This window comes from Protopterus annectens, chromosome 7.part0, assembly GCF_019279795.1.
Source record: "Protopterus annectens isolate FY-2018-M chromosome 7.part0, PAN1.0, whole genome shotgun sequence".
In the NCBI taxonomy this organism is placed as follows: domain Eukaryota; kingdom Metazoa; phylum Chordata; order Ceratodontiformes; family Protopteridae; genus Protopterus; species Protopterus annectens.
Window position 1 is genome coordinate 1,837,954,921 of NC_056739.1, and position 72,089 is coordinate 1,838,027,009.

Below are 72,089 nucleotides of genomic sequence, written 5' to 3' on the forward strand. Positions count from 1 at the left end.
TGCTCCATCATGTTGATTTGCTTCATTAGCATACAATTTAGGCACTTATACTGCAGTTACCATGTCACAGAAGTTTCCATGTTGGCGTGTGAGTGCGTGCCATTATGCAGAGTTTACTGAATCCAAATATATTCGTGGCAGTGTACACACACACCGTGATGTGCAAATGGTAAAAAATGACTGTGTAGGCTTTACTGAATCCCCCTATTGTCCCAAGATCAGCAATTGTCACAATGGAAGATTATTTCTTTAAAACTGAAAAAACTGTGTAAGAAAGACCGATTACAATGAATTATGAATATGCATAATCCATGCTCTTCCAAAAATGGAAAATCATAGGTGAATTCAAGTAATCTTAACTTTCCTATTTTAATATATTAAGGTACAGAGTTTTTATACATTGTTTTCTTTCCTCTCTTCAGAAACACCATTTAACAAATAATTATGCTTTGCAGACCAAGAGTCTAAAAGATAAATAAATGCACACTTGACATAATCTTTTTAGAAAAATGAAGCTTTTAATGTAGAGATATAATACAGATTATACATTAGATTGCCTGGAATTGTCTGTCAGTCTGCCATTTTAAACCTACATTTCAATACATATTTTATTTAAATATGTAAATAAGGAAGGAACAGAAACTATACCTAGAGTCAAGAAAGGTAAAAGAGCACATAAAACAATGAACACTAAGCAAGACTGCAGATGCATAAAGCGAGTCATTTTAACCCCATGCCTATTAGTTCCCATTATTTCAAAGGGGTCTGACTGATCTAGACTTGAATAATTAATAACAGCCTTTTGCACAGACTGCTAACATAGACTTGGCATTCAAACAGTTTATATATATATATATATATATATATATATATATATATATATATATATATATATATATATATTGTTTTATTTGCTAGCATTATTTTTCTAAGTGGTGGTATGCCAAAAACTCATCAGCCTTTAACCCCCCCAACCTTACGAAATCTCACTCAGTTAACAAAAAAAAAGCTTTCCTACTAGGTCGGAGTATATTAAGATTGGCCACATGTGAAGCTTTACTATGCTGCATAACCAAAGCCTGTATCTAATCCAAAATAAAATACCAGGAATCTACAAACTGCAGTAAAAGGTAATAATTGTTTTACCAATGACTCATCAAGGAGAGTTGGAAGCAACACATTTAATTTCTAATTTATTTAGAGTCATTGTTTTAAGTTACAAAGTAGTTACTAGATACAAGCTAAATTTAATTTTGAAGGGAAGTCAAAATGCTACATCAGAGTGTAGTATGAAAGATCTATAAAACTTTAGTGCCATAGTATTTTATGGGAAACTGTTGCACTTTCAAAGACTAACATTAAAATATTTTAGCTACAGAGCACAGTCACTCAGTAATTATGTGTGTTCTACCTGAAATACTTCTCTTGTTATAAATGCTAGACTTTCTTTAACAGAAAAATAGGCAACATTCTTGTAACTTGTGCATTTTCATGCCAGCTATAGCCCTAGTAATGTGTTCATGATATTGCAAATCATACTTTATGTATGACTTTGCAATGTCATTCTACATAGCCTACTGACTTATTATTTAATGGACTTGTAAAGATATGTACACTAAATAACATGCTACCCCATTTATTTAAATTATATTTGTTGCCCAAGTTTGATTCTTCATTTCCACTTATCTTCTATGTGGCACAGTCTGCCTGCTTCAATGGAGTTTTGCAATCAGTTTCTGAGGTTTGTGTATTTAATCCTGTAATTTCTTTCTGTGAATTTCCCATACATTCATCTATACTATTGCTATATCACTGATGAGCAGGGGGATTCAATAAAACCTACAAGGTCATTTTTTTTTACTGAGTGCACATCACATGGCCACAGAAAGTTTTAGATTCAGTGAATGCCGTGTAGTGATGCGCACCCCTGTGCAAACAAGGTAAACACCGCACCATGCTAATTAGCTGACTCACATGATAATTAACCTAACATGGTAGAGCTATTCAACAAGCTATAAATCAACCGTGTAGACTCTGTGCTGGTGTTCTCAGTGAACTTGAAATCTTTTTGAATACAGGCACGGAAAGGAGTCTACAAGGATAGGAAAAAACTGTGAAATCTGTAACATTTTTACAGAACTGACCTTAATATGTAACAGCAGGCTGGATACAACAAAGGGTGAGTACCAAAAGCAATATAAATTGTTTTTCTTTGTGCCAGAACAGAAATGCACCTTTGTTCCTCTACCCCTAAATGAACAGTACACATTGCAGACCATACCTGTCGACCTATTAGGACAAGAAATCTTGAAAAAGCCATACATAATGGAGGGTGAAGGCCCAAAAATAGTGACACTTTTTAAATATTGCTCTTGCAAACTTAGAAAGTTGATAGAATAACCGATTTTGTGTTAGCATGCATTTACTGAATGGTATGAAATCTGAAATTCAAATGTCTTTATTTTTTCACTTCAATCTTTCGAGATTCAGTGTGTTCTTTGAGAGAATTAATTTGCTCATCTTTTGTTGACTAAAAAAATCTTCAGCACAGTACTTGTTGGCGCAAGAGGTATCTTACGATACTGTTAATCCTGCTTTTTATGCCACTGTTGATTATCTTTTTACAAATTTTCAGGTATAATTTTTTAATCAGTTTTTGAAGTGTGTGTTTCTCTCAACTTGGCAGCCAGATATTTAAATTCCATATCACATTTACTAAACAAGATTATGATTAGTTTAAGTATTGAAACAATAGAACAAAACTTTTGAAAAGGGGAAGTAGCAGACATTTTGATGATCTTAAATTAGATGCAAGAATTACATGAATCTATAATATTCTTAGTACCATAGAACTCCATTATGGATTTTGCAACCTTTGCAGTCCTAAAATTGAAGTGTTAAACTTTGTAGTACTTTTGAAAAAGAATAAGAGTGGTATATATTTCTCATGGCATGCGTGAATGGGTGTGCCTTCTTTGAAGGTTGGGCATCGGGCTGGCAACTCGGCACTGTAAAATCCACCGACAATCAGCAGACCGGAGTTCCACTGTGGCGACCCCTAACTGGGAAAAGCCGAAAGACTCGAATCTTTAATGACTCAGCAATGTTTTACCAGAAAATCACATATCCATCTAAAAAGCAGTACTCCTCTGTGCAGATTTATCCCAAAGTAATATCTTCCATTCTGTGTTCAACATTCAGCTCCCCTTCAGTTTCCCTAGCAACTAGGTTGCCAACAGTGTAGATTCAGGGCTATCAGCATGGTAAAGAAGTAAATGAGGTATAAACTCATTTGATCAATGTAGGGATGTAAACATCATGCAGGCACTGCCTTACTGTTTGTGTTGACTGCATGACAACTGTGAATGCTTACATCAGAGGTGGGTGTCAGGTTACACTAACAGAGTCTTACATGTAGGTCTGTCAAGACTGGAAATGCAAGTAAGCAGTACAAAATTCACAGGTTCTGTTTCATTAGCATCCAACCTCCTCTTCATTTGTTGGCAAATTGTGTTTTCTCTATCACTTTTTTTTATTTTAGTTTAGTTTGTTTTATTTTATTTTGTTTTATTTTATTTTATTTTATTTGCTGTGTTTATATGATGCTACTCTTCTCACAATCATGGGAAACGGAGGAATGCTATGCTTATCTTGTTTTCTCAGTGTTGCACAACTGGTGAAAGAGATAACTTAAGAATGATTAGTAAATAAGGGAATGTCGTGTAACCATTCCAGTGTCAGCATTGCTAAAGTCTGATAATTAATACTGAGTCTAGGAAACATACCTGCTGCTTATCTGACTCTGTGGCAGCACATATTTATGCACTGATACATTCCTTTTTCGGGGGCCAGATGGTACTGGGTTCGAATACAGGTGTATCTAATACTTTAAAATACTTTTCATTATAGAGTGATGATGCAATGGCATGAATTGTTTATATGAGATATGTTCCTCTGCATTTGCATAGCGCAGCCAGGTTAAGCAGAATTGAGCATTTGCCGCCGCTCATGATTGGTGCACAATACACACCTACATGCAAACATGGACCCCAAAAAGTGAAGTGATACATTGCTTCTCTAGCATTGCTAACGTCTGACAGTTAGTATTCAGTCTGTGGAATACACCTGCTGCTTACCTGTCTCCGTGGAAGCAGGTGTTAATGCACTGAATGCAAGGATACATTCCATTTTGGGGCCAGATAGTTTTTCTTTCAAATACAACTGTATATAATATTTTTAAATACTTTACATTACCATCACTCTGGGTTGATGCGTGATGCACACCATTGAAGAATAATGCATTAAACAAAAATAAACTGGGAAATAAACTGGGAAAGATAGGACAGTGGTAAAAAGTGAAAAAGGCAGAGGAAAGAACCAATGGAAATCAATAAAGGAATGTGAAGGAGGGTGATAGGAAAGAACCATAGTTATCCATTTCTTTAACAGTAAAAACTGATAATATATGCAGCATATTAGCTGAATTTGGACTGTCACATCCAGAGAGAGAGGGGTGACCACAACAAAATCATGTTGTACTGAATTACGTCTGTCAAGAACACATGTGTAAAATGGAGAGCTATTTATGGGACATTTTTTTTCTGGAATAGATACCCATTTTTTTTTAGAGAGAGAGAGAGGAATGTTAGGGAAGTGACATAGGTTATGTCTGGGTCTGGTAAACTGGGTAGGTGAGGAAGCAATTGCAGACAGACAAGACAAGATGCAGGGATGGTGATGGACACAAGTGGTCGGTGGACACCATGGATAGGGTGAGGGTGGGGACATTCAGGACCCATGGACATAAAGCTGGCTAACAGGGAGAATCAAGTCCTCAACCACAAAACTGTCATCACTGTCACCTCACTCCACCTTTGGCAAGAGCACTTGATGATTGCTTCTTCTCCTGGTCCTATGTAAAATGAGGGAGAGCAGCCCTTCCATCTGATATAGGTGTGCACCAATAGTGCGGCACACAACCCTACACACCATCCCTGACAATTCAGCTTAGGTGATAAACTCACCACCCTTGCCACTGCTCCTGGAGGGAACCAATGGCCTATTCTCTGGAGCAGAACTACCTGAGGGGCAGATAGTGCGGAGGAGGCAGAGGTAGTGCTGCCAGGTTGGCTGTCAGATGTGCTGGGAAATGATGCCCTTGCTGGTGGGGTGGGGGCAGGTGGATACTGTAGAGCAAGCCTACCTCAATCTGCTGTGCAGCATTTTGCAAAGTGCTACACATGGATGACATGGACACATTCTGACAACACATAAAATAAAGCAAACAAAACAAAAATAAAGAGACAAGGGTTGGGGTGAGAGAAGTAAAAAGATACAATTAATACCTTCATATGTAACATACAATGCATTAACACAGCTATTTGACTCTATTATCTTAACCTTTACTCTTAAGACTGCCACCCCTTAACAGATATCTTATTACTTTTAAGACTAGCAGCTCCTAACAGATGCACACTATACTACAGATTGTAGCAAGTGCACCTTTACATGTGCATATATTGCACATACCTTCAATACAGATGAAAAATGGCTCTCCAATCAACATCTAATCCTGAACCCCAACAAGACTAAGCTACTCCTCTTCTCCCCAACATGCAGGACACCGCCCCGCCATCCTTCAACATAACCGCTAACAATGGCACTATCATCGCTCCAGAAGCCCAAACTAAACTACTGGGTATCATAGTTGATAACAACCTGAAGTTTGATGTGCATATCAATCAAACTATCAAAACCATTAATAAAAACTTGGCTCTCTTTACAGAATCAAACCTTTCCTTACCCCACTTGCTAGAACTGCAATTGCCCATTCCCATCTACTATCAACTCGTCTCTATGCTCACCTCTATTCTCCAACTTAAACAAAACAGATGTCAATAAACTATCATCCTGCTATAACCACATTGCCAGTGTTGCTACTGGCACAGCCTACCAGACACACCACTGTCACAACCTAAATCGCCTAGGATGGCTTGAACTGCCTAGCCTACTACACTTCAACCAGCTAATAGTGGCACATAAAGTCCTTTACCAACCAGAAAATATACCTGCACTAAAAAATATTATCAGCCCTTACACCAGCACCTGGCCACTGCGATCATCCACTAGACTCCTAGTTCAAAAATACAAATCCAACTACTCAGCTGGGGGCTCTCTGCTAACTCTGTTGGAAAAACATGGAACAGACTCCCAGCTGACTTGACCCTAGAACGCTCACTAACTCGATTCAAAAACAAACTCAAGAAATACTTCAAAGTTCATTGGTTATGTCCTTGCACTAACCCCGACTAGTGACCTCTCTATTACTTAGGTGCCATACCTACAACTACTACTAACTTTTTTCTACCACACCATTTCAGGAAGGGTCAGTTGTATAACTGCTGCTCAATGTGTCTTAAACCTGAATGTAATGTTATGTATACATAACTTTGAAAAAAATGTTATGTTTTGTAAAGTGTTTTATAAGAAGTTAGTACTATATGTGCTTAATGCTGGTATTGCTTATGACTGTAATCTGCTTGAAACAAGCATTTACTAAATGTTCAATGTGTATTATTATCTTTATTATCTAGTTTTTCTCCCCGGACCTCTGCTGAAAATGGACATATATCCAGTCAGACAATCCCGGTCAACAAATGTAAAATAAATAACTAAATAAAATATGCATGTTCCAGTTATCCAGATTACACTTTACAGCAGGGTATGTGTGCCACTGGTATAGAAGTTTACTTTAAACCTTTAAGTTGCACATAATTAAAGAATTAATAGTTATTGTATAGTTGGAAAGAGTAGTATTTGAACCCACCACCTCTGACTAAATTCTAATATTGTACTCTTGGTTTGTGCTACAGACAAATGTATGCATACTTGCTTTTACAGTTGGAATATGCACGTTCAGTTTGATACAACTGTATAAAATACCAAACAAGCTATCTTTGTTTGTGCTTCAGGCTAATGAAGTCACGCATACTTCCTTTTGCAATTGAGATATGCATGCACAATTTGATGCAACTGTATAAAATACCAAGCAAGCTATCTTTAACTTTTAATGTTACAATAACATTACTCTTCTTCTGCATACATACCACATGCCTTCCTCATCTTCACCAGGCTAGTGGCATGGGTCCTAATATTGCACTCCCTCTCTGTCACAGCTGTGGAGAAAAGAGAACAAAACAGAATACCATTATGAATACCAGTCTTGCCTATATTCAGCTTTTAAGACTTGCAAGTACTGTCTGTAGTTGACATCTGTGGGATATCCTTCTTCCTAAACTCCTCAATCCAAGCATCGAGGGTACTCCTCTTCCTCCTCTGGAGGTCACTGTAGTGATGTCCAATGGTTCACCGTAGGATACTGGTGGTCTTGGTCACAGCCCAGGCCAAACTATCCAAAGCTTTTGACTTAAACTGGCTCCCAGAATAGTCCTTCCATACCAGACTAGCACTGTGTTCTTTCTCTAGAAGTCCAACACAAATCTTGGACTCCTGAACATGCCATCTCTGAGCCCTAAATGCGAGACCCTCTCCATGAACGGCTGCCATGTCTACTACAGTTCAAGAGCAATGGAGGTTGATGGTTTCCCACCAATTTCCAGTTATCATGTTTGCTGCGAGTGTGCACACTGTTTGAAAATGTTGCTCACCACATACCATCACACAAACAAGGTGCTTGGGGTTGTGCACCGCTAAGCACAGTGTCTGTGTGATGGTAAGTGGTGCGCAACAGTGGCAAACAATGCAATTTCAAGGTTATTTGATGTACAGGCAGTTGTGTAAGTGTGTTACTCAAATATGAAGGTCTTTATCAGATGTAATGTGATCAAACGTTTTAATTATGCTGTTATGCTAAGCAATTGCAAATATGTTTAGCTGTCTTAGTCATGACTATTATTGTCACAATTGAAATTTATTATTACTATATATAAATTTTACTATGCAGAGTTATCACACCTGCCTATGTTACTTGGTAAATTTCGATATCTTATTTAAATGTTAGTGTATGCTGCCAGTCTATCATATACAGTGGTTCATTTATAACTTTTGTATTTTACTTGGTCTGATCTTGACAATAGTTTATGTTGATTAAATCTCTGCCCTGGACATCACTACATACATACATACATACATACATACATACATACATAAATGCATAAATAAATAAATAAATCCTCAGTCTAGTTAATTAGCCTGTCATTTTCTTTTTTATTAAGTAACACTATAGATGCCATACAAAAGGTTTTAGCTATACTATGTACTAGTCTTGTACTAGTCTCACAGTGTCTGCGGTGGTACAGCGGTAGTGTTGTTGCCTCACAGCAAGAGGTTCTCCCATTCATTTCTCGGCTGGAGTGTGGGGAGTGCCTTCTGTGTGGAGGCTGCATGTCCTCCCTGCGGTCGAGTGGCCTCCGAAAGACATGCTTGAATGGACGTGCCTTCGCTGAAGGTTGGGCATCGGGCTGGCAACTCGGCACCATAAAAATCGACTGCCAATCATTAGCAGACCGAAGTTCCGCTGTGGTGACCCCTAACCAGGAAAAGCCGAAAAGACCAACAACAACATGTACTAGTCTCACAGCTGTTCCAACATAGAGCCCAAGGTAGGTTGCTATGTCTCTATACAGCAACGCAATGCCAAAAAATGTCCTATGTGCTCACACCTGATGTATCAGAAGGATGTGACTTTTATCCACTCCTTTGATGGTTGGAAGTGGGGGGGGCAGAGCCACATACACCATGCATCTGATACCACTTTCATTAACTTCAACCCTTTCAACAAGAATAAAGTAATTGCATAGTAATCACTCCTACTGTGTCTGGTCAATGATGGCATTGAATAAGTACACTCGGATATCTTTGGATCTAAAATTTTTGAAATATCTCAATGTCAGAGTCTAATCTTAGGTACCTTAATAACCACTTTGACATATATTTTAATAACACAGTCCCTTGTAGGGGGGTCTGAAACTTGCTTACTACTAAATGACCTATCATATATAATCAAATTGGGCTCAAATGAGGTCACTAGAACAGCATGAACACCTTGCTCTTCAACACTTGTGCCAGACTGTGCAATTTGTGCTGCCTCAACTACTGAACAGCACTTTACATGCTACTGACATGTTTTGTTTCAGAGATGATTATGCCATCATTGGCTTCTACTCTTAGACACCTTGCTATTGTGTAGTCCCCATGTAACAATTATCACAGATAAGCCCATGGCTTACAATGTATTATGTAATGGTACCCAGACTTCCAATATGATTATTTCCCCATAAGCCATAGTACACATTTAAATGAAAAGTAATAAATCAGGGTAAGTACTGTCTACTTCAACTTCTGTAAAATAATAATATCGAAAAAATGACTTGGAAAGGGATGCCCTTCTCTCAAAACTGATGAAGAGGTGGCATTTTTATAAATGTCCTGGGCTGTCAAGCGTACACTTGACTGTAGTGTTGACAATATGGTAATGGTAAAACTACTAGTCTAGCAAAGGTAAAGGGAACACATATGCTACTAGCATAATTAAGAAAACTGCAAAAGCACTAGTGCACAACCACTTTAAGTAAAAATAACAAAAATGTGCTACTATTCACAACATAGTCTAAGCTAGTAAAGCTATTATAGCCCTATTGGCATATAAGGATGAAGCCGAGTGACAAGATGTGACCTAAGCTTAATTAGCAGCTTGTGCTTCTTCTGGATTAGCATGGTGGAGGATAGGAGTGTCAAAGCATTGGCTACTTGTTTCTCTTCAGGAAGGAATGGGCAATGATTGCTAGGGGAACACTGATCATAGGTGAATCCCCAGTGAGAAACTGGCATCACAGGGATAAGCTTTCATACAAGGAGAGAATGGGGCCATCTGATAATGTCACATATGGAGTTGTGGATGTTCATCCCAAAGGCATGTACTACATGCCAGCTCCTTAGATTGTGGAATTCATGCATAGTGAGGTTACAACTTAACTCCTACAAGCTTCTCAGCCACCCGAGTCAACTGTAATTTTAATGTCTGTTTTCAAGCTGATCCACTCCCAGCTGTCAGGGCATAGTTTATCCCCTATTCTAACCTAGACAGTGACCCCATCCAGTGAGTCATAGAAATGGAAGTTCTCCCACATAAGGGGACATTGCAGAGCAATTATTTTCCAACTGAATGCAGGCCAATCACCCATAGGGAATCCAACACAGACTAGTCCTGGGTGATAATGGGCACTGAAGCAGGACAGAGCTCTGGCCTATGAACAGGGCTAAAGTCAGTGGTTGCTGTACTAGTAAGCAGAAATAATACAAAGAGTTGAAGACTGGCAAGGGACTACCCTGAACAGAAAAGTATAAAAAGAGGCAGATGTATTGCTGTTTCACATAAACCATCCTTAATGCTTCAGCAATATTATTTAGGTAACTATTTGATTCATTCATTGACTCGTTTATATTCTGATAATGAACTCAGTCTAATTCATGAGCGAGGTCGGAGCTGCAGGTTATCATGACAATCACTGGAAACATGGTAGAAGAGTTAATCCTTAACATATTGCCAGCCCATTGCACCAAACACACAACGACTTGGTCTTACACAACATGCCCACCTGGAATCAATTCAAGAACAGTGCTCTGATAAGATTATAGAACGACTCCCACACATCCTTTTTTCCTTCAGGAGATATTGTGTCATTCTGCAGCAGGCTGAATAATTCTGCTTTCTCTTTCAAAAAGGTCATTACTCTTTCAGAAAAAGTAAAATGGGATAAAGTTCTGTCATTCAGTAATTAGGATGGTCGAGGGTATTTTTTTTGTTTTTTTTGTAATTGAGCTGGAAGTCCATTTTCACAGAACAGCTGTGTAACCCTTGCAAAGGCTTTGCATTAATTTCAAACTTTAAAATACTATCCTTTCTTATCATCAATTCATTCATCCTAAAGGTTTTCATTCAATAGCTGCCCACAGTAATTACTCATAGCAGAGATAATTTAGAGCATTGAAAATTATTTCCTTGGGCTTAGGAGGTATCTTGAATAGACTTCAGGATCCCACGTGCTTTCGCACATGCGATGGAAGGCATATTTTATTTCAGTCTCTGAAAAAATTATTTGTCAAAAAAGACTGCAGTGTTTATTCAATCCAAACCTTCCTCTAGATCCCTAAAATTTTAAATTATTCTGTCACTGAAATGTTTCCAGTTCATCTATTTCCTTTTGTAACTGGCTTTGCTTTTTGTATTATTCTGTTTGCTCTTCATCACTGTGACCAATACTTCTGCTTGTGACACCTTCACATCCATGACTATTTTGTAGAAAACATTTTCCAACCCACTTATCTAGATTTATTCTGAAGTTCTAAAGTTTTTTTTTTTTTTATTTCAGTTGTGTCCATCAGCTTTCCAGTCTTTTCTTCTTTGGAAACTATAGATTGCTCCCCCCCTGTTTGTGACCAGCATGCTGTGTTTAGAATACAGGATTGTTAACGACAAACTTCTGTCTGCTAAGATGAGAATGAACATATATGCCCATGACAGAATAGTTAAGCATGGCAAATCAAATTTGGTAGTACTTCTAAACAAGATATGGAAAATGCATAATTTCATTACAAAATTATTTCAAAGTCTACAGATTAAAATACCAGTTAAAATTAAAATGGATCTAAGCATGAATATATTCAGGGAAAGACTGCATAACTGGATTGGTGATATACAATACAGTTAGGATTTGTTGGATTTCTCAAAAATTTTAGAGCTGATCATACCAAACATCCGAGTATCAAGCTGGGATAAAAACAAAATTAGTAACTCAAAGCACTACAACAACCAAATTAAACAGCAGCCATGTTGAAGGCTAGTTCTCCCTAATCACCAAATAGCAATGTGTGTATTTACTTGAAAGTGTGTCGTCCAGTTATATGTGGCATTCTTATGCTTTGCATTTCTGCTATTACTAGCATACATTACTGCATCCATCCATCCACAACCCCTTTTTACCATTTTGCACACGGGTTCAGGGTGTCATTCAACAATGACAATGTTCTAAAGCCAAAGTTTACGCTCTAGGCAGAACCAAATTTATTGAGACAATGGCAAGATATGATTTTTGCATTTTTAATGTTGTGTTGTTTCTTTACTGATAATGGAGGTTCTACAATGTGTCAGTCTAATACAGTGTAAATTGATGGAAGAGCATTAGCACTGAATATTAAGCCTCTGTGAGATACAATATACTTTAGTGTAGCTGAAATACATTAATTTGTACCTGTACAGTACAGAGCACATTACCAAGCTTTTTAGTTAATTAGTTTGTTATCTACATATTTATATAACTTTAGGTAACCAGTTTGGTAGAAGGATGCAGTGGTAACTCATCCCATCTACAATTTTGCCACAGATGACATAAGATGCAACATGTACGATACAAGGTTTAAGTCAAGGTTAGATGATGTGTACACTGAAAATTACATGCTTGGTAGGTGCATGTACCAATTTAAAGGAGAGTGTTGACAGATATCCTACCCCAGTGTGTACTAGCATTTGGGATATTAACTTGAACTACTGACTGAAGACACACATAAGTAACAAGCAGGTGTTCTGAGGAAAAGGGAACACAAGCAAAAACAATGACAAATGAGTCAAATTAAATGTGAAAAATATAGTGTAGTTCATTTTGTTAAACAGAAAAAAAAATTAAAAAAAAAATTGAAATATTATGTACATGACACACACAGGCAATCTGACACTGTCAAAAGAGGTTTTGAAACTCTTGTTCATAATTTCTTATCTTTTGACTATCATATCTCCACAGCAGTTTGGAAAACCTTCTCTCTGGCTCATTTAATTTCAAAGGCATCTCCTATAAATCCACAGATGTCTTAATTCCTTTTACTCATTTCTCATGCAACCCATTAATGGAGAATAATGCCCACTTTGGAATGTATTTGTCTGAACATACCATCATATGAAAGACCTCAGAGATTCATAACTAAAAAGGTCAGTGGCATTAAAACTCTTAGTTATCAGGACAGAGTGACACCTCTCTTTCTGTACTCAGTCTCATAGACCCCCAACCATGGGGATCTGTGCCTAACCTTCTCAGAAATCAAATATTAGACCTCCTTTGCCACTTATTCCTTCCCAAAACAAATAGTTCCTCAAATATATGGTTGAAGGAACTAAACCTTCATCAAACGATAAGAAAAGTAGGAGTGAAAGACTCTTATCCAAATGTATTTTTTACTTTTGGAAGAAACTTCTCCCTATATGTCAAGTAGAGTAACACTCTTGTCACCTTCAAACAGACCTCATATGGTTCACCAGTCTCTCTTGTGTTACTTCCTTGAGGTTGAAGATAACTTTTGAATATGGGTCATTGGCAAGGCTTGTGACAGTTTGTAGACTGACTGTCTAGTATTACCCATGTTCCTGTGAACCTGTGCATGTAATGTAGTACAATCTAACCATATACTAATGCAATGCTATGATGCATTTACAGGAAATAGGTTGTGTTAATATTAATGGTAATGAGAATTGATAATAATGCATGTGCTCCCCCAATGCCAGAATATGTATGTGGGGTGGTGGAGAGGTAGAGATTTAAAAAGCAGAGAAGGCCATGAAAGGAGTTGTTTAGAGAAAGAAATGGGGAGCAGCAGAATTGAGGAGGAGGAGTAAGCATTTTAATAGGTCAGATAGTGGTCCTTAATCCATGTATTGTTGTAAACTTCATGCAACATTCCATAGTACTCAATCATATGTTTTCCAGAGGTCCAAAGAGCACATCTGGACAGACCTGGCAAATTCCAATGATCCCTCTAAAGTCCATGTAAGGGCTAATAGTCAAGCAAGGCCTACAAAGTCAGAATAGAAAGTTCACGGCTCCTTCCAAACCAGAGACTCAACTGTCAGACAAAAGTTATTTTCCAGCATATTCTTCCCCAAAGAAGAAGAGAAGTGTGACCCTCCTATAATTATATATAGTCTCCTGCCCATATTTCACAAATGGGAGCCACCACCTCAGGTTACTAATCCAGAATTGTCTCTATCTCCCATAGAAAATTAAAACGTCTGTAATCCATGACTCCCAAACATCTTGCACCTTCCGTATTTCAGCTCATATTTCATCCATTCACACAGCCTTGCTACTGTACAAGTTGCTTACTCACTGTAGTGACTGCTTCTACACAAATTGATCTGATCTCATCAGCTGCTTCTTGCACTACCTACTCTGGGAGCTGATTGACAGATTTAGGAAAAACTTGAAGTGTTCCTCTTACCTCAGAAATGCCCTTATTTGAGGTCATCATTTCTCCACCCTTGCTGAAAAACAGCACTTCATTGTATTATAATATGTCGCAACTGATTTATCAATCCTGACAAACGTATTGAGACATGAAAAGGTTTAAACGAATGTCGGTGAGATCATGTGAAAGCCATACTTCATAACTTACTAATACTTATTTAACAAATTTGGAGATCCCACCCCCAATTAACACTACATACAAAGCTTCTTTTATTAATTATGAAGCTTTTTCCTCTGCCTCCTGTTTGGACTATAGCTAGAATGAGTCAAAGGTTAAGGCCACCCACTTAATTAAGAAAAAAAGAAGTCAATAAAAAATATCTAAATGAAGTAAGAGAAAGCAGGAAGCTTTCGAAAAGGAAGAATGAGAAAAGCATCTTCTTTTCACATTAAATAACTATAGATGGCTATTGGAATAAATATAAGGAAAAATATGGCAGAATGAAACAGTAATGTGCATCTCAAAATGTCATACCATAAGGATAGGTAGGCAAGGTGAGGTACGGACTGAACTATTTGAAGTAAGATAAGGTAAGACGAGTTCAAACAATAAATTCTGAAATAGAAGAGAGAAGTATAATCAGATTTGGTTGTGATTAGAAAGTGGCAAACTGGAGGAAGACATGACATCACTGCTCATTTGATTGACACTAGGCAGGTGAAAACAGTAATATCTAATACATCTAAGATTATAGTAAGTTGTAGGGCTGTCCTTACTAATCTTAGAGTTAGTATATTTAAATGGTAAAAAAAAAAAAAAGTAATTTCTGTGGTATCCCCGAAGTCTCACAACAACCCACTAAAGTGTAGTGGGTCCAAAAACAATACAGTGTAAGAAACTTTTCTGTGTGGAAAATTTTCAGTCCATATATTTCTAGTTAATCACTGTATATTAATCAGATCAAACAGTAGTAGAAGTAGCGAACTTAAACTCGTCTTAAGTCAAAACAAAACAAAAAATAATAATAGAAAATATATAATTTTACAGCATTACTAAGTATTCGAAAGTAATCCAAGCAAGGCAGGCAGTCTGTTTCTAGTCGAAAATCCAAAGGATACTTTTGAATACTTAGTAATGCTGTACAATTATATATTTTCTATTATTATTGCTTTGTTTTGACTTAAGACGAGTTTAAGTTCGCTACTTCTACTACTATTGTCTGATCTGGTTAATATACAGTGATTAATTAGAAATATATGGACTGAAAATCTTCCACACAGAGAAGTTTCTTACACTGTTATATTTAAATGGTAGGGACATGAGGGTACACATCACAGTATACGTCTATTGCAAACATATTTCAGTAGACTTTCAGTTAACAGTTTCATTTAGAAGTTATGCATTACCATTTGCACCTAAGATTTTCAAACAGATATGGGTCAGAGTTTAGTCTTGCAACCATGGCAAATATTCATGTCAGTCCTATTTCTGCAGAAGTCAATGCTGTGAAACAGGTAAGGACAAGAAAGGAATAGTATGTATATGTATCCTTCACTTTTGTAGAGGGGCAAATTAAATATACCAACTCCAAGATCGCCCTGTGCTGAGGAAATGAGAATACTCTATTGATCGTTAAACAAGACAAGGGTATTTTTTTATTTTAAACCTGCTTTCTGCATCAGCACATACCATTCAATTATAACAATGTATTTTTCTTTTTTACAGTTTAAACTTACATGTCCTTCTCCACAGACAACACAAGCATAGTACATGAACTCCGCCATATTGTAATAGGTACATACTACAAACCCTTAAAGGGAAATTACACCATTTTACAACTTGCCACTTATATTTTTAATTATTTCAGTATACTGCAACACTTTTAAAATTATGGGAATTTGAGTTTTCCATTATTGAAAGTTGTAAATTGTTCTTGCTTTCTAGTTTTTGATATTTTGGGAGTTAGTGTTATAAAGTTTCAGGCATTTGAGTATTTGGCATTATGGTCTTGATATTTTGCAGTTCAGTATTTTGACAATTTGGTAATTGAAAGTAGATCCATATATAGTATTCCTTCCTTGCCCTCACCTACTTTACAGCATTGACTAAAGTATAATGATATGGGCAGAATATAGCTGACAGGACCAAATCATCTTCCTCAAGGAAGAGTAAACCTGTCTGGTGGATAGCAGCAATAAACAGACTGTATAATAAAAGGAAAAAACTGCTGTCCAGGACCAAGAAGGAGCAGATGCCAAGTTGGAGACGGTCTCTCCTTTGTCTGAAGAAGCAAATAAGGTCACTGGTGAAATCCTCTAAGGCTAACTTTGAATCCAAATTGGCCACATCCACTAAGGACAATCACAAGGCCTTCTTCGCATATGTCTGCAATCTCAAAGGTAACTCCCAAATCTGCACTGAACTGGTGGTCAAGAATACCACATACACAAATGCCATAGATATAGCCAACCTGCTGGCAGACAAGTTCAGTGAAAACTTCACCCTCTGTCCCCTCCATCAGTAAACCAGGACATCCCCAGCACCTGCCCCAATCACCTCATCACCAGGGAGCAGATTATTAATGTCCTCTCAAAGGCAAAAAATGCAGCCTCCATGGGACCTGACAACATCCCTGGTTGTGTCCTACATGAACTCAGGCAAAAGCTATCAGCACCACTATGCACCCTATTCAACCAAAGCCTGTGGATCGGCTTTGTCCCAGCAGAATGGAGGACAGCCACTATCATCCCTCTGCACAAACCTGGAGCGTCCACCAACTCAGGCAATTATAGGCCCATCAGCCTAACTAGCCTGATCTGCAAGACCATGGAATGCATTATCATGGATCTTATAAACAAAGTCCAATTCAAAGAAGTCAAAGTCAAAGAAAACTTTGTCATTCAGAACTACACAGCAGTGTAGCTGAACGAAATTACAATGCTTCATTCTCAATGCAGGAAACAGTTGCACATATAGACATAGGAAATTTAATAAAACATCACAGTAGAATTTTAATAAGTAGCAATTTATAAGTAAAGTAGGACAGCAGTGACCCACACCCATCCCAGAACAGGAGACAAGGAAGACAAGGTACAGTCTAAAGGTAGAAATTCCAAGGCAGTAATCCAAGCAGATCCACTTAATATGAATGAATAATAACTTTAATATTTGATTCAAATGCAATAAAAGGCTGTACACAAGCCACACACAGTCAATGTTGAGTGAACCCTCACCTCGTAAAATACAAAGCTTCATCAGAACTGAAAACTCCTTCCATCAGGTGCATTAAATAATCTCATTTTAATTTTCATTTTAAATTGAATAATCGTTTCTTAAAGAGACCGTTCATCCCCTTAAATACATCAATGTTCAAACTTCATAACAACTTTAGAAGTGTAAACAACTTTAACAGTTAGATTCCATATAACCGTACTTTTCATTTTAATTTCCCTGTATGAGTCTAAAATAGTAAATTCATAAAATAATGAATAATACATAGTATATTAAAATAGTGAATAATACATAGTATATTAATATATAATAAATAATAAATAACCCCCCACTAAAAAATATATATAAGATAGAAATGAATGGGAATTATTGCATGCTCTATTGATTTCATTAATTAACAATACAATCATAACTTAGCCTGTCTTAATTTCAACACACTGTTAATACTAATACAATCGTTAAAATGAGGGAGTCTACCAGCATCAGTTTTTAACTGCCAGAATAACTCCCTGAATTCAACCTTAGACTCCCAGTTACCACCACGGGGGTCAGTGACTACCTGTTTCACTACTGCAAACTTAATATTCATATTTTTACAAACTAAAGAATGCTTATAAAAGGCATTAGATTCCTTGCCTTTACTAATTTCGTAAAGGTGCTCGTATATCCTCTTCCTAAGAGTATGTGTAGTTTTTCCAATATAAAAACTGTTACAAACTCCACAAATTCCTATGTATATTAACCCTTTCATACCACAATTTTAATGTTTGAAGGCTGTCAACCTAATGCCTCTAGAGGGAATCTGTATGTCACTGCCTTCAAAAATGAACTCACATTGACGACAGGCACCACATTTAAAGGTACCTCTTCTTGACCTCCCAATTCTCCCCTGATTGTCATTCTTCTTCTCAAACATGTCCTTTAAATTCATACCTCTCTTTCTTACAAAAGAAGGGAGTGCTGGAATATATACCCCTATGTCATCATTTACTTTCAATATGGGCCAATATTTTTTGATAGTCTCTTCCACTCTACCTGATGTGGCAGAAAAAGTATGTGTAAAAGCCACATTGTAATCAGCTCTGTCCTCATGGTGTATAGTCTCTTCCATGTGTCCTAAACCTAATAATGGAAAAAACTTACTGTCCCTGTTTTAATAACTTCCTCAACTAAATACTTTATCATATGTTCAAGGTATCCTCTTTCTAAGAAAAAAGAACTTGCAATCTTAATCTCATCTAAAAATTCAGAATAGATGCCCTTATCAACTGTCCTTTTATAATCCCTTTCTTTTGGTACTATGGGCGTCCACTCTCAAAATGCAAATAAGTATTAGAGAAAGTGGGTTTTCTATATAACCTAGACTGAAAACAATTATTCAGTGTGTCTTTGTATATCGTAACATCCAAATAATTTATACTAGAATCGATAGTGTAAGTAAGCTATTAGTCTTCCCAATGTAGAACGCTGTACAAGATACACACCTAGCAAGGTATACCACATTAGTACTCTGACAATTGGTCTTAATGTGAAAACGAAATTCATGTCCAGTAACAGGTTGTACAAAAACATTGTCAGTATCAATATACTGACATTGTCTGCAATGATTACATGGTATAGTATTATAAATGGATAAGGTAGATAAAGTATTACTCGGATTCCTAGGGTAATGACAAAGCATTTGTTTCAAATTTTTCTTGTTTTTATAAAGAAATTTAGGTCTTGGGCCCACAACATCACTAATATCATCATCAAGCAAAATTAAAAAAAAATGTTTCAAATTCTATGTCATACAAATTATTGCCTCTAGTATTAGAGGGGGCAACATAGATAATTATACTGAGGAATGTGAGTTATGTTGGATTATCCGCTGAAGAGCGGACAAAACACCTGGGTTGAATGATAAGATCCATTTGAAACCCATCCTCAGGAAGAGGAGACCGTTTAAACCAAAATCAAGGATGCCTTTATAATGTAATCTAACTTTTTAGGCAGTTTTATTGTTTTAATATCAATAATAATAATTCCAAATAGATAATTGATTAGTTTATATTGACTACCCTGATTTGATTTATTTATGTTTTTGGTGGCACTTATTTTGAAAGGAGACCTTTGTCTTTATGTGCTTAATAGACATCACTGACGTGTAGGATTGTTTTAGCCTATGGTGTTTGTTCTTCTACTTTTTAAACAATTCTTTAATCAATGTTTTTATAGTCTGGTGAAGCCTCAGGCTGAAAGCGCTTACTTTTTTGCTTGTCGAATAAAGGTTTTTATTTACTTTTCACGCCTCGGAATTGATTACTAGTTCCGTTTGAACTTTGGATTCTTTACTGAGTTATGTTTTTATTATATTCAACTGCCGTTTTTCGCTCCTGTGTATGTTTTGGATTTGGTGCCTGACTTACTTTGTTATTGGTATCACAGGAGCGTATATTCCCTGGTGGTCCTTGCTATCATTACTGTCATAAATTCCCCTAGTGATGTGAACATCCTCCACAAAGGCCTTAACCAAACTAATGACTGGTGCCAGAAACATGGCCTCAAACTGAATGCCAAGTAATGCATCATTATCTCCTTTGGGAACAATGGTGTCCCCACTAATTATCAAATTAATAACAATGTGCTAAGCATGCAATCAGTTGTTAGGGACTTAGGCACCCAGGTTGATAGAAAGGTGACTTTTGATCACCATGTTGCCTCCATTGTAAGGAAGGCTTTCTACATGGACCACATCATAAGTAAGGGTATTTCATCCAGGAACAAGGAGGTTATAACCTCCCTGTACTCCTCCCTTATCAGACCCATTATCAAGTACAATGCCCCCTTTGGCATGTACCTTGCCAAGTACACGCAGCAGTTGGAAAGATCACAGAGGCTCCTGACCAGGAAAATCCAGGCTCTCAAACACCTATCCTGTGCAGATAGGCTAAAAGCCCTGTCCCTCTACTCTGTCTCATACAGACTGCTCAGAGGTGACCTGTGCATGTCATACAAGGCTGTCTCAGACTCGGCCTTGATGGAGTTGCTGCATATCCGTACATCAATCTCCACTCATGCATCCTGCATGCAAGGTCTTAACCAGGTCTGTGACATTAATAGAACTTATTGGGAGGTTAGATTTGTGTCCTAATGACTCCCCTATCTGGGAAAAAACTTCCTCTCCATGTCAAGCAGAGTATCTCACTAACCCTCTTTAAGAGGAACCTGGACGACTGGATGGAAGACAAAAAATATACCCCTGGGATCCCACCTGTGTCCTTGCTGGACAGAGAAAACAGGTGCTGACTTTGTGGGAACATCGGTGAAATTTTGTGCTAGGCTTATAAGGGCCTCTGGGCCAATATGCTAGTATCAGCCTATGAACCTATATATATATATATATATATATATATATATATCTATATATATATGTATATATATATATATATATATATATATATATATATATATATATATATATATATATATATATATATATATCTATATCTATATCTATATCTATATGTCATGACTGTAGGGTTCTTCCTGCCAGCAGCAGCCCCCAATCGGCCAGAGTCCCAAAGTCTGGATCGGGCGTCAGCTGAGGTAGCTTTTATCCTGATGTCAATGTGCCAGAAGGTATAAAGACCACAGCTGATGCCATCTCCCCATTTTTTTTTTGCCCCAGATGTCAGATGCCCAGAAAGAAAAGGCTAAAATAGAAACTATGCCTAAAACCTCATCAGCCAAAATACCTCATAACAGATAATACTCAAAGAAAAAACAAAAGAGGGGGTAGGAGGGGGGGGTAACCCAGACTGCAACAGTAAACCCACTCGAACATTTACATTTATGGTAAGAGTACACAACTGTACTATGTCCTTCGTGGTTCACTGTTGCAGTCATGACTGTAGGATTGAGTCCCAAAGTTAAGAAAGGGTGGCTGGAGGAGAAACAGAGGGAGCAGTCACAAAACCTTGCAAAACCGCAGAAGCAAAACCGGCCCTGGATTTAGAATAGAGAGGGAGGTTGTAATGCTTAGAAAAAGTATGTACAGAACTCCAAGTAGCAGCCTCCAAAATATCCTTGGTAGGAACCCCACAAAGAAAAGCTGCTGAAGTAGCAGTAGCTCGGGTAGAATGAGTCCTAACATTAACAGGAACTGGATTACCATGATGAGTAACGGATCTTGATGCAATGGGCAATCCACTTGGAAATAGTTTGCTTAGTGATTGCTTTCCCTTGAACAGTAGGAGCATAAGCGACAAACAACTGATCAGATTTCCGGAATATCCAGGTATAAATGAAGCTGCCTGTGCACGTCTAAAGAGTGCAAAAGACTTTCTTCCTCACTTTGAGGATTAGGATAAAAGGTAGGCAAATGAATAGACTGATTTAAGGCCCCTGCTGAAACCACCTTGGGCATAAAGGTGGGATTAGTCCATAGAGATATCCTGTCCTGATGAAAAATAAGGAAGGGTTCCACAGCCATGAGTGCTTGCAATTCCGAAATTCTTCTAGCAGAGGTAATTGCCAAAAGAAAAGCAGTTTTCCAAGACAAAAATTTCAAATCCATGGAAACTGCAGGTTCAAAAGGAGACAAGGTTAATTTCTCCAAAACATAGTTAAGATCCCAAGTGGGAACAGGAGCCCTCATAGGGGGCCGAATATTCTTAGCCCCTCTAAGAAATTGTTTAAGTAATGGATGAGAAAAAATCGGAGGATCCGTTTCGTAATGTGCAGAAATAGCAGAAGCATGAAGCTTAACAGACGAAAAAGATAGGCCCATATGTAACAACTCTGTCAGATACTGTAAAATCAGAGGAATGCTCAGAACAGCAGAATCATCACCCTGGACTTGATTCCCGGAGCAAAATCTTTTCCATTTACCCGCATAAAATTTTCTAGTGCTGGGCCGTCTAGCTTCAAGGATTACATTCATAACCTGTTTGGAAAGGGTAGAGGTGTTTACAGACCCTGGATCTGCCAGGCAGCTAGATTCAGAGTTTTGACATGACTGTGCAGTATCCGGCCATCCCGTTGAGACAGTAGATGAGGGATTTGAGGCAGAATACAGGGAGGCTCCTGAACCAGGCTCATCAGAGTGGAATACCAGAATTGTCGAGGCCAATTGGGAGCCAGTAAAATCATTTGCGGTCTGTCCTGTTTTTATCTTCAGAAGTACCCGAGGTAGAAGAGGAAAAGGAGGAAAAGCATATACTGAGAGGTGTTTCCAACTGAATGAGAGGGCATCCACTTTTCATGCTAGTTTGTGGTAGGTCCTTGTGCAGAATGTCGGACGTTGATGATTCTGGGGGGATGCAAAGAGATCTATATCCGGACAACCCCACGCCTTTATAATCATCCTGAATATCCGAACATCCAACATCCATTCGTTCTGGATCCAAAATGTGTCTGCTCAATGTGTCTGCCAGAGTGTTGTCTTTTCCTGGCAGGAATTGCACTTGTAAGTCAACACTGCAGGTCAGAGCAGTGTACCATAGAGTCATGGCTAATCTGCACAAGGGGTAAGAGTGACAGCCCCCCTGCCTGTTTATGTACCACATCACTGTAGTGCTGTCTGTCTGTATCAACAATTGTCCTGGTAGAAGAAGGTCCCTGAAGGCTATCAGGGCATTCTGTACAGCCAGCATCTCCTTCAAATTTTTGTGCAGGTGTGTTTGCTCCTTTGTCCAAACACCCTGAAGACATCTCCCATGCATGTGGGCTCCCCAGGCATAATCTGAAGCATCCGTTGTCAGAACTTGGTTGGTCGGTGGAGGACAAAAAGGCTTCCCCTTGTTCTGCAGACAGGCTTCGGCCCACCAAAGAAACTCTTGCTGGAGACAAGGCAAAATCGTGATCACTGTTTCCAAACTGTGGTAATGCTGAGACCATACACTCTTGAGGTACCACTGCAGTTTCCTCATATGCAGTCTTGCATATGTAGTAGAATGCAGGAAGCCATGTAACCCAAAGCCTGCAGAATTTTTCTTGCAGTCAGCTGTTTCATTGAAGCCAGGTGTTGGAAAGAAGAAGCCAGTTGCACTTTTTTGTCTGGTGTCAAGGAAGCCATCTGGGTTGTAGTACTCAGAAGAGCATCCAGGAAAGTAATCTGTTGTGTGGGTACCAGATTTGATTTCTTTAGATTCACTGTGAAACTGAGGTACTGAAGAAGATGCTGCACAAAAGCTAGATGCCGAAGTAGAGTGTCTTTGTCGTCCGCTTGAATAAGACAGTCGTCCAGATAAGGGTATATTTGAGTCCCCTTCTGTCTGCAAAATGCCATTACTGGTGCCAGGCACTTTGTAAAGACCCTGGGCACAGTAGATAAGCCAAAGGGCAGCACAGAGAACTGGTAATGCTTTGAGCCCACTTTGAAATGCAAATACCTTCTGCACTCTTGCCTTATAGGAATATGCAGGTAAGCTTCTTTTAAGTCCAAAGTCACCAGCAAAGCGTTCTTGCCCAACATAGGCAGCAGCTGCTGCAGAGTGAGCATCTTGAATTTTGGTATATCTAGGAAGGTGTTCAGTACAGAAAGGTCCAGGATTGGTCTCCACGAATTTTCCTTCCTGGGAACCAGGAAAAGTCTGGAATAAAAACCTTGCCCTATTTCTAAATTTGGTACCAATTCTATGGCCCTCATAGCCAGGAGGGACTAAACCTGCCATTGCGCCTCTGCCCACTGATGATTTGGCAGATCTGGCCAACCGTTCGGTTTTGGCAAGGTGTGGAAATGAAATCTGTAACCTCTTGAGACTATGTCCAGAACCCATTTGTTCCAGGTTATGTGGCTCCAATTTTGATAAAAAAGAGAAATCCTTCCTCCCAAAGGTGCTTCCAGGAGAGGAGCCCCTGGAACCAGAAAGGGAGAGTCATAAAGACTGTTTTCGGTAGGGTTGAGACTTATCTTCACCTCCCTTGGGAGAGGGGGCACTCACTGCCTATTCCTAAAATGGGTCTGTGCCTGTCCCCTACCTCTGGAATGCCTGAATCTGCCTCTGAGACCTGTCCGAGCCTGGAAAGGACCAAGGTTTAGCTGGCCAGTGTCTGCTAAATCTAGGAGGTTGCACCCGTAGAAAATCCTTAACTGTCTGCATGTATTTGGCTTTGTCCTCCATTTTCTTTAATACCTCTTCAGCTTTGGACCCAAACAGAACATCGTGTTGCAAAGGGCATCCAAAAGTTTGGCTTTAACCTGATCTGGCAAGCTTTGTTCCTTTAACCAAGCATGTCTTCTAATAACTGCGCCAGTTGTTGCAGCCCTACAAGAAGCTTCCAAAAAATCAAAACCACAATGCAGGGTATGTTTACCCACCTGTTCAATAGCATGCAATAAATCCTGTAACTCCTGATTATCCGCACCAATAGAAACAGTGGACATCTTTTGTTTAAATACAGACAAAAGGTATTGCTGATACGTCAGCATATGAAATTGACAGTTCAAAGCCCTAATAGACAATGTAGCAGAAGTATAAACTTTTTTACCCCATCTCTCCAAAGCCCTGGACTCTCGGTCAGAGGGAATAGGATTTTTAGCAGTGGCCGCTTTAACACCCTTAGGACCCTGAGAAATTGTTTCCAGATCAGGAGAAAGATTCTTAAAAGGAAACTTGTGAGAATCTGGAACCCTATAATACCTATCCAGTTTGACCGGAGCAGGGGGAAAAGAATCAGGAGAGAGAAGCTTCCGAAAAAACATCATCTACAATGTCCAATACAGGGGGAATAGCCAGAGGCCTATGCTGTGGGAGAAGAAGAAAATCCCTAAGCCTTTTCTTGGATTCAGAGAATTCCTGCCCTTCCCAGTGAAAATGCACCCTCATATCATGCAAAGTTTCACCAAAAGAATAATCCTCAGGAGGAGAAGCTGAAGGAAAAGAATCTTCAGCATCAGAATCCTCATAAGGAGGAAAAGAATAATCCTGCTCAAGGGAAAAAGCAGAAGAAACAGAAATTTGGTCTGAAGAATCATAATCGGACTGTAATCTATGCTTCTTGTCAGGAGGGGGATGTGAACCCCTGATCATAGTTAAGAGATCTTCAGCCATCCTAAGCATCTGCCTCTGAGGCCTAGGACCCTGATCAAAAGGTGCCTGTGCTTGCCATTTCACTTTAGCTGGAGCCTTAGACTTTGTCTTTGAATGTAAAACTGAATCCACATTTACAGGAAGCTGCGAAGGCCTGAGAACTCCCTCAGAAGCTGGTACCTGCCTACCGGCTCCAGACCCAACTGAGGGAGCAGTATCCGAAGGTCCAGTCCCTGGCAATTCTGAAGACCCCATCAGCTCCACACTGGAGTTGGTACAGGCAATTGGTTCAAAAGAGGTGGACGATAGAGGCTGCAAAGGTGCCTCACTGACGACCGACGAACCAGAAACTGGCAATAACTGAGTAACATCCTTTGCTGTGGACCTCGGAGGCCTGTCTGCATCCTTGCACCTCTTACACACCCCAGAAGCCGGAAAAGAATCCGAAGACATGTTATAATTAAACCTTTTTCCAAAATAGTAAAAGGCAAAGTTATATCTATGCCTAATAGTACACTGATTAAATCTAGCACAAAACACACAATTAGCAACGTCGTGGTCAGGACCCAGGCAGGGAATACAGTAAGAGTGAAAAACCCTATGAGGTATTTGCTTCCCACAAGAAATACAATTATTAACTTTTCCTAACATCTGACTGGAGCAAGAAAAAGACCTCCCCAATGGGGTACTAATCTTATAAAACGAAAATCCTGGGATTAAATCCAAAAACAAACAGGAACAGGCCGACCAGCATCAGTGAACTGCAAAGGGCACCGCACGGCAAGAAAGACTGGGGAAATGGCGTCAGCTGAGGTCTTTATACCTTCTGGCGCATTGACGTCAGGATAAAAGCGACCTCAGCTGACGCCCAATCCAGACTTTGGGACTCTGGCCGACAGGGGGCTGCTGCTGGCAGGAAGAACCCTACAGTCATGACTGCAACAGTGAACCACGAAGGACATCTCTGATTCTCTTAACTGTTTAGAAAACTGAGTATATGTCTCTCACCTACCGGAAAGTATTAAGGTAAGGATGGTATCTTGTCTCAACCATGTATGTTTAACACTATATATGTATGTGATTTCCATTATCAGTTGTAATCTCTAACTATTTCCTATTCAGTTAATAATTTCCAACTATTTCCTGTGTGTATTTTAGAAAATCTTGAACATGTGGGTATATATTGTTGAACAAATGTACATTTTTGTAATAATTCACTGTATTTTTACTTATGTATGTCTGGAGATTTTCTCCTCAGGTCTCTGCTGAAAATGGACCTATATCCAGTTGGAAAATAAATGTAAAATAAATAACATACAAATATTTAGATAAACAGATATAGATACGTGTGTGTGTTTATATTCTGCATTATGCATTAATTAATGCTGTGAAGTAGGTGTGGGCAAGAAAGGAATAGTATATTTTTATTTTTATTTATTTATATATTCATTTTACATTTCTTTACCAGGAAAGTCCGACTGGGTAAATAACCCATTTTTAGTGGAGGCCCGGGGAGAAATATTGTTGCTGTTTTACTTGTGTGTGTGTGTGTGTGTGTGTGTGTGTGTGTGTGTGTGTGTGTGTGTGTGTGTGTGTGTGTGTGTGTGTGCGTGCGCGAGCACACATATAAATATATATATATGGGTCTACCTTATTATGTTAATGTGTCAATGTGTCAGATCATCGAAACACATTTTGTTGACTCCATAATATCGAAAGCTGACAATCTCCCAGAACAGCAAAAATGGCTTCCAGAAATCTAATCACTTGGCCATAATGGAGAACTTTGCCCTTTTCCCCACATTAGTGCAATCTTGGAGTTGGTATATTTAGGTTGGGGGTGTGTGGGGGTGAAGTCCTCCACTTCAGTAGGTTTTGTGTGCTCCGTTTTGTTGCTTTTCAATGGTGGCTAAGTGGTTACATCCCGGAGGCCATTTTTGTTGTTCCAGGAGTTCGACTAAGTCAGCTTTTGATACACACACACATATACATACACATACATATATATATATATATATATATATATATATATATATATATATATACACACACATATATATATATATATATATATATATATGTATATATATATATATATATATATATATATATATACACACACACACACACACATATATATATATATATATATATATATATATATATATACCCACCTTTCACTGACTTTCCAAATGTCAAGAAGAAAATATCTTAAGTTTACAATCACAAACTCTTGAACCATTGTATTTCTTCTCAGAGAAAGTAACCACTTGACCACCAGTGATAAAATCACAAATGGAAGCAAATTACACCCACCAAAGTGGGAGGCGTTGCCCCCACACCTTCCCCTTACTTAAATATACCAACTTCAAGATCACACTACAATGGAGAAAGTTCGCCATGGTACCCTTCCATAAATACTTGCACAAACGACATACTTGGTACATTTACACACTAAACTAGGAACAAATATAAACAATGACAAATGGAATTTGGGATGCTATGGGTTGTGTGATACTTAAAATATCTGTACTGTCTTGTTAGAGAACTTGTTCTGGGGTGAATGTCTTCACTACTAATTAGGAATCTCATTTGCTCAGACCTACAACACAAATATTTCACAAAGCACACCTTCATATGCTGTATTCTATATAGTGTGTGTGTGTGTGTGTGTGTGTGTGTGTGCAATATGTAAATGACTATATTTTTGTTTATCAAGTTGCACTTCTCTGGATTATATTATGTCGCAACTGATTTATCCATCCTGACAAAGTTTTCAAGCGCTATCATTGATCTTGCAGAGGATCAAGTCCTATCTTCCCAATTTGGGAAAATGGTGAACTGAGTTCATTGAATTGGATCTCAGTAAGTCTTTTTCCATGTATCGGGACCTAGGGAAAGGCAGGTTAAAAAAATTAATGGGAGGTGGATGCAAAAAAAATTTTACTTGAATGCAAAGATTGAGAGTTTAAGTCTTGACATCCATTCTGAGAACACATAATGCTGGCTAGGATGGTAGACTCAATTATAATTCATTGTGGTGTTTGGAGATTTATTTGTTCCATGAAGTACCAACTGCAGATAAAAAGTGTAGGAGTGAGAAACTTTAAACTGGCTTGCAAAGCCTCTGAAAAACTATAAAATACTTAGCGCTGTCACACACAGAGCAGGCCAAAAAAAGTGCCTGTCTTTAGAACTAACAGTTTTAAAAACTGAGCAAAATATCTAACAGCTTTTAAAAGCCATTTTACCTTGCTTTTACTACTGTTTTTTGCCACAAAGCTCTGCCCTCTGTTAGACTCCATTTCAAGACATGATCTTAACAACACTTAGGTGTCCTTAACAAGCTTTTGTTAAGCCTCCCTAATCACTGTGAAGACCAGGTCCCTCTCTCTCTCTCTTTTTCTACAGATGTACTTAAACAATGTATTTGTTTCTCATTTTCTGAGACTAAGCACAGTGCTCCAAATAGAACAAATATATTCAGCTCAACCACAACATTCTCTGAAGTTCTGTTATACCAATTTTGTTGATTTCTTCTCTACATCTCAACCCAAAGATAAGACTAGTAAAAAAACAAAAACAAAAAAGAGAAAAAGCTTGCAGTTCTGGGCTTATTCAAACATTAAAGGAGTGCTACTATGTGAAGGCATAGTTGACAGATTGCCGGTGATAAACAAGTGGTTTATGTCTGCCTTGGGATCAAAGAAATATGTTACTATTTAACGTCCCCATACAATGGACTAGTAAACCAGACTTCACTATGTGTCATATGATAAACATGGGTTATAAACACTAATTCATTGCATGTGTAGTTCTATGTTGTCATTTACTAAAAATATAGGATATTAAAGGTGTTACATATTTGTTTGACTTCTGCATACTACACATCATTCTTTGAATTTGTAGTATTTGTTTTAAATACTCTATTGTAAAATGTGTCTGATATTATACATTCACTGTGTATTTTTTTGTTTTCTAGTTTAAATTTGGCAATTGATGCAGAGCTGTAGTTTGTGTAGTACAGTGTCTGATTTCCTGAGCTATTTTTTGAGGTTGGCATAATGGTTCAGGTGTTTACATCACAGGTACAGGGAGTGGATTCACATCCTTTGTCATTGTCTGGTTACTGGCTGAGCATGTAATTGTCTGTAGACTGACCTCTTTAATAAATATAAAGATTTAAAATAAAGGCTATAAACAAGTAAATTAGGAGACCCAAGCAAGTTAAGTAATACATATGAAAGAGAAAAGTAGAATTGACTCCAGTTTTGTTTTGTAGCACACTCTGTCTACAAAGGCTGAGGTTAAAATAGGATTACAGAGGAAAGTAGTATTAGCATGTTTGCATTTCTAGGTGGTGTAACTGTTCTGCTCTGAGGCAGGCCTTTCAATCAATATTTAGTGGAGAAAGGTGACTGAGGAGGTGAAACAGACTTCCAGATAATTACTGCTCTACTTTTCATGAACGGTGATTCTTCTAAACTCCAAAGCATGGAAATTGCTTCCATGATCTTGTGGTTAACAAAAGGAACAATTTACTTTCAGAAGTAGTTAACAGTGTATCATTTATTGCCTTTAAGTATTGGTGCGATCAATATATGGTGACTTAAAATGCACATTATTTGACCTATACTTGGAGAGTATGTAATGGCTTATGCTATTTGCCTTGTATAAAGCAATAAACTAATTTAACCTTTGGCATTAGGTGTTTCTTAAAAACGAGGAAGATCAGCTATCTCTCAGGCCAAGTAAACAATAACATCAATTAAACAGATGTGGAGTCAGCTACAGAAGTATTAATTTCATCTTACTGGACACGTACCAGTCTATATAATAGGAAGAAATTACTCCTTCATGTATATGAAGTAAAAGATTGTGTCATGTTCTCACCTAGAAAAGTGCCTGTATATTTTATTTCATTATGAAAATGGTAGGAAGATGGTCCACTGTGACAGTAGTTAGCTGTCATACATAGCTTAGTTATATATTTCATTTTCAAATAATGGGCTATCAGTGCAGTCTGTGTGTTCTCACTGTAACTGTATACATGTGAGCTTTGCAGCATGGTCCAGTTTTCTATGCACCTTGGTAAGTGCCTGTGTGTGTTTGTGCATGTATGTGTGTGTGTTTGTCTGTTAGTTTCTCTGCCACATGGCTTGGAAGTGACACGATAGGTCCCAACTCTTCTGTAACTCTAAGCTGTCCTTGAGAACTCTTCTGTAACTCTCTAACCTGTCCTTGAGAAAGGTAGTATCGGTGAATTAATAAATAAAGGAATAAAAATGGTAGATACAACAAAAAGTAAATGCACTAGATGATTAGGATATCCTGAAATGAAAGGGAAGCAGGTTGGGTAAGTAGATCAGTAAGGAAGCATGATCACTTACAAAAGCTGTAGTGTCTATAAAGTTGATCTCTCCCTTTCGCCATCTCTCTATAACACAGATGCACAGAGACACCCAAACACATACACAAACACAAAAAAATATTAAATAGTATGCTGTTCATGCATACTGTGCAAGAATCACCTTATTTTATCACAGAAGTGTTTCAAATTCAGAGCAATAAAGCAGACGGTCAACAAGGCAGGCACATTTATTTCAACTACAATGCCATAATCTGTTGGTTAAATTACTTCTAGGTTAATGGGTTTACTTAAGCAAGAATATCTGAAAATAATGCATAGATTTTTCTTACCTACAAAATAAGAAAAAAAAAATCTGCAAGCCCTTTTCCACATCTTAAGCTAAATGCATACACTGTTTTTCCAGTATAGACACTGTATGCATAACATACATGTATGTAAGTGACAGAGACAATTTCTACCTCTCTTATTTTTTCCTTTGTCTCTGTTTTTCTAGCAGATCAAGAATGTTTTATAATCTTTATGTGGTCACTCTTCGAATGCTGCTCATCAGTTTTATGTATTTAAAGGGCACTCAGCAACAATTGATGCATTGTGTTACACAACATATTGCAATGACTGGCGCAATGTATGTAGAAGCAGTTCAGAGATGCATTTAGTGTGGGTGTACTGTAGAAGTAATGAGGTGCTCATGGTATGCAAATGAATTCAGAGACTTGTATATTTAGCCAAGAATTGTGGCATTCATCTATTGCATGTATCAGAATTTCTTGTTATTCAGAAGCTTCACTGGCACTATTATACCAGGAAAAGCAGCAGCCTTAGTTAACAGCATGAGCTGGTTGCCAATCTTGAATCCAGTGTCCACAACATTGCTTGCTTTCACCTTGTACATTGCAGATTACCAAACAGTGATTCAGATACCATCTCCTCCATTAGCAGGGCATTGTTTATTATTACCATGTGGAGAGAGACACCATAAAGGATTTGGAAGACTTGTGTGGCAGCAGTCCACACATGGAATCAAGGATTATGCACGGACTTCCAGTCTCAGTAGACCTAGTGATTTGTATAGCATTAATCTTCCTCGACTCTGAATACATTAGGACTTTTGCATGGACCAGCCTCATTGATGAGATGCTGCAAAATGTGGAAGAAGATATTTGGTTTCCATTAACAGAAGAGAAAAAGAGAATCACTACTATCCAGGATTTTTCAACATAGCCCATTTCCCTGAGGTCCTGGCGGTGCATGGATTGCACTCATAGTGGCATCCAGGTGTCACATTATTTCTAGTATATCAACAAGGTGGGTTTCTACTCAATCAACTCTCAGGTGGAGTGCAGTGAATAGAGTATTGCATACAATATGCCTTGTGAACTATGCAGACAGTTCCTGTGATTCCCAGTCCTTGCAAATGCTCAATGTCTATGAATGCTTCGTGTAGGATGGTTTCTTGCAGAATCCTCTTGTCATTAGGTGGACACATTGCCAGCTTTATTTACCAGATTATGTTGTTCTCATTGATATAGGTAATAGGCCATTGAAGATTCTGCTCACTCTTGTAAGTCAATGAAGACATAGGATATGCCATGGACCAGTGTTTGAAGACCCCCATCTGAAATTGTCAGACCATGTTGGAAATGGCATACACCATGCACTTGCAGACAGAAAATGTTGTTGAACATGATCTCAGATTCCTAAAAGAATGCTTCTACTTCTTGGATATATCTGGCAGTGCACGGCAGTATGCACCTAAGACCTGTGATCTGTAATTCATGGTGTGTGCTGTGTTAGAAAACAAGGTAGTATGGAGGCAGCTACAACTTGAGAACATCACAGAAATGCCTGAATGACCTGGTCCAGTAGCTGTGGAGGAGTTACGTGCAGAGTCTTCTGCACCTTATGCAAGTTTTGAACATGTCATGTGGATGAATGTAGCTTCAGCACACACAAAAAGAACAAGCACGGTTTGCTGAAACTACTTTCACTGACAGTAGAGCTTGATTTTCTCTACACTGCTGTGCAACCTCAGAAATGGTACAAGTCCACATGGAAAATGTTATAACAATTTTTTTTTGCAGGGGTAAAGCCCCCTATAAGTGGAGTGGGGGTACAGTGGGGCTTACCCCAATACAAAAAAAATGCTGTAATGTTTGCTGAAGTTAGTTTTGACAAACAGTTATTGATTTGTTTCCATTCTCTGAAATTATCTTCAACAACTCAAAAGAAATCCATGCAAATGAGAGGCAGATGCAATAACTTGCAAATTGGTGAAAAGGAAACATCATGTATACAACTATGGGGCATGACAAGGGCAATGCAGAACAAAACTGATGAATTCATTAACACACCCAGACTATGCTTTACTGTGCATTGACTATAGCACCTGATGCACACTGGCTAGATTGTGGGCAGGACACATTCATCATTGCTTGTGCAGGTTGTGTGGGACACATTATTATAAGAAAAAACATGTTGGTTGCACACAACAAATACCTTATGTGGTTATCAGTCCAAAGCAGATTCCTTCATTGTTAGGGTACTCGTTGATGAAGTCTGTCTCTTAAACCCAGAACAACAGTGCTGTATCAATTCCTTCATCTGCCAGTTGGGCTTCCCGGTATAAGATATCACTCACCGGACTATCGCTCCTAGTGCTGCCCTCCAAAGAGTATGGTTTGTCCACACAAATCACTTTAATCACTAAAACATTAAGTTATCTTTGGTTTAGGGACAGACTTCATCAACGGGCACCCTAACAGTGAAGGAATCTGCAATGGACTGATAACCACATAAGGTATCTGTTGTGTGCAACCGACATGTTTTTTTTTTTATACTTGTGGACCCTTTTACTAGTTGGTTGCTTTATCCGGTGGTGAGGGATCATTTTACTTTGTGTGGGACACATTGATAGAAAACTGTATGCTATATCATAGGCCATAGGGTCACAGATGATGGGTGTGATAGCCACTCAGATAGGTAGAAAGTTGGAGGAATCAGAGATTTCATTCTGTTGCTTTGAGGTGCAGTCTTCATGTAATAATCTTTGATCAGGTGCACCATGTGGCCCTGTAATATCAAGGCTGGAAGCATTCTGCTTTTATATTGCTGTAGCAGTTTGGGAACATGTGCAGGAATTCTGATGTGGCTCTCCATGCTGGGAGCCAATTGATGGATGTTTTTCATGACCCACAAGGATATCATTAGTTAGGCATAGCACTCAGATGGCTATCAGGTGATAAGGATGGTGTGGAACTGCAGGGAACTGTAGTGATAGGCCAGTAAGGCATCCTTATAGTGGAGGCAGATGAGTGCTTGCCCTGACCATGAGATTTGACATGTCTAGTTATGGTGTCTTACAGTCAGGATTGACAGTGAATGTGTGCCATCTGTTAGCTTGGCTTGTGACTATTCATGATAATTCTGGACGCTTGCATATTATGGTGGGTGATTTTTGACAAAAATCATTATGGGATGCACAAACGGATGGACAATGTTTTAGAAACCTTTGCCCTCAGTAGTTGAGTTGGCTCTAGGTCCCTATATGTCATGATATTGTGTATGTGTTTTAGGGTATTCTGCAGTCCCTGCAGTGGTTGTATGTCTTCATGTAGACCACATAGTATGCTTACCATCTCTGCCCTGGTGTGTTTAATCACTTTCTGTGCCTGGAGCACTGGTCTTTGTGTGTGCCGATTGATGTCACATGTGGGACCCTGGTCAAGGAGAGAACTGGAGTCATTGTATTGATGGCCATTAATATGTCTTTCCATTATGGTGGGTACACATAGATTGGAGGCAACAAAGCTGACAGATGCCATCTATGGTTGTTACTCCATATGTTCATAGGTGATCACTAGGCTAATAGTACAAGAGCCTTTACAAGCCTACCCAATAATACTCAGATTATGACAATATTATATCTTAATTCCATAGATTTGGGATTGGGTAGTAACTGTGTGGGTGTTGGAGCCCTGAGTCATTTTACAGACTGCCTCTGTCCATAAGGGACATTGGCAGTACCACAGCTGTGAATTTACAGCTCTCCATCCATTTATCCAAATTTTTTTAAAGAGAGTGAAGGACAGGCTTTGTTTTACGAAGATGGGAAGTTTATTCCATAGATGAGGTAATCTTTGGGATACTACTCTGCTTTCCAGCAAGTTCTGTTAGAATCAGAAATAGTTCTCATGTATAGTTCTAACTGAATACAGCTCTAACTGAAATAAGGTTCACATCTATGGAATGGGTAATCCTTGTATAATTTGTCTTGCAAATATGTAACATTTTCATCAGGGCTGGTTCAGAGACTGCCTTGTAGGTCAGTTATAAGTCCCCTCTCAGTAAACGATATGAGATGGAGTAAAGGGATAGGGCCTTTAGTCAGTCCGCATAAGGCATGTGTTTCTGGGGCTGGGCCACTTGATGTAAGTGCCTGGTTAGATACATGCAGAAGGGAGTATCTTTCTCGATTATGGGCATGATGAGGACTGAGTACAATGGTACTGTGACTTCCTTTGATGTTGATGGCATGCCTTTACTTATAAGTTGAGCCACACAGAATGGATTTCCTCACTACTGTAGCTACCTGATGGTCAAAGTTTAGGTTACTATCTATCTGTGTTCCTAGTTCCCTCAAAACTAGGTCTACTTTTAGGGATGCACTATCAATAATATAAATTTGCAGGGATACCTGATTTACTGAAGGGTATGATTCTGCATTGTTTAGCATTTATTCTCAGACCATGGTTTTGGCACCAGTCGTTTGTCATTTTTAGGTCTGTTTGTAGGATGTCAACATTATATGTGGATTAAATGATTGCTCCCAACTTACAGTCATCAATGAACTTGGTGATTCAGAGGACCCCAACATTAAAATTCACTTCAGAGAAGTATATACCAAACAGGAGGGGTCGAAGCACTGAGCAGCCCTCTGAGACACTGCTAACAGCAGGTTTCATATTGGAAGTGGATTCACCTATCCATACAACATGTGTCCTGTCAGTATACATCTGATGATGTACGGGTTTATGCCTAACTCAGTAAGTTTATCTATGATCCTGAGATGCGGCATTATGTTCAAAGCTTTGTCCAGGTCTAGATAAGTGTTGTAAATGGTTTTACCCTCTTCATAGCCCTGGTGACTTTCTCAAAGAAGTCCACCAGATTAAGCAGGAAAGACCTCCCTTTGACAAAGCCAGATCGGGTATGGTCCAATGTCTGTAGAGTTCTTATGTCATTATCGATCATGTCTGTGATAATTCTCTCCATGGCCTTGCAAATATGACTGATCAAGCTTATGGGTCTGTAGTTCCCTGGTTCAGTTGATGACCCCCCCCCCCCCCCCTGCTCAGAGGATGACTGTTGCAGTCTTCAATTTCTCTGGGATAATGCCCATCTGGAAGCTGTGGTTAAATAGGTTTGTAGTGCCCCTGATAGATTCTGCTTTAGGGTATTTAAGAAGCATCCTGGAATGTTGTCAGGACTCATGAAGGCTGTGTTTATGGCTTTAGCAAGTGAATAAAGACCTGATCCCTCATAATGACAGGTAGAGAGATGGTTGCCAGTATTTCTTTAGGTGAAGTAGGAGGTGAAGGGGGGGGGGTTTAAACTGAGCTGATTGGCCAGCAGGTTTACTATAATTTCAGGCTGGGTGTAACTGTTGCTGCTCATGATTAACTCATCTCAGTGTTGAGCATTTCCTTCGAGGTCACAAACATAATAAAATTATGTTTATCTTTTACCTGGGAGGCAGTATTTACCAGTTTGCTTTGGCAGATTTAACTATCTCTCTAATTTGTTTGTATAGACTGGTGAGTGCCTTCTTGCATTGTTTTGTCTGTTTCTTCTTGACCTCAAAAAACACATGCAGCAGCTGGAGAGGCAACAGAGGTTCCTTAGCAGGAGAATCCAGGGCCTCCTTTTGTTGAATAGCCTATTTATGCTAGGGATCCACCATGGAGTTTTTTTACCAGTAATTATAGATTTGACTCAGACAGGTACTCTCTATCCTCTATGCAGCTATGAACGTGACTGTACAGTGCTTTTGTGTACAGCTCAGAGTAGGCCTCAGTGTCATCTGAGTTCAGAGGAGCTTGAAAGTTTAATTAGCTGTTAGTTAGTTTAGGGTAATTGGCCCTAGTAAAGCTCTTAATAGGTATGGAGTTTAATGGGGGTTCTAGGTTAGTTTTATTACTAAAAGAGATCATTTTGTGGTCAGATCTTACCAGGGAGGAGTTAATGCATGGGATTGAGCAGCATCATCCCATGCTCATGAATACTAGGTCTAGGATATTTATACCTCTAGTTGGGAAGCTAACTAGTTGCTCCAGGGTGTTTGCATTGACAAAGTCCAAAAACCTCTGAACAAGTGAATTATAAATAGTATATGTCTCCTAGTTTATGGAGGGGTAGTTGAAGTCACCCATAAGTATGGAGTTAGGCTGAATGTTAAGAGATTCCAGTTGGTTTAGGTAGGAGGTGTGGTTTTCAGACTCATGTTAGGGTATCTATAGCTATGATATGGTATGGTATGGTATGGTATGGTATGGTTAGTTGGGCATGGAGCAGCTCAAGCATGTCATATTGTTGGACCAGTCTAGCAGTGTACCTGTCCTTTATGAACATGGAAGGACCTCCACCCTTTGTTTCATCCTGAGCTGAGCAGGATTGGAATGTATGAAAGGTATTGTAGCCTTTGATAGCCAGTGTGCTTTCCATGGTTCTGAACAATGTTTCCATTACGATACATATGTCCGCATTGTCCAGGTTGAGGAATGCTTCCATGGAATGCATTTGTTTTTATTTAAACACCTAACACTGAAAAGCAGTACCTTTAGGTAGTTGTGAGCAATTTTTGTTATGTTGGAAGGTTTAACAACTTAGCACGGCCTAAAAAAGGCACATTTTGCCAGTATGTGGAAGTCAAGTGCTGACAAGTGCAAACCATCTCTGGCAAATCATTGTGGTTTGTCGAACATGTCTCCACAGGCTGACAGATATTGGATCCCCTTGTTGTTAAAAAAGAAGCTAAGCCAATTGTTGAAGTCAATCATTTTTTGCTGGTAGAGTGGCATTATCATTGGTGAAGGTAGGATGATAATCAAGACTAGATTCGTACCCACCTGAGACATATATTCAGAGAGCTCCATCATGTCTCTCTTCATATAGTCCATTGAGGCATGTCTTAGGTTTGTGTATGCCTACATGGACTATGACTGTGTTATACTGGTTCTTAAGGTTTAAAGACCTAAGTGCATTCATGATCTGGCAGATCCTAGCTCCAGACAGACAACACACTGAGATCTTCTCCTAGCTTAGACTGACTGGTAAGGGAGGAATTATATCTTACAATGGAATTCCCAATAACTAAAATGTCTGGCTGTGTGGTGTGTTGCCTTATGGGCTTGGAAGCAGGACTACTATGATTTACAGAGTTATGTGTTGCATCAGATGCTGTCTTTTTTGAGTGAGCCCATGGCCACTGAGAGATGCTTTTAGGATGTCTTGGATGTTTTGATAGCTTACAAGTGAGTATCTCTGCATATGTGGGTCTATGTGTTTGCTTCTCAGTGTTGGAAGTGAATGTTATGGGTGTAATGCTGACAACCTGGTTTGCATTTTTCAAGTGTGTATTTGAGAGCTTTGCCTCCAATGACATTATTTATCCACATCTGTCACACATTATGTTTGTCTGTTCTAAAATTAAATGGCTGTTAGTGAACATGAGGCAGTTATTACACTGCCTCAGGATGCCCATCTGCACCATGCCAGAAACAAAGATAGCAGGGAAGCACTTATCCATTATACCAGATCCTTAGCAGATGAGAAGGAGTAAGGGAGTCACTTACAGGTATAAGCAAGAGTGTTTAGTAGTATACTGTCAGGTGACCTGCAGTGGTGATACTCTCTGAACAAACTGGAAGGTCTTCGAGAAGCTGTGAACAGTGAAAGACTATGTAGAGCATTTCATATACAGGATTTTAAACTAAAGAAGTTTGATTATATACAAGGCTTTTATACCAGCAAGATGAAAGACTTTTCCACAGTTAAGCCCTCAGGCAGATGAGATAAACACACAATAAGCTTTCTACATGTAGTTCCCAAATCAGATAGGTTGAATCAGCCCTCTGCTGCCACCACAGTGCATAGAAAACTTCTTAATGTAAAATGAACTGGTTTTGAGCTTAAGTACAGTAACATATGCTTTACAACAAAAGGCGGAACTTCTGCAGTATCAGAAATCTTTGGAAATAAGTTTACAAACCCTGATAAATGTTTGCAGATGCAGAAAAACATTGCATAAATATATCAAAATGTCGACAAACATAGAAAAACATTGCAAAACTCCAAAAACATTTGGCAAACTCAAGAGAACTTTGGCAAACTCAGAGTCAGAGGTGGTTAGGAAATATCAGAACAACTGTTAAAACTACCGAAGAGCAGTACACTAATAAGCAGATGGCATTTCTTTAAAAAGTGCAGGCTGAAAAACAGTGATACATTCAACAAAATCAATAAATGCAGCACAGAAGTGTTAAATAGCTTTGAGATAGTTAGAGCAAGGGAAAAAAATTATATCAGTTTTATAGGTCCACGGATGGTTTTAGTAGCAATCCAAGGTCACAAAGTTACAAGTGTCAAAACCCAGCTGCTGGGACACACTGGGCCTCACAGGATGTTCAGCACTAAATGTAGGTGATGTTGTAGGTCTGGCCTTCCCCTCCACAATCATCTTATATGTAGGGGATACATATGTGTCCTCCAATGTTAGTGCTGTGACAGTGTTACTATGTCATCTGACATTGAGCATTGCCATCATTATCAGACAATGGCAAACTGCTGGCCTCATGCATATGCTGACCTGTACTACTGGACATTGTAGTGAGTAACGTGTGAAGGCATAACAATAATATACTTTTTGCAGTGCTGAAACGTGTTTCATTTTTCCAGCCTGTGGCACACAAACTGATAAAGGCAGATTATATGAGAAGCATATAAACACATACATACATTGAGGTGCAGAAGTTCCATCAGGAGACCAGATATGCATAGGCAGTCTGCTGAATTACCCTCTTCTGATATGTGTGTTAGTGAACAATTGGAAATGTACATGCTGTTACAAACTTCTGCAACCAGTACTGATAGAAGTAGTTATCACTTGCCCAGCTCCAACATGTGAGCCATCACCAGATATATAGTTTGCTCACCAGATCCAGATAAAATTGCTAAGATCTCTTAATCTGTGTTGGCATGCAGTATCATATTGGTGACTCAGATTCACCTGTATTACCTGTCTATTATGGCCACCCAAAGCATGGTTGACCCTCTACTCTCCCCAACACACCAAGTCTTGTTAGTTTTACCTATTGCCAGGATGCAAATGAAAGGTGTTTGTAGGGCCTATAGTAATGCCTCCACCTCCTGGGTGATGAAATTATTTAGCTTTTTCCATTACTTTGGGTCCATGACAAAACCTATATGCATGCGAGTTAAATATGTCAGTCAGAGAGTGTGTGTATGTGTGCATAAGTGTCCTTGGCTGAACCCTGTGTCTCAACACTCTCCAGTTCTGCACATTTGATGGCACATACCTGCCTGCTATAGTAGTGTAACAACTCCCACCATCTTCCATATCATCAGCAGCAATAAACATGTTATCCCTGCCAATCTTCTTCGAGCACTGTTCCGGTGGCCAGTAGGACTGCGCACATCTTATGCCTCTCACTTCTCTCTACATGAGTAGCATCCTGCCTTCGCCCAGAATGATACCACAATACAAGGACAAAATGATTGACTTCAACAATTGTCTAAGCTTCTGGTGTCATTTAAAGGGGATCCAGTATCTGTCTGCCTGGGACGACATGATCGACAGACCACGATGCTTTGCCAGAGATGGTCTGCACCTCTCGTCCCTGGGATTCAGGTTACTGGCTAAGGCTCTTGCCACCCCTGTAGTGCCTTTTTTAGGCAAAGTTCAAAGGACAAAACCACCACCGTAACAGGTACAAGCATGCAAAATCTGAAGGTAATGCTCAATGCTAGAAGTCTAAACCTGAAAATGCACTCTCTCGAGGCACTCCTAAAAATGGAGAACATCGATTATCTGTGCAGTAACTGAGACCTGGTTCAAGGCTTCAGAGAGCACCCCTGCAATAGGCTACAACTCTTACCACACTTTTCGGCTACCAAACCATGGTTGAAACACTAAAGGTGGAGGAGCATCCATATTCACCAAGGATATTCACACCACCAGGTTAGTTGCCCAACACAATGCGTCTGAAATTCTCCAGCTGCAACTAACACTAGGTAAGACTGCAATCCAAATTGTAGCTTGCTACAGATCCTCCACCTTGCCCTAAGATTCTCACCACACCTTTCTAAACATACTGGAAAATATTAATATACTACCAAACACCCTAATACTGGGTGATTTCAACTACCCTTCCATTAACTGGGAAAACTACTCGTGCACCAACACCTTTGCCCAATGGTTCTAGGAATTCATAAATTCCAATGCCCTGGATCAATTAATCCATAGTCCCACCAGGGGCTCCAATATCCTAGACCTGGTCATTACCAACATGGGAAATCGATGCTCCACATCTATGGTCACCCCCTCGTTGGTCAGGTCAGACTATAAGCTAATCACCCTTAACATCCACATCCCACCCCCAGCCCCAGTAAGGAAACCTCCATAAAAAACTTCTCCAAGGCCAACTTCATACTACTCAAGCCAGAAGTTACAAACTTCATGACACCCATGCAGATGGGAACTGAAAGTTCAACTGCTGAGTCCTACACTAAGGTACTGTATGAGCACATCCACTCATGCATGAATCGTGCCATCCCAAATAGAACAAAGATGCTCTCCTCCAAAAAATGGAAGCCAATCTGGTGGTCCCCTGCCATAAACAAACTTTACAACAAAAGGAAAAAAACTGTTGCAGAAAAGAGGAAAATCCCATGATGCAAAAACTCCCTTACCAGCCTCAGTAAGAAGATGAGATCCCTCAAATCCTCCAAAGCTAGTTACAAAAATAAAATTGCCAAAGATTCCAAAGACAACCACAAGGCATTCTATAACTATGTCAAGAATCTAAATGGCAATGCTCAGATCTGCTCTGAGCTACAACAGAATGGCATTAAATATGCTGATCCCATGGATATTGCCATTATCCTGGCAGATCGATTCAGTGCCAACTTCACCCACGTCTCACTCCCTAAATGGCCCATCTCAATACTGGAAGATTGCCAAATTCCGATAATAACTGCCACACAGGTAAAAGAACACACTCTCCAAAGCTAAGAATACAGCATCCATGGGACCAGATGGTATCCTGGGCTGTGTACTACATGAACTACAAAATGAACTGGCACCTCACCTAAGTGTCATGTTTAATCATACCCTCACCTCTGGCTTTGTGCCCACTGAGTGGCACACAGCTACAGTTATCCAACTCCACAAGGGGGATCCACCTTGGATCCCAGGAACTACCGCCCCATCAGTCTGATGAACCTGATCTGCAAGGCCATGGAACGTATTATCATGGAACTTATAAACAAAGACAATGGCAACCTTAAAACACTGGCCCCCACCCAGTTTGGGTTCATGAAGGGCCGATCTTGTCTCCTGAACCTTACTGACTTCTTCGAATCAGTCTCCAGAGCCATGGACGAGGGTAAGGTAGTCCACACATTCTATCTGGACCTCACCAAGGCCTTTGACACCATCCCCCACTCTGGAATCATAGATAAACTTACTAAGCTGGGCATTAATCCCTATGTCACTCGATGAGTTGCTAACTGGCTTACTGACAGAACCCACACTGTAAAAGAAGCTGACTCCAAATCCAACTCCAGACAAGTGGAGTACCTCAGGGTTCACTCCTGGGACCACTCTTGTTTGGCATCTACTTCTCTGAAGTACAGGCCAACACTAAGGGACTCTGGCTAACAAAGTTCGCAGATGACTGTAAAAAGGGAGCCATTATTGAATTCCCAAATGATGTGGATACTCTACAAAAGGGCCTTACAGAAACAGATGCTTGCTGCCAGAGCCATGGGCTGAAGCTCAATGCCAAGAATTGTATAGTTATCCCTTTTGGGGAAAAAACATGTACCCATGAATTATCACATAGGTGGCAGTACACTAAACACTGAAAGTGTGATAAGAGACTTAGGGACACAGGTGGACAGTGGTCTCACCTTCAATAACCACATCGCCACAACAGTCAGGAAATCCTTCTATGTGGCACACCTCATCACTAAGGGCTTTTCACCCAGAAAAAAGGAGATCATTGTCCCACTGTACTCATCCCTCATTAGACCCCTTATAGAATACAACACCCCATTTGGTGTGTACCTCTCAAGACATCTGCAACAACTGGAAAGGCTGCAGAAATACCTCACTAAAAGAATCACAGGCGTAAAGCAGATGCCCTATGCTGACCGCCTTAAAAAACTCCAGCTATACTCTGTCACATATCGTCTACTCCGAGGCGATCTCTGCTTAACATACTAGGCCATGTCAAAACCAGAGCTGTTGGACGTGCTACACTTAAAGAAATCCCAATCCCTCAGAGCCACATGCTCCAGGGATCTAAATCTTGTCATCACAATAAGCAAAACATGCTGAAGGGATAGGTTCCTGACTCTGGAACAGACTGCCCATACATGTCAAGCAGAACGCCTCTTTGGACCTCTTCAAAAGGAACCTTGATGATTGGATGGGAGAAAAGAAATTCCCCCACGGGGATCACGTCAGTCGCCCTGCTAGACAGGGGTCCAGGGAAGTAAATAGTGTGGGAAGAAATAGCCAGGGAATTGTTATGGCTTGGCTTGTATAGGCCCTAGGGCCAATAGCCTAGTACCAACCTATGAATCTATATGGTCTTTTCTTGATCTATGTACAAGGACCATTTTACTCTGAAGCATATCTTACTGTCTATGTGACCAAAGTGTGCACCTCACGAAACATTCACCTGTCATGCCCTTATGTTATGTTGTCTGTCATGGTGAAATCCCCCCACAGGACATTACCCTGTGATGTGTTTATACTCTCTTCACTGTCTTAGTGAGCTGTTTCAGCTGGAAATTCACATGTCATGAAGTTGTGTTATGTTTTCTCTTATGGTGAGTCCCTGAAGATGAGCATTTGCCTTTCATGCCTTGTGCTGTAATGTCTATCATGATGATTCCAACTACCTGGACAGTGACCTATTGTGTCCTTGTGTTACTTCACCCAGCCTAATGTTTCTCATCTGTAACTGTTGCTGCCATGTACTATGGGAACTCAGTGCAATGCAGAGGTACATTACCAGATTACTTCTCTTACTATGGCAGTATTGCAGTACACACTCTTTTTTACTGGATTCCTGTTCTTGATTTGTTTCTCAATGTTTTCACTCTCAGGATAACAACCATTATTTTTTTTTGTGCTGCAATGAGTCGTGTATTGTAGTTATTACACTAATGTGGTAACTTATGATGACCTATATATCAGTCATAATATGCTAATAGGACATGAGCACACATTGCTCCTGCATTCACATACCAAAGCCTGTACTGGTGCACTTTGTGCTAGAGATACTTTGTGATTCTTTGTGCTGCTCACCATTGCTGCCTAAAGATTTGCATAACACGATGGGTAACTGATATTCTGAGACTCACTACAGTGAGTCCTGGAATTGTGAGACTGAATGAGTGAAAATCCTACCTTACAAATACCAAGTCCAAAATAGTCATTTCCTGTAGTATTCTCTTTTTTCTAAGGTTTGGTGATCTCAGAGTTGGTATACATAAGTTTATTGGCATGGGTGGCTTGCCTTCCACATCATGGGTTGCAGAGATGCTTGCCCCCTGCAAAAGCATCTTTAATGAATAACAACAGTATTCAACATTCACCTTTCTGTTATATTATATATATTTTTTTCCAGTGGTCACATTTACAAAGTTCAGAATTGTAATAGGGAACCCAATGGATGTCCATAACAAGTGACCACATACCCAAGGTGTCATTTGGCTCTTCTTACAGAAATATGGTGCGGGTATGGCCTCTATGGGTGCTGGGTTTAGCATGGCTTCTGACCTATCTGCTGTAAAGGAAGCATTAGTAGCAACTACTTAACCATTATGAGGGCCCTTTATATAAGTTAACTGCTCACCATTAACTTACCAGCCCGACAAATAATTTCACTGGCATCAGACAGTCTTGTGAGCAATAGAACATTGATATAGTGACATGTGAAAACACTACCCCAACCTGCTTCTTCATTAGAAAGCTGATGCATTGGGAGAGTGTGCTACTATTTTATGGGAAGAACTGTATATTATTTTCTGGCTATTGTATATTAGTTGACTTGCATGCTGCCAACAAGGTCACATTATGGTAAATGGTATTCTCTTTGTTTTGCAGCAGCAGTTGAGATAGACTTGAACTGACAGAACTATCTTAAGAGGCTTAAATGCTGTTCAGGCAGTAGGGTGTACTTTTTATATCTATATTGGTTATATGCAATTGACATTGGATTTATCAATGGCATGTGTACTAATGTGTTGCGTTTATTCCCCTTCTGTTTTTTTTTTTGTTTCCTCCTTCTACAGATTCCACTATATTGAATGATGTGGAGAGATGGCAGCCACTTGGGACTAGCCCAGCTAAACCTCTATTTGCTGGCTCATTGGTGGTCACCAGACCTGTCTCTTAGCAAGTCTATGAAGATCACCCTACTGATTGTTACCACTAAGGCCCACTGTTGTCATTATTTGCCAGCCTATTGGGGGAGGGGTCTGAAGTCATCTTCAAAGAGTGGCAAGGAGGTGTCCTCCTTGGACTTCTGGTGTCAGATAAAGGGGCATGTCATTTACAAGATGTGCCAGATGCTAGATTCCTGCATTTAGTGCCATAGATCATGCTCAGCTGATAGAGTTTCATGACTGAGAACCTTGACAATTAGGCAACTAGGGCACTATCTACCAATAGAATCATAACTGATATCTGTGTAGGGTCTTCTCCGGGCTGCCCTGTCCTTCATCACAATCATTTGTGCCATTCTCATATCCTGCTTGTTGACCACTACTCCTTATCATAAGTCACCTCCCCTTGTTATGTCTACAATCCTCTATTGCTGTCATACCTTTTTGCACACATACCACCCCTCTATGTCAGCATTTTATGTTAGTCTTTTACTGCTACCTTCCCTACCCCCTCTTTCATTCCTTCATTATCTCTTTGTAACCTTCCCCAGCTACTCTTCTTCTCCCTCCTATCATGCCTTGAGGAATACCCTTGAGGGTGTGCAATTGCTTGCTCTTTAACCTTTTCTGTGTCTTATATCTCTGCTTTCTCTTTCCCTTTCTACTTATAAGATGAACTGACATGGCACTTATGTGCTGACCTTCAGTGGCCAGCTAAGAATGCTCATGTCACAGTTATGAGGTAGTTCTTCGCAAGTGTGAATGAGCAGAGCAAAAGGCATTTTGCCTTACTATTCCTGCAACATTGGTCAATGTTGTCATGGTCACATCACTACAGTTCAGTGCCACCAGTAACACTGTTGTTCTAAACATTTCCTCAGTCCTTTTACTGTAATACCAGTGCTATACTGGTACTACTACACAGCTCTACCAGTGCTATGCAGGTACTACAACACAGCTCTACCAGTGCTATGCTGGTACTACTGCACAGCTATAGCAGTACTATGCTGGTACTAATACACAACTCTACCAGTGTTATGCTGGTACTACTGAACATCTATACCAGTGCTATGCAGGTACTACTACACAGCTCTACCAGTGCTATACTGGTACTTCTGCACAGCTCTACTAGTGCTATGCTGGTACTGCTGCACAGCTATACCAGTGCTATGCTGGTACTCCTACACAGCTCTACCAGTGTTATGCTGGTACTACTACACAGCTCTACCAGTGCTATGCTGGTAGTACTAGACAGCTCTACCAGTGCTATACTGGTACTACTACAAAGCTCTACCAGTGCTATGCTTGCAATACTACACAGCTCTACCAGTGCTATGCGGTACTACTACAGAGCCATACCAGTGCTATGCTAGTACTACAACACAGCTCTACCTGTGCTATGCTGGCACTACTACACAGCTATACAAGTGCTATGCTGGTACTACTACACAGCTATACCAGTGCTATGCTGGTATTATTACACAGCTCTACCAGTGCTATGCTGGTACTACTACACAGCTCTACAAGTGCTATGCTAGTACTATAACACAGCTCTACGAGTGCTAAGTTGGCACTACTACACAGTTATACCAGTGCTATGCTGATACTATTACACAGCTATACAAGTGCTATGCTGGTACTACAACACAGCTCTACCAGTGCTATGCTGGTATTACTACACAGCTATACCAGTGCTATGCTGGTACTACTACACAGCTATACCAGTGCTATGCTGGTACTACTACACAGCTCTACCAGTGTTATGCTGGTACTACTGCACAGCTATACCAGAGCTATGCTGGTACTACTACACAGCTCCACCAGTGCTATGCTGGTACTACTACACAGCTCTATCAGTGCTATGCTGGTAATACTAGACAGCTCTACCAGTGATATGCTGGTACTACTACAGAGCCATACCAGTGCTATGCTTGCAATACTACACAGCTCTACCAGTGATATGCTGGTACTACTACAGAGCCATACCAGTGCTATGCTAGTACTACTACATAGCTCTATCAGTGATATGCAGGCACTACAACACAGCTCTACCAGTGCTATGCTGGCACTACTACACAGCTATATAAGTGTTATGCTGGTATTACTACACAGCTATACCAGTGCTATGCAGGTACTACTGCACAGCTCTACCAGTGCTATGCTGGTACTACTGCACAGCTCTACTAGTGTTATGCTGGTACTAGTGCACAGCTATACCAGTGCTATGCTGCTACTACTACACACCTCTTGTGCTATGCTGGTACTACTACACAGCTCTACCAATGCTATGCTGGTACTACTACACAGCTCTACCAGTGCTATGCTGGTACTACTACACAGCTCTTGTGCTATGCTGGTACTACTACTCAGCTTGACCAGTGCTATGCTGCTACTACTACACACCTCTTGTGCTATGCTGGTACTACTACACAGCTCTACCAATGCTATGCTGGTATTACTACACAGCTATACCAGTGCTATGCAGGTACTACTGCACAGCTCTACCAGTGCTATGCTGGTACTACTGCACAGCTCTACTAGTGTTATGCTGGTACTAGTGCACAGCTATACCAGTGCTATGCTGGTACTACTACACAGCTCTACCAGTGCTATGCTGGCACTACTACACAGCTCTACCAGTGCTATGCTGGTACTACTGCACAGCTCTACTAGTGTTATGCTGGTACTAGTGCACAGCTATACCAGTGCTATGCTGGTACTACTACACAGCTCTACCAGTGCTATGCTGGTACTACTACACAGCTCTACCAGTGCTATGCTGGTACTACTACACAGCTCTACCAGTGCTATGCTGGTACTACTACACAGCTCTTGTGCTATGCTGGTACTACTACTCAGCTTGACCAGTGCTATGCTGCTACTACTACACACCTCTTGTGCTATGCTGGTACTACTACACAGCTCTACCAATGCTATGCTGGTACTACTACACAGCTCTACCAGTGCTATGCTGGTACTACTACACAGCTCTACCACTGCTATGCTGGTACAAGTACATCACTCTCAGCAGTGGGCTGCTTTGCTCTGTGACATCTTTGATACTCAGTACTGCACTGTAGGATTGAAAATCTTTCTGTCCCCGCCACACTGCCCCCCGCCCAAGTTTCCAAAGCACATATTCTACTTTCAAGAAATCGTTGTTTATGTGATACTATCAGCTAGGTATAATTTAGGAAATAAAGTATATCTGCTTTGGAAAACCCGTCTAAAAATTGTGTTGGATTGTGAATAAGAAAATGGATGTTACAAGTATTATTATGTCTATTTCTGCTTAGAATAACTCAGGTATTGTCATTTAAAATTTAGAAAAAATTCTGCTAAAGTTACAGGTGGTATATCAGGGACAGACAAGGAGGACAGTCTTTTATTGAACATTTTCTTGATCATATTTGTCAATTCGTTAGCATTGCCGCCTCACAGCAAGAGGTTCTCCAGTTCGATCCTCGTCTGGGATGCCTTCTGTGCGGAGTCTGCATGTCCTCCCTGTGGTCGCGTGGGTTTCCTCCCACATCCTAAAGACATGCCGTAGGTGGATTGGACACTCTATATTGGCCCTAGGTGTGAGTGCGTGCATGTGTGTGCCTTCTGTGGAAGGTTGGGCGCCAGGCTGGCAACTCAACACTGTAAAACTCCACTGCCAATCATGAGCGGATAGGTGATCTGCTGTGGCGACCCCTAACCGGGAAAAGCCGAAAGAAGAAGAAGAAAAGAAGATTCTCCCTATTTGATATGTTGACAAATCAAAACAAAATGTGAGTGTGTGTGTGTGTGTGTGTGTGTGTGTGTTTGTGTGTGTGTGTGTGTGTGTGTGTGTGAGTCTGAATGCAAGCATATGTGTTGTATGTTATTTTGTTTTAATTATTGATTGTACAGACTGGGAGCGTATATCTGGGTTAGAGACATTCTGCAGTAGAGACTAAAAACATATTCCAGCATTTATTCTACATTTAGAAATACAACTCAGAGAAGTAAATAGAATGAGTAGTTTTATACAGAGTAAAAAAGCTGAAATGATGAAGTTTTAAGCAGATGTAGACAATAGGTTGTTTAAAAATGCCTGGCCTATACACACACATACACACACACACAAATATATATATATATATATATATATATATATATATATATATATATATATATATATATATGTGTGTGTGTGTGTGTGTGTGTGTGTGTGTGTGTGTGTATAAGCATTTGCTCTGAGAAGGGGAAAAGGGATGTTATGTAAAAACTGCAGGGCAGAAGTAAGATTTCCTTTCTATGTTACCAGAAGTGCTTGTTTTGTCTGTGAAATCTGTCCTTTTAATGAGCTTAATATTCTGCATGTCTTTGTTCATCATTCTCTTCATTGGTTCTATGCTTTCCTGATTGGTAGATAGCAGTTTCTTCCTTTAGTCTGTTGCTTGTGGCCTGTTGTTCCTCTTGTCTTTTCTGTTCAAGTTGATCCCTTCATATTTCCTCAACATTATCTTATGAAACCATAGCATATCGCCTATATCATCCCTGGACTCTATGCAAATCTAGTAGCTTTTTGTCCCTTTTTACAAAAATTCCCCTCAGATCTCTCACCTTCCCAGTGACCATAATCTGGATTCCACCCAGTAGCCTATCATTACCTTTTTTGTATGGTCTGCAAAGGTCCATACATTACTCATTTGTGGTATCAGCAATGTGTTGCATATAGGAATCAATCTCCTCAAATGATTTAGCCAAGTGTTCTGTTTCTGATAGTCCACTTTTAGTGTAATACTCACTCTCAGCCTCATTTCAGATGCTTTAACTTCTGCTCTGCTCCTCAAGTTGTGACCTTACAACTAGGTTGTTGTTGATCAAGTGCAATACTTTGTATTTACATTCAATGAAATGAAACTGCCTTCTCTCTGTCCTGCCAGTCAGCCTCTCCAAGTTCTTCATAATGCTATTGCACTTCATCATCCATCACAGTCCGTATCTTTTGGTTTTCCACAAAGAGGCAAATCCTGTTGATTCCCCACCCCCTTATATATATCTGAGACATGCAGATCGAAGAAGAAAGGTCACAAAGCAGATACCTGCTAAACTGTGCTAGTTATATCCCTCACTCCTGACAGCATCACCCACCATAATCTTCCTCATCCTATTCACTCCATCACTCCAGGGCTTATATGATCTGAAACCATCCAGTGTTGTATTTTGATTTATAGTGCGACTCTTTGGTACAAAAAGCTTTATCTGGACTTAGTATTGGAGGTAAAAAATAAATTATGTTTGCAGGAAGAAAGGTATGGATTGTAAACAGGCACACACTATCACTCCCAAGGGTCCTAGCCTATGTGTAAATTTATACAGCTAGTAGACAGGACATCCTGAGCTTATCTGAAGTAATTCAGTGCCTTACTTTGATTCATTGTGTAACTGCTGGGTAGGAGAACTCACTTTCTTTTAAGTTTTATTTTTTTCCTCTGATTTTTGTTTGCTGCAAGAAAGGGATATATTGCAGGCGGGTACACTGTATCACTCCCAAGCAGCTAAATGTCCAGGATTTTAATGTGACTTACTGTCCCTTGTACAAGGTTAGCTCAGTGTACTCAATTTAATATTTATTTGCATGTTATTTGTGTGACTTCCTTACACAGTTTCACTTAAATCAATTTTTGATTTAATTTCTGTGAAGTCTGTAGGTTACTGATTTCAATATTTTTGTTTCTTTTAAATAGTTTTAATTGTAAAGTTGCTCCGGTAGTATAGAGGGATAAAGCGCTGAGTAGGACCCAGGCAGTCTAGGTTCAATTAGCAGTTTATTCAACTGATAGAAAGGCAGGGAGGGAGGGAAGGATGGATGTTACAATCCCTAGAGTGATATGTGGATGTTTGGCCATCTCCTGCATCAATCTCTGATAGAGGCTGGAGACAGCGTGTTAGGAGATATGGTCCAAAGAGGGAAAAAGGAAGGAGGCATGGGTGAGCTGCTGTGGAGGCAGGGCAATACAGCACACACCTCCATTGCACTCCCATCCCTTAGTCAATATCACAGAGGCCACATAGTAGGAAGGGAGGGACAAAAAGTAGGGCAAAAATGGACCACCCCAGACTGATTTTGGACAGCTCAACCTCCAAGGATGGCCTTAGGCTCCTTGCTGGCCCTGGGCAGAATTGTGGCCATTGGACCAGAAGCTGTTTCCAGTACCAGCAGACCCAGTAACCATGAAAGACATGTGGCAGTCGGACAACTGTTAGAATGAAAGAAGGTGAGAAAAAAAGGCCAAAAAATTAAATTGCTGTAGTTAAAAATGGATTATTTTCAACTTGAATATGTTATTAATGATTGAATGAAGGATAAGTGTCTAGCCCAGTATAATAAATGCTACACATAGATACGTGTGGTTGTGAGTATTACATATAGATAAATATGTATATGTGTGTGTGTGCATATATATATATATATATATATATATATATATATATATATATATATATGTATATATATATATATATATGTATATATATAGATAGATACAAACATGCATATTATCTATGTTTATAAATGTGTGTGTATATATATATATATATATATATATATATATATATATATATATATATATTTATGTAGAAAGAGAGAGAGGGAGAAAGTGTAACACATGGTAACATTGTAGACTTGTGTTCCTCATATCAAAAGCTGGATAATTTGCTTACTATTTCTAGTAAGTCTAGACTTACTGAAGATGATTGAGCATGTGCAACTGATGTAGTTATATATATTAATGACAGGGCTAACGAGACGAATAATAGTAGGGAAAGAACAAATAGAACACGTTTAGCAAAACAAGTGCCCTCTAGTAACAAATATCACTGAGCCACTTTTAAACGCGATACTATAGATAACAACTTTAGAATTCAGCACACAAATATACAGAAATCTGAGGATTTTGAGCAAGTGGAAGCGTTTTAAAAAAAGAATTAAAGGGGAAATGCACTACAAGTAAGGAGGAAGAAACTGAAATTGACTGAAGACTGTATTGTAAAGAAAATATGCTAAACAAAAGCTCACTGCTTTGTTATGTAATACCCACAGTACATGGAATGATAACATTGTTCAGTCACAAAAGATTCAGTCTACAAAAGGTGACATTATTATATCAACAGAGAAGATAAAAAAAGTCAGGGGTAGGCTAAAGTGTTAGCAGCCTACATTGAGCTTGGAATAATTAAAGAACATCACTGTAAGAAAAAAAAGCGGAGGAAGACTAAAGTTGATAATTTGGATTGGACTGAAGAAGTACAAAGATGGTTAGATAGGAATTGTATGCTTACAAGTGATGTAGATGATGAAAACAGTGACATTAATAAGAATAATGGTGAGGAAGATTATAACAATCGAAAGAGCAAACATTACTGAATTAGAGGTGGAGGAGTCTTCTTATCTTGTCAGAAATGATGTACTAGTACTTGAAGGTTCAATGATTTAAAAGGACAGATACTCACATTTGCATAGAGGATAATGAACAGAGAGTTATGCTTGCTAGGGGCAAAAGTAAAAGATTGGAGTAGGACCTTAGAATGCCTTATAATGAAGTGTGGTTCTCTACTTTTATTCATGTTGGATTAAATAATTCTTAAGGACTCATTGCCCATAAGCAGGGAATTCACAACCCTCTTAGATAACACAGCTTATACAGGTCTTAGGATGCATTTATCACAAATCATATATAGAAAGGAGAGTCAAGTCAAAAGTGTTTTTCTTTTTTTTCCCCTTTGGATAAGTACCTACATAAACCAAATGCTCATTAAGAAAAAAAAGAATTATGTAGAACATCCAAGTCTAATTCTGGGCACATTTATTTAGTCAGTATGGACTCCACTTGTCAAGACAAGGGATGAGAATTCTTGCAGCAGAACTTTTACAACATTTGACTTTACACAAGACATAATTCTTGTCTGGTCAGAAAACTAACAGTTCACAGATTTGATTAATCAGTGCTCGTTGTTAATACAAGAAGCATTAGTAATAATGCTTTTGAATGGAAATTTATTGTGTTCACATAAGATTATATTATTATTTTGTGAAACATGATTAAAGAAAAATGACTAGAAACTAGTTCTGTCAGGGTATAACTACTTTTTTTCTGTAACTGACATTCTACCAAAATTAGGTGAGGTATTATGATATGGATTAAAATGATGAGATTAATATGATTATTACATCCTTGATAATAACACCAGTACTGTAGATTCTGTAATTGTGACAATAAAGGCAATCCTGGAACAGATTACATTTGGTGGAGTGTATAGACAAGTGCTGATGATCTGAGAGAATTCATACTTTTCTTGTGTGAAGCACAAGAAGGAGAGTGCTGAATAGCTAGAGACCTAAATTTATCAGGAGCATTATGTAATAATATTGACAGTGCAACATTGTTAAGGAACTTGTTTACAGTGTATGTTCAGGGGACAAGAATTGCTGCAGACTGTAAACAAACCTACCAGGTAACAGAAGCTACTGGATATTGTTTGTGTTCCTAATGAAATGATCGTTACTTCATGTAAAGTTTCATTACCTGTGATGCTCAGTGATCATGGGATTATAAAAGTTAAACTACAGCTAGACAATTCTTCCAAGCTGAAAGGTTCCATACTCTGGAACAAGCTACCCATCTATGTCAAGCAAAGTTCCTCATTAGCACTCTTCAAGAAAAATTTTGATGAGTGGATGGGAAATAGGAAATACACCCCAGGATCACCTCTGTGGCTCTGCTCGACAGTGGCACAGGAAAATAACTTTCTTGGGTGGCGTAAACCAGGGAACCTTATTGGCTAGGCTTACTTAGGCCTTTGGGCTGATAGCCTAGTACCTACCTATGTAAGCCAATGTAGAGAAGGTTAATAACAGACAATATAGAAGCAAAACAGTCACTATGTTCAACTAATTGGAGTGATGCATTCATTGGAAATACACACACACACACACACACACACATCTATATGTCTATGTCAGATGATTGATGTTTCAGAAACTCAAAATTCATATAGTCGAGACAATATGATCAATTTTCTAAAAACATGAACATCCAAAAAAAGAAAAGCCCACCTTCTTTTAGATTTTTGCAAGGGGGCAATCCCCTAACACCCCCTGCAAATTATATATACCAACTCCGAGATTGCACTACAGTGAGGAAAAGGGTAAATTTCCAGATCTGCACTATACCACAATCTCCATTCAAAAGCTTCAGGTTTTCAAAAACTCAATCATATGGTTTTGACCATATGAATTTCAAGTTTCTGAAAACTTGATCAACTGATTTTTGGCTGGTAGGATATATTTCTGTAAGGAAAGATTCTTGATTAAGATTAGAGATAAAAAAAATCTAAGAAATGGAAAAAAGGCTGACTATCACTTTGAAAAGTAAAATAAACAAACTGGACAGCAAATTAATCAAGGAGCAAGACAATATCAGGAAAAAATTGGAAGAACATTTATATAAAGCTATTGAAAATAATAACAAACCAATTTATAGATTTATAATATGTGGTAAGTGTAAAGACACACAGATTAACTGTGAGTAAATTTTAACATTTTTCTCAAACACAACAGATTGTAGGTGTATTACCAAGCTTTTACATAAAATAGTTTGCTTCCATAAATGTGTCTGTAACTTTCTATAGTAATTCTAGGAAACTTTAGATACTGAAATTAAATTAGATTATGTTGAAAAAGTGCTACAAAACTGGTCCAAAGCAAAGCACATGGAGGAGACAGAATTAGTAAGAATTACCTGTGAGCACCTCAACATGAACTTATAGTACCATTACATCTGTTACACAATAGGTCATGTAAGCATGGAGAATTCCTCATGATTGGAGACATTCACTTGTTAAACTCATCTTTAAGGAAAAGGGGAACAGGACAAAGCTGGAGTCATACAGATCCATTGGTCTATTTGTTGTTGTGGAAATATAATGGAGAAAGTTATTTTGGATGAATTATTGTCAGAATTGGAAACCTTGGGACTAATACCATATATCAACATGGATATGCTGAAAATAGATCCGGAACTGCCTTTAACATGATGTTTTATAATAATTAAAAGTAAAACAACAGTATTAGTGCAGTGACAAGTCCGCTACTAATAAGTGAAGACTAACAAAACAAAAAAAGGAACTGGAAGCATGAGTAGGGATAAATCTACTTGAAGAGTTGCATTTTTTTAAAGTAATAGTTGTTTATTCCAAGAGTTTAAAATCCATAATGTAGTTAGAAGTGCTTATTCCACAAGTTTAAAATCCACAGCATGCTTTAAAAGTTGCTGATTATTTCACAATTCTGCAACTTTTTAAGTATGCTGTGGATTTTATAATAATGAAGTAGCTGCAACAAAGCAAAAAGAATACTGTGAAACAAGACTTATCTTCAAACTTTGTTAGGTCATGCATAAAGCACTGATAGAACAACCAGGTATTAATGTAGTCCTGATAAGATGGGTAGCTGTATGCCTTACAAAGAGGACATAGCAAGTGTCATACAGGAATTGGACAGATGAAATGCATTCAACATGTCCAACAGGGCACTGCCTTAGGCCTATATGTGTTTAGGTTGTATCTTTCATATATATTTTTTTTCATATAAAATGTTCTGTAGTCTGAATACAGATGACTTGAAAATGGAAAAAATGATTACATCTGTGACAGACAGAGGATGTCTGCAAATGAATAAACTGACCTTTCAAGCAGAGGAGAATAATGCACTGATAAATACATCACAAAACAAAAGTGAGATTTGGGAAACTGAAGATAATCATTTACTACAGCATGCAGTTATTAAAACTGTGGATCCATTTAATGACCTCATTGTATGGGTAGACCAAGCTCTGAGTTTTTCCTGATCATATAATCCAATTGGTTAATGTTAGTTATAAAACAAAAACTCTATAATACGATTTACCAGTGTAGAAAATTTGAAAAATGAAACTATTGTTTTTCTCTGTTGCATGCTGTTGAGCAGAAATATGAATAGCTTAAAACAAAAAAAACCCCTCTTTATTGTAACTAGATTTATCAACATGTTAGTGAAACCCACAATTACCAGCAAAAAAATTAATAAATAAAAATGCATTCAAACAACAAGTGACAAGTGGAGTACCTCAGGGTTCAGTCCTGGGGCCGCTCTTGTTTGGCATCTACTTCTCTGAAGTACAGGTCAACACTAAGGGACTCTGGCTAACAAAGTTTGCAGATGACTGCAAACTGGGAGCCATTATTGAATCCCCAAATTATGTGGATACTCTACAAAAGGGCCTTACAGAAACAGATGCTTGGTGCCAGAGCCATGGGCTCAAGCTCAATGCCAAGAAATGTATTGTTATCCCCTTTGGGAAAAACATGTATCCATGAATTACCATATAGGTGGCAGTACACTAAACACAGAAAGTGTGATAAGAGACTTAGGGACACAGGTGGACAGTGGTCTCACCTTCGATAACCACATCGCCACAACAGTCAGGAAATCCTTCTATGTGGCACACCTCATCAAGAAGGGCTTTTCATCCAGAAAAAAGGAGGTCATTGTCCCACTGTACTCATCCCTCATTAGACCCATTATAGAATACAACACCGCATTTGGTATGTACCTCTCAAGACATCTGCAACAACTGGAAAGGCCTCAGAAATACCTCACTAAAAGAATCACAGGCCTAAAGCAGATGCCCTATGCTGACCGCCTTAAAAAACTCCAGCTATACTCTGTCGCATATCGTCTACTCAGAGGCGATCTCTGCTTAACATACAAGGCCATGTCAAACCCAGAGCTGTTGGACATGCTACACTTAAAGAAATCCCAATCCCTCAGAGCTACACGCTCCAGGGATCTAAACCTTGTCATCACAATAAACAAAACATGCTGGAGGGATAGGTTCCTGACCCAGAGACTCCCCAGACTCTGGAATAGATTGCCCATACATGTCAAGCAGAGTGCCTCTTTGGACCTCTTCAAGAGGAACCTTGACGATTGGATGGGAGAAAGGAAATTCACCCCAGGGATCACGTCAGTTGCCCTGCTAGACAGGGGTCCAGGAAAGTAAATAATGTGGGAAGAAATAGCCAGGGAATTGTTATGGCTAGGCTTGTATAGGCCCTAGGGCTGATAGCCTAGTACCAACCTATGAACCTATGAACCTATGAACACCACATACTGGACTAAACTTTGATAAGACATTGACTGTGAAATAACACTCATTGACATTCTTGCAGAACCAAAATTCAGACTATATATAATGAAACCATTGTTTACAAGCAATATTAGAATAGAAATAGAGTATAAGAAAACTAACATGAGTAAATTTGAAAGAGTACAGCAGAAATATGCCAAGGACATCGACAGATGTGAAAGTTTTAAGCTGTTATGAAGATAAGCATGTCTGAACTTGTCTAGTGTCTCATACAAATATTTAGGAGGAGACCTTAGTCAGGTATAAGGGCATTTAGAGTGAAATACCTCTGAAAATAGATGGGATTACCAAAGGGTAGTAGATAACCATCAGACAACCTGTGCTTGTGTTTACAGACAAATGAGAGATGTACTAACTGTCTTTCTGAGAGAAAGAAGCTGATGTCCGTAATATATTACCAAACTCCTTTTAAACAAGTACTAAATTTGGACACTTATTATGGCGATAGTTGTTTTGATATATTAGCAAGCTAGGGGGACATAATTGCTCATGGCTGAAATATTTGTATATATGCATGTATGCATTTTGCTGCTCTGCCTTTATCCTCTCTCTCTCCCTTTCTGCCATATTTCCAAATCCTGCATTTTGGAAGTCACCTATTTGTGTTAGACTATGTCAAAGACCTTATAGAAATTCAGGTAGTCAATGTCCTTAAGTAGTTTATTGAACACTTCCCCATGTCCCAGTTATAAGGTGGATCAGGTCTAGCTGTTGGCTCTTTTTAGCTATTACCAGCTATGTTTGTTGTTTGATCTTTGTCTTCCATGAAGGCAACTAATCTTCTTTTCTATATGGTTTTAGGACTTTGACTATTGATGACAGAATAACATGTCTTAGTTTCGGGTTATTTTTAATGCTAGATCACAATCCATACAATTGAGAACTAAAGACAGAGCCCATTAGTTTCAAAGGTTATTTTTAATGCTACATCCCAATCCATACAGTTGAGAACTAGGGACAGAGCCCATTTTCAGCAGAGTCTGAGGGTGAAATGCTGCCAATGCATGTTTTTAGAATGTGGGAGGAAACCGGAGCACCCAGGGGAAACCCACGTGAATGCAGGGAGAACATGCAGACTCTGCACAGAAGGCACCACAGCTGAGAATCAAACCAAAGAATGGAGAACTTCTTGCTGTGATGTGACAACACTAACCACTGCACCACTGTGCCACCCAGCTATTGCTGCCACATGCAATGTACAGTGATTTGCTGGAGTTCTTTGTCAGGGGATCATACAACATTCCAACTAGGATTCTGAGTATCTTGGTACAGCTCATCAGTCTTTTGTCCTACATTATGTTTGCCAATTCTCAATACCTTCTTTCTTTCTTTACTATTATCCATCTACTGCTGTCCTCATTATGCATTTTGTTCCTCCCCACATGGCAACCTCACCTTCTTTTCCTAGGTCAGTACAAACATGAAGTATTGCATTAGCTGTCCCTCCAAGCTTCCAGTTCTTTATTGTCTCTCTGAGTTTTTTTAAAATTTCCCTCTCTAAAAGATAAATACGATTGTCTTTGTTTCCTTTTCCTTCACTAATTCCTAGTCTTCTTATTTCTATCCTGACTTAGTTCCCTGGTTGATGTTTTGCTTGCTTTTTTATATCATACCTTATCCAGCTCTCTCTCTGCTTTGTGCTTCCTTTGCTCTAATTTGTGGATAGACTCTTTTTTGCATAGCTACTGATGCTTAAAGACTTAGAGCAATTAACTTGCTACAGAAGTGACTAATGATGGGAAGAAAAAGCAGTCAGAGGTCAGATCTCCATCTTAGGGGGAGGGTATGAGTCTGCATTGCCACAGAAATGTATCCTGCTGTAAAGTGCTACACCTGGGTAAAGAGGTCAGTATTAATGTCATGGCTAACACAAAACTCTGAAGAGGGAATGCAAAATGGTTTACCTTTACAAAGGCGAAACACACTCGTGTAATTGCTCATATGACTGAATCGTAACTTCAAAAAACAAAACCGCAACAGTTTCCAATGTTCGAAAATCAGCAAATTGAAATGCAGATTTGCTGATTTTTGAACATAAATGTCAAAAAAAATGTAATGAAGTGTAAAGCAGGGGGAAAGCAACCCTGCACTTCTCATGTGGGGGTCTGCACCCCCCCATACACCCCCTACATTAATATTGTAAATCCGAGATTGCACTACAGTGGGGAAATGGACCATTTTCCGATCTCCACTATAGTGCAATCCACCCCAAAATGCCGAATCTGCAATGAGCGAATGTCACTGTGCATTCGCTCTTTGCACATTCACACCTTTTCGCGTTTGACATTTGCAAACTTTGCAAATGTCCTTTCGAACATTTGCTGTTCACCCATGTGCAAAATGTACACATGAAGGTAAACCATGTAAAACAACATTACAGATCTGCTCCAAATGGATGGGCACCTGTTCCCGACTCATTCGGGATCCTTTAGCTAATTCTGTGCCTGTACTTCCTGACTGCTGCTACCCTTCTTTCTTTATTTTCATTATATCGTTTTTGTCTGCCCTTATGTGTAAAAATAACTCTCACCACATATATTTGGGTGTATTCATGCCTGTTGTCATTTTAAAGCCTATTTATCTGTGCAAGTATCCTCTTTCCGAATCCTTCCTATTTATCAACATAATTGTTGCATTGTTTATGAAGCTTACAAAATGAGCAACAAGCATAAACTCTACTTATCAAACCGATACACCATGGAAAAATTTCTAACTCCCATGCATTAAAAAAATTTTAACTTTTTTCCATATTCAAGCTACAGACACCACTAGTATGTTCTGAATAGCTGGTGTCATTGTTTTTAACTAACAATTAAGTTTGCTACAATCATATTAAAACCATTCTGCTAAACTAATGAACTGATGCTCATTTGCAATACTTAATACATAGCAATGCATCCTGCAAGTTTATGAAACTCTTCTACTGAGGCACGCTATGGTTACTTCAATGAACAGAGCACCACCAGCAGTTTCTTTATATAAATATATTGTTCATACTCGGTAATTAGCTTGTTCATCAGATTTCAGTTTATAATGTGGTCCAAGTAATTACATAACTATAGCAGGATGGCATCAATTTATTAATTAAAAATATAAGTGTAATAGTGGCAAGCAGATTCATTAAACATATATACTGCACTATAAGTCCACCATTGTAACTAAATCCCTGGAATAATTTTCCCCTACATCTACTGTAAAAATATGCTTAGTCTGCCAAGGTTAAATACTCATCTCATCAATACTTCCTTCCAATTCAGTCAATCAGTCAATCAGCAGTCAGTAAGTCACTCAGTCAATCGTTTAGTCTATATATGTCCGCCTAAAAAAATAACATCATGTGTGTCTGTGATCATAAATGAGTACTGGAAAGCTATTGAAGACAACTCCATAAACAAACCTTGTCACTATTATACTAATCTAAACTCATGTGGACTCCTCCTTCTCACTTTGTGTTTCGACTGGCATTTTAGTATTGTCACACTTATAATTTTTTTTTTATATACAAGTAATATCTTTATATAGTCCTACTAAACATACAGACATGATCATAAAAGTTTAGCAACTTCAAAATGCAACTGGCAAGAGTCATTAGTGATGTGAAAAATGTCTGACTACAAAGTAATGGCATATTACAGCAGTCCTTCACTAGGCTGTTTATAGTAGTAATGATATACTTTTTTACATTTGCCTCTATCAGGCACAAATGAGACAGAGGTGATTACTGAGACTGCTGACACCACAGACTTCAGTCTGACCCTTTAGAGAAGTAGGATGAGTGCTTCTAGAACTGACTGATTAGAAAGTTGTCAGGTATGATTTTGCTGAAACATTGCCTGAAACAGGTAAAAGCTGTTACCTTTATAAGCTTGCTCCACGGCACCAAGGAGTAAATCCTGAATGTGATCCACGTGACCCATATTTAATTTCCATCCTGGATACTGGAGTAGCCAATGAAGGGAAGGTTGGACTGCTTATCTCTTGCTAACTTGATAATTGGGGGGGGTGGCATGGAGGAGGGGAGTGGAGGTAGCCTGACCCACTGCGTGACTATGTACTAGCAGAGGCAGGAGATGTAGCATGCAGGATTTAGGTAGACACATCTGCACCTACCAATCTGTGCATTGCAATAACAGCATTAAGTTTTTCAAAGAGGAGCATGGATGCAAACTGGAAGGACAGCTGTTGGAAATTTGTGGATTTTAGGCTGAAATGGGTATTGGGACCATACCCAGAGGAAATACACTCATGGCTGCATTGATAACAGCACCACATGACTCTCACCTGAAATGAATCGTTTAAAAAACTAAGATGGTTATATTAATCTCTGGTAAACCCAGGGATCCCTATGATGTGATGCTGAGTGCTAAATGACTAAAGTTAAAAAATATATAGATCATGGACAAGTAGGAGTGGGCTGATTGTTGCCATGCAGTAAGAGAAAGAAATGACTACAAAATCCGTCAACAGTCTGAGCTTTTGTTACTACAGTAAATATGCATCAATAATGATTCCGTATTTGCATTTTCAACTGAGATTATTTTTTTTGTGTCCTTCTAAATTTTATGTGCATCAGTTTTCTGACATGATACATTTTTGCAATCCATGAAACATAACAGTGCCAGGACCCTTTCAATACATTTTTCATGATTAGAGTGGAAAATGGCAAAGCAGAATCAATATGTTGAGAGAAACATTTTCTTACAGCTCCACAACTACAGTCTGCATTTCCTCTGAACATTTGCATCTCTTTCACTTATATCATGTTTGAAATAACACAACACACAAAATATATAACCTAAATGAAAATACTCAAAACTGACAAATGCATGTTTCCTTCATAGCATAATGCTGATGGATTTGGTGAAGTACCCAGTTCTGAAATTTCCCAGTATCTTGAGCTGTCTGCAGAAATTTTGATTTCCACAACAAGGCAAAACAGTGGGATTTATTTTAGAAGATTTTAGGACTTCAAACCTTTGATTGTTTCTCAAAGATCCACAACAAGACACACACACCAAGAAAACAAGAGTTATGAGAATGTTCTCAGATTACTGGCAAGAAGTGAAACACAGTCAAATTGAGCTGACAGCTGGGCTAAGTACAGAGCAGCATGGTAGCACAGACAAACTCATTTTAGAAGCATATGCCTGCTGAGTCAGGAATATTATACAGTAGAAGTGAGATGATGATGATATTTAGGAGAGTGCCTAGACAGATATTGCCTGCATTATCAATTTAAACATAAACCTTCCATTTCATAATCAGATTGTTTTGTTACTAAGATTCAAACTACTTTCAGTTAGAGCACATTATGTGGAACATATCAAAACAAAACTTTATTTATACAGCTGAATACTCTGAAAAGATTATGCTACATCTATGCTTCTGCCCCTTTTAGTCACTATCACGGTTATCTAGAAATCATTTTCTTTAAATTAAACATCACTTTGAATTGTTTAACTATGGGATCTATTATATTGATGTGCACATGCAATATGCGATAACAGCGATAGTGTGGCTGTATTTCATAAAATTGAAGTAAAGGGAACTGTTTGGATCACTGATGGGTAAAATAGGAGTATCTACTGAGCTAAAGTGACTTCATGTAAGCAAACAGTAGTCCTAAATCTTAAATGCTGAAGTACAAACACTTCCATTTAACCATTTAAATTTAAAGCTTCAGATATAAAGTAGATTAAATGAGATATATCGAGTACAGCTACATCTTTCTTTAACATATTATAAGATTTACAAGCATTATATCAGCTAGGAGGCAGCAGATACTTTGGAAAAATTGTACGTTTAAAAGTAAAATGGTGACAGGTTAGAAATATTTTACAATGAAATCACAGACTGATACCTGCATTCACTATATTTTTAAGTGAAATAAGCTTTGGAAAGCTATCAGAAATTATGTTCCAGTAAAATGAGGCATCCTATGGAGATCCTGCAAACCTCCAGGACTCTTGTGTTCAGAAAGCAGGTGGTTTGCTTAGGGAGAGTAGTGGGGATAGCTTTCTTACCAAGGCATTATGGTAAGGCACCTCCACAATTTCAACTTACCATTTTATAGGAAAATGAACATTTGAATTTGTTTGCCAGATGTGTGTCAGTATAGATATATTAGCCACAAATTGTCTGCATGGAAATCATTACCTCATACCTCTCAACCACTTAGTGCAAGAAATATGGAGAAAGCCTGACAGAATGGGGATGCTCTTATAAACTTAGAAGTTGATAGAATAGCAGGATTGGTCTTAGCATGCATTTTTCTGAAAAATATGAAGTCTTAAACCCAAATGTATACCATTATTTAGTGACTTCAAACCTTAGATCATCCCAGTGATTCTTTTAGAAAATTATGAGAAACAGACCAAAAATACAAGGCAAAAATCGGGACAGTCTACAAAAATCTGGACAGTTGAGAAGTATGCATTATCTCAGACTCGCACATTCTAAACCAGTACACATGAACCCAAAACTGAAACACACTGAAATAGTTGCACTTTACTACACTAGCACAAAATACAGGAACATTCATAAAATGCTTTGCGCAGAGGCAGAGTCAGAGTCTACAGTTAAGTATCCATTGAACAGTTAATGCTTCCAACCATTGGGTGTGGACTGTACTTAGCCAAAGTTTCCTAAAATGACAAACAACACCACCCTTTTGTGTACTTGAGCCCCAGACTTAAACCCAGGGAAGAATTCAATGTAGAAATAGGGGAGTGTCTGAGTATAATCCAGGCTTTACAAAAGTTACAACCCCACTTGGGCAGAAAGCTCTCAGTGGTTACAAAGCAGGACCATTTAAGATGGCTGCACAGGGCAAGTGAACAAAATGGAATGTTTTTAAGATGGAGTTTAGCTTTGCATTCTGTAGCATTACTAGGCAGTATTGGATTGGTACTGTTAATGTCAACACAGATGGTCTGTCCAGAAATGGAAAGGGATGGTGCACAAAAAGAGCGCACCCTCATCTCAGTTCTGTTTTTGAGGGACGCCTGCAGAAGATATGTTGATGTTCTTATGAGAGGGGGCATTGTGATTCCATGGGAGAGAAACTGATTTTAAATGAGATGTCTGTACCCTCCTTTTTTAAATTCAGATGGTAACATATTTGTAAACGGCATATAAGCTTTGTGAAGTCTGCTTTGAGTAATTGCATTACAGTTATAAGATGTCTTAGCAATAATAAGAAAACTGCATTTGTTCATTTTTTGAAACATATTAATTAAATTATACGTTAAATAATGGCATAGGTACACAAACTTTAACTGAAAAGAAAACATTTAATTAAAATTTCCATTATTAATTCCATACACTTTTTATATGCTTGCTTTTTAATAATTTTGATTCAGTCCAGCATTACATATATTACTCCATTCCTGCCTTTTCTAAAACCTTATTCCTCCTACTGAATATTACTGTACTTGTTCCTTTATATAATATAAAGAAAGCCTTTATTTAAAGCCTGTAACTTTATTCAGCTGGAATGCAGTAAATATGTAATGAAATGTAGAGATGTTTCTGACTCAGAAAAGAAATGACTGCATTTAATTGCAGGATAAGTCACAAAATGGACCAGTTTGGAAATCCAGAGTTAAGGTGTAGGATATAACAGCAGATGAAACCAGTGTTTACTTTCTGTAGGTTATTCTGCATGTGAGAAAAATAATTGCTTTACCATTTCTTCTTCCTGGGGAAAAAAAAGATAATATACTAAAATATTTATTGTGAACTGAAAGTAGTTTAAAGTTGGTTCTGCTTTAGACTTTGGCATGGTAATACTTGAGCAAATTTGTTGCTCTGTATCTGCCCATACAGTATTTGAACGACTTAGAAGCTAGGCTTTACTATTCTTTCAGTTACTGCCTACCAATTTGCTTGTTTATCTAGTTAGACTTTCTGTTTTAAGAATTAAATGTTTTCCATTATTTATTTTTCTGTTATCTGTGAAAAGATATTTACTTCTGAAAATTTCATTTTTAACAGCGCTAACTTTTTTTATTTTCTAAGTAAAGTTTCCTTTTTCCTATTTGAAAATTATAAAATATATTTTATAATTGTTCTATTGGCATGATAACTTGTGGTGGATCTCTAGACCAGCCTTTGCTGGAAATTGTGTGCATGTTTATGTGGATATGTGTATGTAGGAGGGTATGTGAGTGAATGAGTGTGTTGATATGTGCTTGTATGCCAGTTTGTTTGTGTGTGTGTGTGTGTGTGTGTGTGTGTGTGTGTGTGTGTGTGTGTGTGCGTGTGTGTGTGTGTGTGTGTGTGTGTGTGTGTGTGTGTGTATGCATCCATTTGTGCAAGTGTGAACGTCTGTGTGCATTTGAGAGTGTGTGTGTGTGTGTGTGTGTGTGGGGGGGGTGTTAGTTTCAAAGGCAGTTATCATGCATAAGGGTGACTGAAGACTCTGATGTTTACAGAGTGATTGCTGAGCAAGCAACCTGAGTGCTATACCAATGAGTGGTCATTGAAGGGTCCAAGTCTGGGTTTGGATGTTTAAAGTCCATACACAGTGAAGTAGTGCATATTCACTGTATGCTATTGGGGCTAGGTTGCATTAGGTGATTTTTTTCACTGAATGAGATTCATGTGCATCTTTTCTACTTTAACTTGTTGGGTACCAGAGGGGAGACTTGACAGACAGTTCCTCTAGTGGTCATCAAAAAAGTAAATTTGACCTCCCAGGCCAAGGACAAACACAATGCATTCTTTAACTATGTCTGTGACCTTAAAAGAAATACACAATTGTGTTTAGAGCTCATTGCTAATGGAGCAACTTATACTGAACCAGAATATATACGAAACCTACTGGAAGACAAATTCAGCATTGACTTTACCCCTCTCTCTCTCTCTCTCTTCCAGCTTCCCCTCAGGAAATACCATTAAATATAGCTCCCGACTGTCACTAGCGAATGGGTCATCAATGCTCTTTCTAAGGCCAAGAACAATGCATTGATGGGCCCCAACAATATACCATGCCAACTTCTAAATAGCATGAAAGATTATCTTGCAGGTCTTCTGGAATCACTGTTTAACCAAAGCCTCTAAGCAGTAATCATCATCCATCTGCAGAAAGGCAGCCATCTAAAGACACTGGAAACTATAGACACATAAGTCTCAATAGCCTGATATGCAAAGCTATGGAAATTATTAGTAATGACATAAGAAACCTCCAGACACTAAAACCAACCCAGCTTGGTTTCTTCAAGGGCAAATCATGCCGACTCAAACTAGAGCTCATCAAAGCAATAGCTGGAGTGCCTATTTGACGTGTTTCTGTCTGACTATTGCTGATTTCTCTCTGCATTTCATTTCACTCACACACCTGCCCAGCTTCTGTTGTACTCTTAAGGTTGGTAGCTTTTGAGTTTGCCCACCCCTACTCTTGATCAGTTGTGAAGGCCCAATCCCTTATCCTCTTAAACATTAATTATCTGCTGTTTCCTCCCTTCCCACCAACTAAAAAATGCTTTATTGCATTTATTACTGCTTGTTAGTAGTCATTTAAACTGTAACGGTTATTCTAAACCTTTTAGTTTTGATTTAAGTACTTGGGCTTCAAACTGGTTTTCGGAAAGTGGCAGTCTACAGTCTTGTTGCAGGAGAGGTTGCTTGCATCCTTCTAAGTTGGGAATTGCTGGTTGAAGTCTTATTGTGTCTGTTATCATAAAAGTGTCTTAGTTCTGGTTTAAGCACTTGGACTTCAGGCCAGTTATTTTACATTAAGAAGGTTTGTTGGTCTACATTCTTGTGTGAGAAGAGGGTAGTCTCTACCCTTCTGAGCTGGGAATTGATTTTTGAATGTTTATTATGTCTGTTATTCTAAGTGTCCTTTTTCTGGTTTTAAGCTTAACACTAAGTATTTTTTAAATAGTTTTCTGCACTTGTACTGGGTTGTAATTGTATATGCAGTATTTAAACCATATTTGCTACAATATCAACTTTTTGTTTACTGTGTATTTACTGTGTTCTGATTCTTGTTTGCACTTCTAGTTGCTGTTGCATATGTTAGATTCAGACCTGCTGAATCTAGTTCTGGTTGTACAGATTGATCACTAAATCAGGAAATATTTTGTTTGAGAGGCCCACCTGTGCCCTCTTGGGAGTAAGACACAGTTTGGACTGATCAAGTTTACTGTACCAAGGCTCAGTTTTGAGCTTCAGGATTGGTTAATTTGTTTCTAAATGTTTCCTCTTGTTAGTTATAAAAGCCCTGCATTTGCATGTGTTTGTGCTTGTGTTTAACACAGCTCGAGTGAGTTTGGTGACCTGCCTCTGCTCCACTGATCTTCCAAAACTATTGAGTGATCAACAAATACTATAATCAGTAACAGGTCTAAACCTAGTATTATGGAGAGTCAGACTACCCTTGCTTTTCCTGCCACCCTGGTTGACATGGGTCTCCTGAGGCAGTGTACACAGACAATCCTCTTCTACTAAACCACTCTAGTAAGGAGTGTGAGAGATGTATCTACACCAATAAGCTGCAATCCCTGCTCTTTCGCAGACCAAACAATAACACCAAAGAAGTTGCCAGCTCACACACAACTAATACACAAAGCACATATACCACAACTCATACACAAAGCTTGAACTCAACACACAGGCCATCATATGCAGAGGTATTCTCCAAAAATTTACCTAAACACCAGAGACCTCCTAAGCACAATGTTGCTATACCTGACACAGCACTCACAGCACTCAACCCACATAACACCAGTGTCTCACCAATAGTCCTTTAAGGCGCAACACACTCAGACTTAATTTTCTTGTTATTGGAAATTCTATAGTGAGACACACTGACATCCTGATCCCAGGTTGGAAAAGGAGAAAGTTATGGTCAGCTGTCTGTCTGGTGGCAGGATTTGTTAGATCACACATGCACTCACGTCACTCAACATCATGTACCGTTATGACTCAGTCATCTATATATTTCTGTGAACAACTTGACATGTACCTCACTGGACTATATAAAGGGAGACATGGTTGAGGTCTCAGAATATGTGTCCCAGGCAGGTATTTCCCTAGCCTTGAGCAGCATTTTAACCTCACTTAGAATGATGCCACAATATAAACAAAAAATGACTTACTTTAATAATTGACTTAGTTTCTAATGTTATTCAAGGGGGATCCAGTTTCTGTCAGCTTGGGGTGACATGGTTGATAGACCTCGCTGCTTTTCAAGAGATGGTCTGCAACTGGCACCTCTGGGATTTCAGCTGCTGGCTAAGGCTCTTGCCTCCCCCATAGTGCCATTTTTACATAAGGTCTCAAAAACAAGACTTCCAATGTGAAAAAATCTAGCACAAATAAAATAAGGGTTATACTGCTGAATGTTAGGAGTTTAAAGCAAAAGCTGCACTCTCTGGAAGCATTCCTTTCCTTGGATGATACAGACATTAGTGCAGTCAACGAAACCTGGGTCAAGGCCATAGAGACTCTTGCAAGGTTATGCCTTCCACACCTTCAGACCGCAAAATAAAATTGTGAGAACCAAAGGTGGTGGAGTATCTATCTACATTAAAGACAAATACTCCTCCAGACTGGTTAGACAAGATAACTCTATGGAGCTACTCCAATTTCAGATTACCATGAGTGAGACCACCCCTTCAAGTCATTGCTAGTTATAAGTCCTCTCCATGAACCAAGATGCTCATGTGGCTTATTTGGCTTTACTTGAGTCAGTCAAAATACAACCTAACACTCTTGCCATGCGGATTTTAAGTATCCTACCATTAACTGTGAAATCTATATGAGCCCTAACCTACTTGCACAAAAGTTCCTTAACTTTGTTAACTCAAATGTCCTGGAACAGATTGCACAAAATCCTATAAGGTGCACAAATATACTTTACCTGGTTCTTACCAACATGACAGAACATTGTGCTACCATAAGTGTAGGACCCTCATTAGAAAAATATGATCATAAGTTAGTCAATTTTGAAGTAGCAATAACTCCTGAGCCAATCAGAGGTGAAGTAAGATTAAAAAACTTCACCAAAGCCAACTATACCCTCCTAGAAGTTGGCATAAATAATTTCCAAGCCCCAGTCCCCACTGATGGTCTTGGCAACTATACTAAAGTATACTCTGATGCCCTGTACCAATGCTTTATAGATTTGGTTGTGCCAGATAGGACCAAGGTAAGAGCCTCAAGAAAATCAAGCCACCCTGGTGGATATCTCACATAAATAAACTATACAGCAAGCATATGGAGCGATTGTCTAAGAATACCAAATGGAGGTCCCTGCACTGGAAAAGTACTATCCTAAGCCTAAATGAATAAATAAGACAACTTATAAAATCCTCTAAGGGCAACTTCAAGAAAAATTTAGCAAACACAGCTAAGAATAACCATAAGGTTTTCGTCTGCTACATCTGTTGCTTAAAAGGTAGAACCCTGACATGTGCTGAACTAGTGACAAATTATATAACACACACTGATCCTGCAGAAATTGCTAACCAAGTAGCGGACAAATTTGGTGAAAATTTCTATTTCTCCCCATTATCCCCTCCAAACATATCACAGACCATACCTGCAACAGCTCTGCTTCCCTATATATATCTAAAGAACAGGTCATCAAAGCTCTGTCTAGGGTAAATAACACAGCCTCTATCAGCTCTCATGGCATCCCAGCCTGCATTCTAAACAAACTAAAACAGAAATTAGCAACCCCCTTGGGCACCCTATCTAACCACAGCCTGAATGCAGGATTTGTCCCAGCTGAATGGAAAACTGTGACTGTTATCCTCCTCCACAAGGACAGCTTAGCAACAGATCTGGGGAGTTATAAACTCATAAGCCTGACTAGCCTTATCTGGAAGGTATGGAAAGTGTATCATCATGGACCTCATAAATAAAGATATAGGTGGCCTCCAAACCCTTGATCCACCCCAGGTCAGCTTTGTAAAGAGTCAATCATGCCTGTGAAACCTAGCAAATGTCTCCAAAAATGTGACTAGGGCCATAGATGAGGGCAAATCTGTGCTTGGTGAAGGCCTTTGACACAATCCCCCATTCAGGCATTATTGACAACTCACTCACTTAAATGTTAACCCCTTTATTGTTAGGTTGGTCGTAAATTGGCTCACTAACCATACACATGCTATCAAAGTGGGTGACTCCACCTCAGTCAGCAGACCTGTCACTAGTGGGGTTCCATGAGAGTTAGTACTGGGCTCCCTTTTGTTTGATATTTACTTCTCAGAAGTTCAGGCGAAAACAAAGGGGCTGTGGCTGACCAAGTTTGTTGATGACTGCAAAATTGGTGCAATTGTTGATTCCCCAGATTATGTCAGTGTACTCCTAGAGGGGCTTACACACACCAATGATTGGTGCCAAAGGCATGGATTCAAACTAAATGCAAAAAAATTCATCATCAGCCCCTTCTGTAAAAGCAATGTCCCTACTAACTATCAAATATACAACAATACCTTAGATCTCATTAGTTTTATTGCCCATTCGATACCTATGTCATGGGGAATAGTGGTGTAGAGATCACATACATCTATTTTCAAAAAGTTGTAATCACCCATATACTCCAGTCTGTTGATGACTGATAGGAAAGACTATGAGTCTTTACATATCTGTGGCACTGACTTTACATATTTCTTTAATATGGAATCGACAACTTTCACACATGGGTATGTAATTGACTGTCTGGCGTCCACCAATACTCTCATTGGTGGATCTACCAGACGTTTATGGATCTTATGGATACCAAACAGTAGAGGAAAAGTCGGAGATGGCATAGACATGTAGTTGTATGCACTGATGTCTATTAAGTTGTCTATAAATAAATCATTAAGGGATAACCTTATACGATTATGTGCTGTATTCACCTCATTCATACTAACTTTCATATAAGCTTCGCCATCTAAAACTCTACGCATTCTTGCTGTGTAGTCAGTCATATTCATTAGGATGAGTCCGCCACCCTTATCGGCTTCATCATGCGTACTGGTAGTGACAAAGTTAGAAATGGCTTTGATTTCATTTTTAGACAGATTTCTATTTTTGTTATGATTTTATGTTGTACTCACCTTAGCTCTAAAATCAAGTTTACACATTCGATCAAAAGCATAAGTGTTGGGTGAGTGGGGGGATTAAATGTACTAGAAACTCGTAATTGCTGTCCCCCTTGGCATCTGACATTCCTAAGTAACACCCACAAATTCAATTTTTGGATGTAAAGCTTAAAGTCCAAGATTAAATTAGAGAAGTCTGAGTAGCGAGAGGGCACAAAGGTTAAGCCCTTAGCAAACAAATTAATTAGAATATTGTCAATTTCAA